This window comes from Leucopleurus acutus, assembly GCF_964270905.1.
Source record: "Leucopleurus acutus genome assembly, chromosome: 2".
In the NCBI taxonomy this organism is placed as follows: Eukaryota; Metazoa; Chordata; class Mammalia; order Artiodactyla; family Delphinidae; genus Leucopleurus; species Leucopleurus acutus.
The window spans coordinates 80,335,543-80,389,864 of NC_139143.1; the positions used below are offsets into that span (position 1 = coordinate 80,335,543).

Consider the following 54,322-nt stretch of genomic DNA (forward strand, 5'->3'; position numbering starts at 1 on the left):
GCACTCATGGGTTAAGCCTCTTCCCCCTGTAGGCTCAGGTGCTATTTAGGAAATGGGTGTGCTGGGGTCTTCAATGTCCCTCCTCCCCCAAGCTGGTTGCAGACACCTGGCTGGTGGGCAGTGAGCCTTAATGTCTCTCTTTGATCTCTTCTTCCTCCTTCCTGAGATTTTGAGACCCAGCTTCTCTAAATCAAGTCTGCAAACTTCTTCTGTAGAGACCCAGATAATAAATATTTTAGGCTTTATGGGCCATATGGTCTCTGTCGCAACTACCAACTTTGCTGTCATAATGCAAAAACAGCCATAGACCATATGTAAATGAATGAGCATGGCTGTGTTCCCCAGAAAAAACCCTTTATTTATGAGCACTGAAAGTTGAATTTCATATAATTTTTATGTGTCACAAAGTAGTATTCTTCTTTTGATTTTTTTCCAACCATTTAAAAAAGAAAATAGGACAGATTTGGCCCACAGGCTATAGTTTGCCAACCTCTGCTCTAAACTACCAGAGGCCATTGTCCATCCCTTCTCTTTTATTTATTTATTTTTTTGCGGTACGTGGGCCTCTCACTGTTGTGGCCTCTCCCGTTGCGGAGCACAGGCTCCAGAAGCGCAGGCTCAGCGGCCATGGCTCACGGGCCTAGCTGCTCCGCGGCATGTGGGATCTTCCCGGACTGGGGCACAAACCCCTGTCCCCTGCATCGGCAGGCGGACTCTCAACCACTGCGCCACCAGGGAAGCCCCATCCCTTCTCTTTGAAGAGTGCAGGTTCATCAGGGTTCATCAGGCTCCTCCTTGCTCTGGTTGTTATGTGCTCTTTTCTATCAGAAGTTGTTTGTTAATGAGTCCCCATCACAGTTGTTTTAGTGTCAGCCTGTGGGTTATCTATTCTCTCTCTCTCTTCTTTAACCGTCATATAATGCCTATTTCTGCTTCTGTCTTGGGCATTCCTCTCTCCAGCTCTCCATTTCTCTATGCTCTGCCTTCTCTTTGCTTCTAAATAATAATAGTAACAACAAAAATAATAGTAGCATTTACTAAGTACCCAATATGTGCCAAGCACAATGTTAGTTGTATTACATACATTATCAAGTCTTTCAATATCCTTACAAGGTAGTATTACCATTCCCATTTTACAGATGATCCTGAAGCTCAAAAACATTAAATAAGCAAGTTCCCAAGGTCATGTGGCTTATGAAGGTGGCAGAGCTAGCAAATCTGATGAACTTCAAAGCACCCTGAAGAAATTATGGTCTCAGAGTTTTGAATGAGAGAGATTTCTCTCAGTACTTCCCTGGCGGTCCAGCAGTTAAGACTCCGAGCTTCCACTGCAGTGGGCACGGGTTCAATCCCTGGTTGGGGAACTAAGATCCCGCATGCCGTGTGGTGCAACCCAAAAAAGAGAGAGAGAGAGAGATTTCTCTCTGTTAAAATATTGTATGTTCCCATCTCAGCACACGGTAGAGTGTCTAACGAATCACTGATGGCTAGGGCCATTGGTGGAGGTCACACACTCAGAGGAGGAATCACGAGACGCTGATGGTCTGTGTCGATGGGAAAACCATCTGATCCAGAGGCAGGAAGAAAAGTAAAGTGACTTAGAGCCCCTTCTTGCTTTCCTCCCCTGCCCCCATATCAAGCGTCTGATCTCAGACCTATTTCAGAATCTCCTATCTGTGCTCAGCGGAAGCAGTGATGTGACACGATGTGATCTCATTCTGGGGCTAAATAAAGCCATTGTGTGAGACCCAGCCCTGGTTGCTCCCTTGCACCATTTCCTGAGCTCAGGAGCCTAGTGAAAGATGGGAGGGGGCTGGGAGAGAACTGATGGAAGGAGGGGCAAGGAAAGGAACACAACCACAGGGGCTCCAGCTTGAATTTCAGAAAGAGGCGGAGGGACTATCTCTGGGAGGGGGTTGAGGAAACCTTGCTAAACCTCATCTCTTTGAAGGATAGAATGAAAATTATTGACCTGACAGCATGAAGGGGTGGAATTTAGAAGAAAAACTTTCTGAGGAATGGAATGAAGATTTAAGGGAGAAGGAGCCCAGCGGATTCCATTTTCACAGAGGGCAGAGACCATGAATGACATGACAGAGAGGCCAGAAAGAGGCTAATTCTTTGAGAAGAGGTCAGACTCCAGGTGGTCTCAGCTGGAGGAAGAAGGGTGAAATTTCAAGACATAAAGATCTCAGGATTCGAAATGTCTGTCCACCAGGCCAAGGCAGCAGGGTACCACCTCCAACAGGCGGCATCTCCAGGGATGGAGGGAAAGGAAAGGGCTTCCATTCACTGCTTTTCATTCATCTCATCAAATCCAGCCCTGTGGGCAGAATCAGGGCGGGAAGAGTAGATAGAAGCTGGGTTCAGGGCGTGTAGGTCAAATAGTGTTTTCTCTTTTGTGAGGTCACTGAATGCCAGATCCAAGTTCCTTGTAGTGCCCCCTCAGTGTCCCTCCATTTCTGTCCTGTTCCCAGCCCCTGCTCCTCTTTTTCTAGGGAACATACCTGGTTCCTACTCTTTCCTCCATCCCAGCTTCTCACGATACTTTTTGTCAGTACCCCTCTCACCCTGCCCCCAAATCTCAGCTTTGGAGACCACTGGTTTGCAGGGACCGTGCTGTGGCCCTCAGGCTCTGTCCTGCTCCCTGCAGATCTGCCCATCCTGTTTATTTATTTATTTTCTAAATATGTTTTTAAGAAAATGTTTATTTATTTGGCTGCACCGGGTCTTAGTTGCGGCACACGGGATCTTCGTTGCGGCGTGTGAACTCTTAGTTGCGGCACGTGGGATCTAGTTTCCTGACCAGGGATAGAACCCGGGGCCCCCTGCATTGGGAGCGCGGAGTCCTTTTTTTTTAAAAAAAAAGATTTATTATTTATTTATTAATTTAATTTATCTTTGGCTGTGTCAGGTCTTAGCTGCAGCACGCAGGATCTTCGTTGAGGCATGCGGGATCTTTCGTTGTGGTGCGCGGGCTCTTCCTTGTGGTGCGCAGGCTTCTCTCTAGTTGTGGCGTGCGGGTTTTCTCTTCTCTAGTTGTGGCGCGCAGACTCCAGTGCGCGTGGCCTCTGTAGTTTGCAGCATGCAGGCTCTCTCGTTGAGGCGCGCGAGCTCAGTAGTTGTGGTGTGTGGGCTTAGTTGCCCCGTGGCATGTGGGATCTTATTTCCCTGCCCAGGGATCAAACCTGCGTCCCCTGCATTGGAAGGCGGATTCTTTACCACTGGACTGCCAGGGAAGTCCCATCCCATCCTGTTTATAGATAGCACATCAGATGGCACGAGGCCCAAGTTTGTGGACACAGAGAGAGGATGTCTCCCAGCAGCAGGCTGAGAGGTCCCCTCTATGTGGCTTCCCGCTGTGCTGAGCACGGACAGGCACAGGGCCTGGGCTGGTTTCCTAGGCCTCTCTTTTTCTATCTTTAGACCCACCCAGCAGGGCAGCAGAATGCCATCTGCAGAGGCCTGAGTACTTGTCTCCTTCCCTGTGGTAGGCAGGTGTGCAGCTGACACAGGCACAGGTACCATCAGTGGTCCTGGGTGGAGTGGGGGCAGGTTGCAGTGAAAGAGGGAAAAGTTGCTGGAAGGAACGACTGTCCAGCAACCTGGACTTTGGGGTGGGGGGTTGTCGGGGGCGGGGAGTAAAATAACTTGCGGAAGGCTTGACACCCTCACAGGAAGCCTGGGAGGAGCGGGAATTCTGGCTCACTGCTTCCTGGCCCTCCAGGGTCCTCTGAACATCTCAGTTGCTTCACCCCTGGGAGAAGAGGAGCCTGGGAAACTCATTCTAGCAGAAGTTCTACAGAGATAGGGCCCAGAGGGGGTGTACAGAGGTAGATGCAGTAGATGTGAGTTGCCTTCCCGCCCCTCCATCACCTTAGTACTCGGGTATTTGGTACTTGTTTCTGGAGTGGAGCTTATCATTTTCAACTTTAAGAGCTCCTGAGGGTTCTTAAATCTGAGACACACTGAGGCAAGCCCTGATGGCAGCCAGGAGTACTGGGCAGCGAGAACAATGCCCACTTGGGAGAGAGAGAAGGAATTTCAACGTGGCTGGTTTTGGAGCCCTTCTCTTTGCTTCTTGGGTAAAGGTCAGAATGGCTCTCTTACTCCCCAAACGACCAGAATCTTAGAAAGAAGAAATCATACTACTTTCTCACTCATGCACCTTTTCTCCCTGCTGTTTTATTTGCCTAGACTCCTCCCTTTCCAACGTGGCCAAATCCTAACCACTCCACCCTTCCAGGCCCATCTCAAAGGCTGTTTACTTCCGTTTCCCTTTTTTGAGTCCTCCAACTGGCTATATGCACTCATTCCTTTGACAGCACAAAGACTTTTTTTTGAAACGTCTCTTGTGGCATTTGGCAAACTCTGGCCAGTTGTTTGTGATTTGTGCTTTTGTCTATGTACACACATGCACACATGCACACACACACTCACTAGAACGAATTCCTTGAGGGTAAGAACAATATCTATTTCTCTTTGCTTGGCTTGGTCCTCTGCCATATAGGTACTCATTAAATGGAATAATAATGAGTGAATGAGGATGTCATTATGTACTGGAAAGAACACTAGACTGGGGGTCAGAAAACCCAAGTTCTCTGCTTGACTCTGCAACTAATTCCTCGTATGATCTTGAGCCAGCCATCCTCCAATTCTGTGCCTTGGTAAAAGGAGGCGTGACAGGATGCTCTAGGCCTGGCTGACTGGGACCCCTTTCTAGTTCCAAATTCCAGAATTCTAGAACTCACCATTCTCTGTCTTCTTGATTCAGACTGGCCTGTGTGTACCTCCCATGAACAAGGACGTCCCAGAGGTGCTCCTCACAGGTGGAGACCTGGTGCCCCAAGGCCACACTCGACGCTGCCTGTCTGTGGTCGAGTCCAGAGAACAGCTGGAGGAGAATGAGGAAGAGGGAGAAAAGAAGGAGGGAGACGGCTTCCACGCTGTACCCCTCCGAAGGTCGAGGGCTTTCCGTGCCTACAGTCACAACTACGACCCCTTCAAAAGACATAGTTGGGGGCCGGGCAAGGAGCTCCAGGATCCACTGAGCGGGTAAAACACCAGGGGACCTCCTGTCTCTCCTTCTGTCAAGTCCTATACCTAGGAGAAGTGGTTGGAAAGGAATGACAGGAGTTGAAGAGACCTGGGCCCCTAGTCTCTTCCCTGGAGAATCCGAACCCAGGCCTGTTGCGGGCCTTTGGGGAGGGTGGACCCTGCCTTTCAAAATGTGGCTCTACCTAATAGTCCTAGCTCCTTCTTTCTACCTGGTCTCAAGGGCAGGTGGGTGAGGATGGTGAGGGAAAGGTATGGAGGTGAGGTGAGTAGCAGGACACTCAGATCTTATTGCCTCCACCTCCCACTTGGGTTTCTTAGGACCATACAACAGTGTCAGAGCTGGAAGGGACTCAGGGATCATATGGCCCCATCACCTCATTTTACAGATGAGGAAACTGAGGCCCAGAGAACTTTGGGAGGTTTCTTGAGAGAAGTGCTCCCAGGGTTGGGGCATGGAACCTGCCCCCTTTCCCAAATTGCTCCCTGCCTGCTGGATCCAGGCTGAGGCAGGCCCAAGATATTTAGATATCATAGTCCAGCCCTACAATTGGGGAAGAACTACTCTGGCTCAGGGGCCTACATAAGCTTGGCAGACTAGAAGAGAGGGACCCAGCTCTTCCCCTCTCCTGGAAAATCACTGACCATATCCCCAAAGACAGAGGAAGCCAGAAAGAGAAGGTCCAGGGGTCAGTATGAAGAGTTCAGTGTGAGTGGTCACTGTGAGGGCCTGCTAGCCGTGGAAGGGCCCTGTCTCTCTGCTTTGACAATGGTCCCCTTGGACAAGTTCTCTTAGCTCTGGTGAGTAGACCAAGCTTCTCTAGCTCCTAGGCGGGGCTGGCTGGGCTGTGTGAGGGGAGAAGACCTTGTCCCTGAACTGGCTTGGGAGGGAACTTGGGTGAGAAGCCTTGTCCGCAGGACTCATGGCACCTTGCTAAGAGCGGCTAATTTAAGGCAGAGATGCTCTGAGTACGCTTTATGTGGTGCCGACTGTATCTCACGGTCTTCCAGGTGTCACCTTTCACTACCAGGCACTAATTTTGACCCTTGGGTAGAGAAGAAAGGGAGCCCTGGGCACACTATTTATCTTGGTAGGAGCTAAGGTTGGCATCAGACACCAGGCAAAGAGCGAGAATGCAGCTTACCCTTCCTTTCCCTCCCTGCTGAACGCTAGCTGTTTTCTGGAGGGCAGTACTGCCCTTTGACCAGCAGGGGTCACCCTTGCCTGAAGCCAGCTCCACAGTTTTGCCAAAGCACAGCCCCAAAGGGAAGCCAGTTTGGGTCTGGCCTGCGCCTAGCCTAACCGGAAGGGCTGGGCTGGGGGCAAGCAACAGGACTGGGCTGAGGCGGTGTTCCTCCCTGGTGCCTGCCACAGGCCACTGGGACCGGAGGGCAGTGGTGGCAATGTGTGTTTCAGGAACAAACTGCAGGCATCGGGATGTGTGGGCTCCCAGGAGCCCCCCTTGCTGCAGAGCCAAGAGGAACTGGACCCCTTTCTGGAACTGCAGCACCAAGGTGGCCAACCCTCCTGCGTGGTATGGATAGACAAATCCCCATGGAAGCTACCACCTTCCTCCCCCTCTCCCGCCCCTTTGCCTGTCCAGCCACCACTCTGTGCCTCTTCTGTTCTGCAAGCTGCTGGGTCTCCCTGTGCCCGGGCATCACTTTGACTCCATCTGATGGAATCTGAATCTGGTGTCTCTACTCCTCTGTCTGCTTTCCTGGGTCTGTGTGCTCTGTGCCCCACTCTTGGTATCCTGCCTCTGTCTCTTTCTCTGAGACTCTCTGTGCCTTCCTTTCTGTGTCTGTGTCTCTGTGTTGATGTGGGTATCTCTATTCCTCTCTCATTAAAAGGGCCCTGCTCCCCTTGGTGTTATAACTACTTCTTTGTGTAGACCCCACATTTCTCAGATTTGGAGATGAACTTATTATTTGTAGGATGAAACTAGGCATCTGGTACCCTGAAACAGTAGTTCTCTAACAAGATAATCATAGGATTATCAAGTGAGAAAGGATATAGAGATTGCTCAGACTTCTGGCTGAAGGGAACATCACAGGGAAGATCTCAAGCCAGGACCCAGAGACCACTGAGGATACACGAAGCTTTTAGAGACATCACTGGGTTTGCCAGCTAAGAGTCCCTGAGTACAGTCAGCCCTCTGTATGCATAGGTTCTGCGTCCATGGATTCAACCAACCATGGACCAAAAACATTTGAAAAAAAATTCCAGAAATTTTCAAAAAGCAAAACTTGAATTTGCCTCATGCTGGCAAATATTTATATAGCATTTACAACTATTTACATGGCATTTATATTACATTAGGTATTACAATTAATCTAGAGATGGTTTAAAGTATATGGGAGGACGCACACAGGTTATATGCAAATTTCAGTATTATGCCATTTTATGTAAGGGACTTGAGCATCCTCAGCTTTTGGTATCCACAGGATCCTGGAATCAAGCCCCCGTGGATAATGAGGGACAGCTGTACGTGGAACTGTCTCCAGCCCGTGACTTAAGGTTACCTCCCCTCCAGCACATCCTCTAACTGGCCAGGGGTACCCACCCGGCCTCATTGTTCAAGTGCCTGTGGTTTGGGAGAGAGGTTGAGAAGAGGGGGCTGTTACAGCCTGTCAGGGAAGCAGCAAAACCCATCTTCTCCCAGCTCCCACTTTTCTCCATTAGCATCTCTGTAGGTCTTCCCTCACATCTGATTCAGTGTGGTACGGTAGAAAGAACAGGATTTGGGAGTCACACTGCTCCTAGTTGAACAATTTATTTCAGCTTTCTGAAAATCAGGATACTAAAAACTGTCTTTTAAAGTTGTGATTATTAGATGAAAAAAAAAAAAGTGTTAAAGTGCCCAGTACAGAGGCTAGCACACAGGAGATAACGGTTTCTTTTTTCTCTTCTCCCCTCCATTCCTTTGTACTTCTTTCTCTCTCTTCCACCTCTCTCTTCTCCCTGCTTCCCCCTTCTTGGTATTATATGTCTTCTTCTTTCGCCCCTTCTCTAGTGGTTTTTTGTTTCTTCTCTTTTTATGTCTTCCTGTTCTGATTCCTCTTCTCTCTTCACCTAATCTTTAAGCACTTCCCTTAAATTTCTCCTTGTCTGTATGTTTGGGGTTTTTTTGTATCTTCCTGCAGCAGCAAATAGGTATAAGTCTTCAGCAAAGTCCACAGACCAAAAGTCTGAGATTCATTAAACTAGACTGGGGTTTTCAGACTAGTTTGAAAGCCAAGCCAAGTCTAGCTCAAAATTTATTTTGTTTGGCCAGCATGGTGTTTACACTTTCCAAAATTCAGATGTCCTTAGATGGGAGCTGTACCCTCCAGTTTGCCAGAGTTGCTAGTACTCTCTATTGTATTTTTCCATTTGTCATAAATATAGTATTTTAAAATGAATGCCTAATCAATCACCCATCCATCTCCAGAACTAGAATATCACCAGTACATTTATCTTTATTTATGTCTTCCTCTCTTCTATTATTCCCTTGCCTTCCCACCAGAGGTAACCACTATCTTGAATTTTCTTAATCACTCATTTACTTTTTTTTAAATAGTTTTAACACAAAGCATTACCTAATGATGTATTATTTCTTTTTTGTTTGTTTCTGACTTTAAAAACAATGATGCTATATTGTACAAAATTTTCTATAACTTGCATTTTCACTCAACATTCTGTTTCTAATTTTTATCCATGTGTTACAAATAGTTATAGGTAATTATTTTCATTCCAATCTTCTGTTGATGGACATTTGGATAATTTCCATTCTTTACTGTTATGAAGAGTGTCATTATGAACATCCTTTTATCCATCTTCCGGTGCTCATTTGCAAGAATTTCTCTGGGCTATATACCTTGGAGTAGAACTGTTGGGTCATAGTGTACACAGATGTTCATTTTTATAAGTTAATGGCAAACTGTTTCCACCCACATGAGCAGTATATAAGAGTTCTCATTGATCCACATGCTTTCCAACACTTGGAGTCATCAGATTTCTTAATTTTGCCAATCTAGTGGTTATTAATCTCATTGTGGTTTTAATTTGAATTATCCTTATTACAAATGGAATTGAGCAATTTTTTTATGTGTCTTGGTCATTTGTGTTTCCTCTTCTGTGAAATTCCTCTTCATATCTTTTGTCCACTTTTCTATTGGATTCTTTGAGGGTTTTTACTTTATTGTTTTGAATGTGTTCTTTACATATTCTGAATACTAATCCTTTGTGGTTATATGTGTTGCAATGATCTTTTCTCAAAGATTGAGAAAAGTGGTTTGTCTTTTCCTTCTTCTATGGTGCCTTTAAAGAAACAGAGTTTCTTAATTTAAAAAGAGCATATTTATTGAAGTATAACATACATGCAAAACATGTATTAAAAAAAACTTTTGAGATTTTAGTTGGAGTTGCACTGACTCTAAAGATTAATTTAGGGAAAGTGGACATCTTTACAGTATTGCTTCTTCCTACCCATCCATGAAAATAGTATACTTCTTTATTTAATGTCTTTTAATAAAGTTTTATCAATATTTTTCCATACAGAGTTTGTAGATATATATTAGATGTATTCTTAGGTATATTATACTTTTTTTGTCAAGATTTTAAATTAAAATTTTTTAAATTTTTATTGAAGTATAGTTGATTTACAATGTTTCAGGTGTACAGCAAAGAGATTCAGTTATATGTATATATAGATAGATAGATAGATATGTATTCTTTTTCAGATTCTTTTCTATTATAAGTTATTACTGTCAAGATTTTAATTTTAGTCATTCTGGTGGGTGTTTTAGAATTGTCTCATTTTGGTTTTAATTTGCATGTCCCTGTTGAAAAATTTTATTGAGCACCTTTTCATATTCTCATTGACCATCTGAATATCTTCTTTGGTGAAATGTCTGTTCAAGTCTTTTGCTCAATTTTTAAAACAGCTTGTCTTGTTCTTATTGATTTGTAAGAGTTCTCTATATATTCTGGATCTGAGTCCTCTGTCAGATATATGTATTGTGAGTATCTTCTCTCAGTCTTTGACTTGCATTTTTACTTTAATAGTGTATTTTAATAAGCATGAGTTTTTAATTTAGATGAAGTCCAGTTTATCGATTATTTTAATGGTTAGTGCTTTTGGTCATGTTTAAGAAATCTTGCCTACCCCAAGAACGTGAAGATTTTTCTTCGATATTTTCTTCTAGAAGCTTTATAGTTTTAGCTTTCATATTTAGGTCTGTGATTTATCTAGGTTCTTGTGTATGGGAGAAATCAAGGTTCTGGTTTTTTCCCTATGTAAATATCCAGTTGCTTCATTAAAAAACTTACTTTCCCCATTGAATTGCTGTGGTGACTTTGTTGAAAATCAGGTGACTATATTTGTGTGAGTCTATTGCTGGGGACTGTTCTCTGTTCCATTGATCTATTTGTCTATTATTTTTTTTTTTTTTTTTTTTTTTTGCGGTACGCGGGCCTCTCACTGTTGTGGCCTCTTCCGTTGCGGAGCACAGGCTCCGGACGCACAGGCTCAGAGGCCATGGCTCACGGACCTAGCCGCTCCGCAGCATGTGGGATCTTCCCGGACTGGGGCACGAACCCATGTCCCCTGCATCGGCAGGCGGACTCCCAACCACTGCGCCACCAGGGAAGCCCTATTTGTCTATTCTTATGCCAGTATCACATTATCTTAATTAATGTGGCTTTATTGTAAGTCTTAAAAATGTAATAGTGTAAGTCCTCCTACTTTATTATTTTTCTTTAAGATTATCTTGGCTATTCTAGGTCCTTTGCACTTCTATGTGAATTTTATTTTATTTTAAATAAATAAAAATATTTATTTATTTGGCCGCATCAGGTCTTAGTTGCAGCACATGGGATCTTGATTGCAGCGTGCAGGGTTCTCCAGTTGTGGTGCACGGGCTCCAGAGTGCGCAGGCTCAGTAGCTGCGGTGCGCAGGCTTAGTTGCCCTGCAGCATGTGGGATCTTAGTTCCCCAACCAGGGATCAAACCCGCATCCCCTGCATTGGAAGGCAGATTCTTAACCACTGGGCCACCAGGGAAGTCTCTGCACTTCTATGTGAATTTTAGAATCAGCTTATCAATTTCTAAAAATGAAAAATCCTGCTGAATTTTGACTGAGGTTGTACTGAATTCAAAGATTAATTTAGGAGGGAAGAGAAATGGGAACATATGTATATGTATAACTGATTCACTTTGTTATAAAGCAGAAACTAACACACCATTGTAAAGCAATTATACTCCAATAAAGATGTTAAGAAAAAACAAATAAATAAAACATGAAAATATTTGGTGGATGAATAAAAAAAAGATTAGTTTAGGAAAAATTGACTTCTTTCTGATATTGAGTCTTCTTATCCATGAAAAATAATATCTCTATTTTGTTAGGCTTTCTAAAAAAATATGTCTTTTAACAAAGTATTTGTTTCTTTCATACAGGTCTTGTCAATCTTATTAGATTTATTTCTATTTATTTCTATTTTGTTGCTATTATAAATGCTTTCTTATATTCAAATTACATTAATTACATTTTATAATTATTTTTGGTTTATAGAAATGCAATTTAATTAATTATAGTTATTTACCTTGTTAAACTCTTTTTTTTCAGTTATAACAATTTATCTGTGGATTTTTTTGGCTTTTCTAAGTAGACAATTATGTCATCTTTATTTTTATTTTAATTTTATTTATTTATTTTTATTTTTGGCTGCGTTGGGTCGTCGTAGCTGCACGCGGGCTTTCTCGAGTTGCGGCGAGTGGGGGCTACTCTTCCTTGTGGTGCACAGGCTCCTCATTGTGGTGGCTTCTCTTGTGAAGCACAGGCTCTAGGCACACGGGCTTCAGTAGTTGTGGCATGCGGGGTCAGTAGTTGTGGCTCACGGGCTCTAGAGCACAGGCTCAGTCGCTGTGGCGCACAGGCTTAGTGGCTCCACGGCATGTGGGATCTTCCCGTGTCACCCTGCATTGGCAGGCGGATTCTTAACCACCACGCCACCAGGGAAGCCCATATGTCATCTTTAAATGAATTTTGCTTTCTTCTTTTTCAATATTTATTTCTTTCATTTCTTTTTCTTGCCCTACTGTGTGTGCTTGGCTGGGGCTCTATTGCAGTGCTGAACAGAAATGGTGATAATGGCTATCCTTGTCTTGTTTCTGATTTTAGAGGGAGTGCATCTTACGTTTCACCATTGAAATCGATTTTTGGCTGTAACGTTTTAAAAGATACTCTATCCAGTTAAGGAAGATTCCTTCCATTTGTAACTGCCAGGTCTTTGGTTTTACAATGAGTGACTGTTGGATTTTATCCTATAATTTTTTTACTTTTACTGAGTTGGTTATGTTTTTTCTCCTTTAATATGTCATTGAGGTAAATTACATTTAAAGATTTTCCTCATCTTAAACCACCCTTATATTTTTAGGATAAGTCTGACTTTTTCATGATGGATTGATTATCTTTTTTACGCACTGCTGGATTTATTTGTGGCATCAATTATCTATTGCTGCATAAAAGATCAACCCCAAACTTAGTGGCTTAAAACAACCACCTTTTTTTCCCCCCTCACAGTTCTATGGGTGGTTAATTTGGACTGAGCTCAGCTGGGTATTCTTCTGCTGGCTCCACCTGGACTCACTTATGTGGCCATAGTTGTCTGGTGGCTGAATAGGGCTGATGGTCAAGACAGCCGTATTCATGCCTGTGGGTTGGCAGGTTGCCCGTTGTGATACTTTGGTTCTTATCCACATGGCTTCTCCAGAAGGCTTAGGCTTGGGCTTGTTCACATGGCAATAGCATTCCAAGTGGGCATGAGTGGAAGCTTTAAGTTTTCTTGAGGTGTAGGCTCAAAAATCACATCCTGCTACTTCTGCCACATTCTATTCATCGTAGTAAGTCACAGGCCAGCCTGTGACTGAGTGAAGAAATAGACTCCTTCTTGATGGTAGGAGCTGCAAATAATTTGTGGCTATTTAAAATCTATTTCAGTTTGCTAATATTTTGTTTGGAATTTTTGTACTTTTCATAAGAGAGATTGGGCCATAATTTTCCTTTGTCATATGGTCTGTGTGTAGTTTAAGAATCAAGGTTATACTTGCCTTATAGAAAGAGTTGGAAAGCTTTTGTTTTTGTTTTCTATTCTTTGGAAGATTTTGTATAAGATTTCAGTGATCTATTCCTTGAAAGCTCTGCTCCTTGACTATAAAACTGTTTTGGCCTGGTATGTTTTGTTTTGTTTATAGAAAGATTAACTACTGATTCCATTTCTTTAATAGGACCATTCAGACTTTCTATTTCTTCTAGATTCAGTTTTGGTAAGTTATATATATTTTGTTTGTTTTTTTAAAGAATTTGTCTATTTTGTTTGCATTTTCAAAATTACTGGCATTCAGTTGTAGATAGCATTATCTTTCTGGTCACTACTGTTTCTGTGGTTAGGTCCACTCTTGCATTCTACTTTTATTTGTGCATCACCCTTATCAAAGGTATGTCTATTTTATTTGCCTGTTCCTAAAATCAACTCTTGGCTTTATTGATCCTATTTCATTTGTTACTACTTCATTGATTTCTGCTTTTATCATATCCTTTCTTCTATTTACTTTGGGTTTGTTTTGTTGTTCTTTTTCTAACCTTTTAAGCCGGCATAGCTCATGAATTTTCAGTTTAAAAAATTTTCAGTTAAGCATTTTAAATCGACAAATTATCCTTGAGATACATTTTGGCCATCTCCCACAAGTTTTTTTGAGTAGTATTTTCATTATTGTTGTTATAAAATACCTTAAATTCCCATAATGATTTCTTCTTTGACCAGTAAGTTTATTTAGAAGGGTGCTTTAAAATTTCTAAATCTGGGGCTTCCCTGGTGGCGCAGTGGTTGAGTCCGCCTGCCGATGCAGGGGACACGGGTTCGTGCTCCGGTCGGGGAAGATCCCACGTGCTGCGGAGTGGCTGGGCCCGTGAGCCATGGCCGCTGAGCCTGCGCGTCCGGAGCCTGCGCTCCGCAACGGGAGAGGCCACAGCGGTGAGGCCCGCGTACCGCAAAAAAAAAAAAGGAGATTTGTTTAAAACTTAAAAAAAATTTGAAATATAACATAGATACAGAGAAGTATATAAAACTTATATGTACAACGTAATGCACAATTAGGAAGCAAACAACCATGTAACTACTCCAGGTTAAAAAAAAATAGAGTACCACCCAAACCCAGAGGCCCCCCGTGTCCCTCCCCATTCATAACCCTCTCCCTCCTGGCAGAGAGGACCACTTTCTTGACTTTGGAGATCGATTTTCCCTATAGATTTACCACCTTTATGTGTATGTCTAAACAATATCAGTTAGTTTTGCCTGTTTTAAACACAAAGTATATCAATCTTTTGTGTCATCATTCTTTCATGAGATTCATCCATATTGTTGGCTGAACTGTAGTTTGTTCATTTTTAATGTTGAATAATGCTTCTATTTATAAATATACCACAGGTTCTTTATCCAAGCTACTGAAAAGCGATTTCCGGGTTGTTTCCTATGATCTCTCTGATGGAGGTTATCGGAAACGTGTTACATTTTGCCTTATGGACTGATATGTAGCCAGTTATTGTAATGCTCCACGTAGGCTTGAGAAAAAAAAGGTGATTTTCGAAAGATTGGGTGTGGGGTTTATGAATATTTCTAATCCCTATTGTTTTAAACCCAGACTGCCCCAGTTTTTGTGTGTGTGTGTTTGTTTTTTCATTACCTGCCTGACCTCTATATATTGAGTTTTTCATCTCTGGAAATGATTCAGGGTAAATCTTTTCTAAGATATTTTCTATATTAAGGCAGCCAGGGTTTGAGTTGCAACAGAGTGATGACTGCTAAATAGCAGGAATAACTTCTCAACTATTTCAAGTGGAATGTTCCAGATATGGGTAGTGGGGAGGGGTAGAAGGCCTGAAGGCGTTGAAGAAGGGCTTTGCTGTGGGAAAGTGAAGAGCCTTGGGGGGGGGGAAGATGGATGAAGCCTGACCTTTGCATGAGGATTCTTAACACGATTCTAGGGTCAGCGTTCCTGTCACCCATCTGCTGGCCTTTTGGACCACTCGCCCACTGGCATGCTTTCCAAGTCTGTATCCATGAGTGGCATCAATTACTTCTTGGGCTGCTCAGATCCAGCTGGTGAGTAAAAGTGGGGAGCAAAGCAGTGGTGGCCCCTTCCTCTGCCTGTCTCACCCCACTCCTCAGAGCCAGCTGTTTAGAGTCCAGATGTCCTGCATTATGTTTAACCACACACCCTTGGAAACCCCAAAATGCCTTTATTCAAGTGAGAGATCTGAATTCAGGACTTTGGTATTCTGAGGCTCTCCTTCCAATGAAGGAGGACATAGGACAGAGAGAGGCTCTCTAGCTTCCCCTGTCACCAGAGATGGAGGACAGTTATCCGCAACGTACCTTGTCATCAAGAAGAGGCATTGGGAGCTCAGAGTGAATCCTCTGCCCTCGCCATTCACTGAAAAGGAACTGAGACATTGGCCTCTCAGCCCCCTATCCACACAACGCCGGTGCTCTGTTACCCTGGCTCCTAAGTTCTTCAGCTCTGCTCTGCTCAGACGCCTCCCTCCTTCCCTACTCCCCAGTGCCCGCCCTCAGGAATGGCGTCACAAGCACCTGCAGCTTGGGAACCTGATCCAGGTGGAGGGGGTGGGGGAGGCAGCCCTGGGCGCCTTTGTCTGACTTTAGCTGGACACCTCACGTCTCCTTTTGTGTTGGCAGGGAATTTGTCCCAGTCCTCTGCTGCTGACCTCAGCAAAAGGTGAGTTTGGGGGACACAGAGCCCTTCAAAGCCCTAGATGGGGGAGGGTCAATGGGACTAGGCCATGGGTTTTGTAGCCCCAAGGGTCTCTGTTTCCTGAAACATTGTTCCCCTTAACGTTTCTTATGAAAGACCTCCAAATATCCTTCTACCTGCGCTGCATAGAATTGCCCTTCTTCTCATTGGCTGGGGAAGGCTAAGAAGTTTCCCGGTAGCTCCATGGGATGAAGAAGAAATCAGGGAAAGAAAAGGAGTATATAGACCCCAGGGTGTCTGTTAAATAAGAGAGTGGAGGTTGACTGCTGTTGTCAGTGTCAGAAAAGTGAGCAGGCAGATTCGCTGCTGCACAATCTTAGGGACAGACAGTGACCAAGGACCATGGACCAGCTTTGGATAGCTGAGATAATCGACCAATGGGGAGTGGCCCTAAGGAGAGCTGGGCACGGGCTGTAGCGCCCCAAGGGGAGAGGGCAGGGGCTGAAGGCATATTGTTCAGGAATCGAGGTGGAGGCTGGGAGATTTACATAGTACCTATGTAAATAAGCATGCAAAATCAGCACCTGTTTATTTGGCTCCTACAGCTGAAGCCTGATTAGAGTGGGTTAGCCCTCTAAGACAGTGTGGGTGTGTGAGCGAGTAATGGGCCCTTTAAGATACCAAGCTCTGATTTGTGGTCCTGAAAATCTCTAGCTGACACATCCTCCTGGCTCTGGGTTTGGGATTAGCTCATGGGATGGGGCTGATGAAATCCCAGGAAATTCAGTCCTTATTGGCGTTAGGCCCAGAGGCCCTTTCCAAACAGCAGGGAGGGTCGTACACAGGACTCTTGTTTTGTGAGGGGAAAACGTGCCCTTGGAGAGCCCCCCTCCCTGTATCATTTCCGTTGGGAAGCAGCATGAAAGAGGAGATTGGGCCTGGATTAGGTAGGAAGGGGGAGTCTGTATTTATCTGGGAGGAGCCTGGAGTTTTCCTCATAAATAGAAGGGCCTGGGAAACTGTAGTGACCATATCTAGGAAATCCGAGGAGGTAGGGGAGTGGGGGCCTCTTTCTCCTGAGTCCTTCCTCTCTCTTCCTCACCCTTCTCTGTCTTTCCCCCGTATCTCCCCATTCTCTCTCCCCTGGTCATGGCACTTCATCCACCGTATCTCTGGGGGTATCTTGTTGTTCTTTTCCAGCTCCAGCTCCATCTCGTCACCTCTTCTTTTTCTCTCTGCAGCTGTAGCCAACTGGAAGGGGGCTCAGGCACCTGGGCAGGCTCCTCCCTGAGACGGACCCTCAGCTTCATCTTGGGCATGACCGGAAAGGCCAAGGTAGGAGTTGGGGAAGCAGGAGGCCCGGGACCCACTGCCCTCCCCAGTTCCCTTCCCCTCCCCCTCACCATCTGCTCCCCTCCCCAGCTTCCGCTGGTAGGCAGAGACTCAGGGCAATGGTTCAAGTTTTAAGGGAACATGGTATATCTCCCAGTCTCCCTCCTTCTGTCCCAGTAAATCACCTTTCCTCTGCTTTCCCTGTGTCTCCAGCTTAGCAGCCAGCTGTGGACAGCTGGAAGGGGAGATGGGCCAGGAGCCTCAGAAGCTGAGGAGTGGCCTAGCCCTCCCTCTCTGGAGGCCCCACATAGCTGAGAGGTGGGCAGCCGAAATCTTAACCATCGGGCATAATAATCATAATAATTACAGCAATACTTTTTACTTCTTCAGAGAGTATTCGGGTTTGCAAAGTGCTTTTACACTCATAATTTTATGGGTGGATACGGCAGCTGAAGGAGTTGAAATGAGACCATAGGCAGAGTGGAAGCCAGGAAAGTGTATGATTGTGGAAGCGCATACACACCGTACCAGTGGGGCCACGTGCAGTTCCGATCCCAGGAAGGTGAAGGCACGTTGCTCTCTTCCTTATTACCAACACCCCGGCTCTGGTGAAACTAGGAGCTCTGCCTGCTGCTTGAATTCATTTCCACTCTCTTCATTTACTGGCAGAATGAGCCACTCCCCCCTTTTCCTCTCCTGGCTTCCCCAAGTATGCATGTACTTTCCCACCGGGGCGGCTCCTGAACATTGAGAGAAACCCCAGACAAGACATCATCAGATTCACCTCGAAGCACCACGGGATCCTCACCCAGGAAGGTTGCCTGGGCTCCTCCTGGCCCCGCCGGCAATGCCAGCGCTCTCTTCTCTGCCAGCCTTTCAGCCAGGATTCTCCTTCCTCTGGGTGGGCAGGGAGGGCAGAAACAAAACCAGGTTCTCAGCTCCTTCTCATTGCAGGCCGCAGGCGGGGAGCTGAAGCGTGAGATCAGGCAGTCTGAGAGCAGGGCGAGGTGGGCACAGTGAGGCTTCTTTTCTGCCGTGGGGGGGAGCAGAGCTCTCTACAAAGAGAACAAAGCCAACACCCAGACCTTGGGTCTGAGTCCCTCTCCCCACAGCCTCTCTGTTCAGGGTAGGTGAGTCTGACAGCAGAATCACCCTCTTTTCCTGCAGTGGGAATGGTAGAGGAAGTCGGTGCTGTCTAGGGGCCATCCAGATCCCAGTTGGTCTGCATTTGCCCGCCCTTGGCCTGGCAGTTTGGTGAGGGGATGAAGGAGAAAGTGGGCAGAGACTGAAGCCCAGACAGCCAGCAGGAAAGAGCTAAGCATCGTCAGGACATTGTCCCAGTCGACTGCCTTTCCTTGCTAGGACTCTCGTTCTGTCTTCCTGTTTCCCTCTCTGTCATCTCCTGGTCCATCTTGCTTCCACCCTCATGAATGTGTGTGCTTGCATCACTAAATCTCTTCTTCCCCCTCCTCCCAGCTCAGGATAGGGGCCATAAGCAGGTAAACACCAGGGGTGGGGGTGAAGAGAAGCTCAGTCAAGCAGTGAGAGAAAGAAGTAGCTTATTCCTTCCTATTTGACTAGCATTGTAGAGTCGACAAAACACTTTTCCAGAGGTCATCTCATTTAATTCTTATAACACTCTGGCAAAGATAAATATTTTAATCTCTGTGTTTTGTTTTGTTTTTAAAGCTCTTACTTACATTTGTTATTATTTTTAAAATTAATTAATTTATTTATTTATTTTTGGCTGCGTTGGGTCTTCTTGGCCGTGCGCGGCTTTCTCTAGTCGTGGCGAGCGGGGGCTACTCTTCGTTGAGGTGTGCAGGCTTCTCATTGCAGTGGCTTCTCTTGTTGCAGAGCATGGCCTCTAGGTGTGCGGGCTTCAGTAGCTGTGGCTCGCAGGCTTTAGAGCACAGGCTCAGTAGTTGTAGCGCACGGGCTTGGTTGTTCCGCGGTATGTGGGATCTTCCCGGACCAGGGCTCAAACCCATGTCCCCTGCATTGGCAGGCAGATCTTAACCACTGCACCACCAGGGAAGCCCCTTAATCTCTGTTTCATAGACAAGATAACTTAGAGCCTAGGTTACTCTCCCAAGATCCCACAGTTAGCAAAAGGTGGAGCTGTATTACAAACCTAGAGCTTTGACTCTATGTTGTTGTCTCTGCTTCTGTCAGTAAACCTACGTAATAGTTTATCCCCTCTCTTCGCTTCTTCCACCATTTCTGATGGATGGCCATTGGAGTCAATAATGCCTTAATCATCCCCTCCCAGAATACACAAGGTCCAAAGTAATAAGAAGAAAAGTAAACCTCCTCCTGGGAACTGTAGGACTTGGGCCCAGGTATCCCTGTGGCTTTCTCTGCTCACCTACTGGCCAAGACCCTGACAACCAGGTTCTTCCCTGGGATGGCCTCCCTACCCCTGAAACGTGGGGGACATATCTGTTAAGTTAAATGAGCTAAAGAAAGTGGTGGCTACTTTTAGATTCTGGCAGAAATCAGGGTTGGCTTTTGTTTTTGTGTATCTAAAAAAATAATTTCTGAAAATCTGGGCAGCATCACTGGATAGGAGGAGCAGGGATTGGGATAAAAATGGTTTGGAAGAAGGGGCAGGGGATGCCAAGGAGAAAGGAAAAGGGTTCACTGTTCCAGAGGATACAGAAAATGGAAATTAAGTCAAGCTGCAGGCCTAGCTCACTAAAAGCACATGTGTTCTTAAAGGTAGACCAGTTTCCTTTACCCACCCCGCAAGTCCCCTTCCTTACTACTCATCTCTTAAGAGGAAGGAGAGGGCATAGGGTGAGAGGCAGGGTAACAAAGAGCAGATGGGTGAAAAGTATACTGAAGATTGGGGTAGGAGACAGAAGAGGGTTGGAAGACTAAGTCCTCTCCTTTCACAGAGACCATCTACGTTGAGTTTGGGGCTTGAGATCCTTCACATAACTCTGGGATTCAGGCCCTGGGTTTATTGGGTATCCAGACTGGAGTTTGGCCCTTTAAGATTCCATCCTTAGCTTGAAACACCCTCCCACCCCAGGCCTGGGAGAAAAGCCGAGGTCTCAGCCTACCCCTCGTCTCAGGGCCCCTAGTGGGTGGAGCCGTGAGGCCAGGATTCTGGCTTCTGGCAGTCTGTTTTTAAATTTAGTACATTCCTCAGCCCTGGCTGCCCACTGGGGGGAGGTAAGTCTGGGGTTCTGGGCCCAGGAGCCTCAAGACTGCTGGTTTGGGGGAGTTCCTAGGGCCTTCCTGTAGGTCTCCCCTGCAGGTACAAGCCTGGAGGAGTCAGCCTCCCTCATGGCCCAAGGAAAGTCCTCTCTGCTTTCTAATTTCCATCCAGCCTAGAACTGGGCATGGTTATTTTCTCTCCTTTTTTTCTGGTCTTTGCTATATAAGGATCCTAAATAGGGGAATGGGTGAAGAAGGAGGTGAAGGAGTTGCTAGGCAGGAGGGGAAGCCAGAGGAGCAGTGTGGTGGTGAGGAGCCCAACTAGCTCAGCCCAGTGGTCAGGCAGTGGAGCCCAAAATAGTGGCAGAGGCTAAAATTGGCACCTACAAGAGTGCTGAGCTGGGCTTGAAACCTGCAGCCAGGCCCTGCTGCTGAACCCGGGCAGGGAGCCGCTGGGTCTAGGTTGGGCCTCCTCTCCCTCCCTCCTTCCTCCACACCTTTGGGGACCAGAAATCAGGCGGGACCCTGCAAACATAAGATGCTCTGTCCCAGGACTCTCTGTACTTCTGTTTCTCCCAGAGACATGGGAGACCCTGAGAGGCAGAAATGAACTTCAGTGTGAGTGATTATAATTAGAGTGGAGGAGGAATTTTCCCCAAAAGGTGGAAGTGCCTCAGACTGGGGCAGAGTGTCCAGAAAGAATGTCCTACTGCACCCCTCCTTCTTGTGGAGAGACTGGCCATACTCCAACTGTCCCTGACTGGGGAAGGCTGTTTGCTGGTCTTTTGGTTCTAGCCTAACTTGCAACAGAGGGAACTGGGGTTAGACACAAGGAAGGACTTCCTCAGCTTCTTAGTCTCCTGTAACAGTGGCGAATTCCTCCCCTCTACCACCCCAGTAGTCAGTGGAGGCAGAGGTAGGAGGGAAGAGGATGGGCCGAGGGCGGTCTTGTAAGGCCCCAGAGAGTTGGGGGCTTGTGGAAGAATGCTCTCCTCTCAGATTCTTCAACCTCCAGGAGTGAATCTTCCCTTTCAGGCCCTCTAAAGATCCACCCTTTAGTTCCCCTTTGATTTCTCCGCCCTCTCCCCACGCCTGCCCCCAGTCGTAAAAGGGGTCGGTGGCTCTGGCCTGCTTTGATGGGCCCAGAAGGCCAGGAAGGAACTGGCCCCGGGTTCCCTGGAGAGCTGGGGGCGGCTGGAATCCTCCGGCCCGCGAGTCTTTCTAGACTGATGGACTGCGGAGGAGGAGGAGGAGGAGGAGGAGGAGGAGGAGGGGAAAGGGAAGACCAGGGGTGGGGTGAGGGCTGCGAGGCGGGCCAGGGTGGGTTTTAGGAAAACCGAAGCCAGGAGGCGGGCGTCTGGGGTTAGAGGCGCCCGGCGCTGGAGGTTAACAGGCAGAGGGGCCCTGCGAGCTACTCCACGGCCCCTTGTACTTGTGCGAGCCGCCCCTCCGCGGACCGAAGCGTCCCGTCCGGCGCTCGGCACCCGCCCTCCCTCCGCCCCGCCTCCCCCCTTCCTGAGCTCGGGCGGGGGTGGAGACTCGGGTTTGAGGAACTGGCGCTGGGTGCCGGGCGAGGGGAGTCAGACTTCCTGTCCCCAAGACCGACGCGTGCGGGTCGGACCCCTCCCCCGCCCTCCCCCCCAAACAGCCGGACGCCAGGGTCCGCTCCGCGTCCTCCTGGGCTCCCCCCGCCCCCATCGGATTATGTCTCGGATCGAATCCCTCACACGGGCGCGGATCGACCGGAGCAAAGAGCTGGCCAGCAAGGTGGGCTCTGAAACCCCTGTCCCTCTCGCCCGCTGTCCTCAGGGCGCCCTTCGATCCCCGGCACCCGCAGCGCCCCCGGGTCTGCCCGCCTGCTTTCTGGGCGCCAAAATCGGGCGGAGCGTCGGCCGGGAACGCGGCGGGACGGGGTGGGTGGGGACTGTGAGTGAGTGGGGAGGGGGCTGGGGGAGCAGTAGACGCGACCCGCGCCTCCAGCTCCGAGCAGATTCTCTGCCGGGATCCCGGGAGCCAGCGGACCTGGGGTTTAGGGGCTTCCGATCTGGCGGGACCGGGTGTTTTGGGCCGCGTGAAAGAAAGTTGCTCCGGTAAGGGACAGAGCGGGAAGAGGGAGGTGTGTGTGTCGAGGGGGGGTGGGGGCGGCGAAAGCTCTCCGGAACCCCCTCCGCCAGGGTTCCACCGGCTTGCTTTCGGTATCCCCCCACTCTGCAGTCGCTGGCTTGGTCGTTCCCTCTTTGTCCCCGCCATCCGGCGGAGGGGTGGGAGGGGGTGGTTTCCCGGCTTCCTCCCACCATCACCACCACCATCACCACCCCTCCGAGACAGCAGTCAGCTCCTCCTCTCCTCGCAGATGGACTTTCCAGCTGTGATTCAGTTCTTCTCTCTGGTGGGCGGGTGACGGGTCAGGACAGCTTAGGGACGGCTTACTTTCCCCCAAGCCATCACCCTCAGGTGAAGGGAGCAGAGGTCTTTGTGTAGCTAGGATCCTTTCTTCCATCCTTGGGGCCCAGAGCACCCCTGTTCCTGAAACACAGAGGGTCCCCCCATCCCTTTTTGCCCCACCAGCTTCCAAACTCCTTGTCCTTGCAGCCTGAAACAAACTGAAACCTTTAGACTGACCCACTTGGCACTGTGCCCTCATCCCTCCTCCCCACCCCAGCTCTCTTAACTCTTTATCTTGGGACTGTTCACCTACCATTTCAAGAGTCCGGATGTATAATTACCCTAGCCCCCACCCCCATCTTGAGCTCTTGGCCACTTCTTTCCAAGTATCCCTTATTTCTGCCTTTGTACCCAGGCGCACTCCCAAAGGCCATGATCTCTCCACACCTCAGCCCCCAGGAAATGATGAAGCTGACTTGTAGGTGAATAAATGAGAGCTGGGAGGAAGGTGGTGCATGCAGACAGCACCTCCCAGCTGCTCAAGGCACCCACACTGTACCCATTATGGGAAAGGCCAAGACCCAGTCCATAGCTGGTTTAATCTCTGGCCTCTTTCCAATCCCAGTGTCCTGCCCTGGCGCGCAGCCTGTGCTGCTCACCAGCCTATGCTGATCACCATCACAGTCTACCGGCATGGGAGCAGTACCCTTTTGGAGTCCTCAGAGATGGTGGAAACCCCTTCCCACACTTCCCTCCTAGCTCCTAGCCTGACTACCCATCTAGAGGCTAAGTTGGGAGAGGTTCCATCCTGGAACTTTTCCTTGGGGGGTTGGGATGAGATTCTGCTAACAGGAAAGCAACTGGGGATTTGGGTAGGGCTTAAGACAAACAGAGGGCCAGAGGAGAGATGGCTGAAGTGCAGTGGAACAGTGGGGTGGCAGACAGGCTCTTCTCAACCCTGCGCCAGGCCAGGCCCCAGCTATGAAAGTCTGTTTATTTTTCAACCGTTTGAGCTGAGACCCTGGAGCAGGGCCAAGGGGGGTGGAGAGGTTTTTTGAAACCACGGAAATTTGGTTCCACCCTAAAAGGGAAAGCCATGGGGGCACCGGCGAGGGGCAGACCTGGAGAGGGGCTATAGACAGGGGTTCTGGGAAGGTAGATACTCGGGTCCCTTTTCCGTTATTGGGAGGAGTTGGGGAGCCAGATACCTGGGTCCTCATGCCTTTTTTTTTTTTTTTGGTAGTTGGGGGGGACTGGGAATCTAGAAGCTTGGCTTTTTCTATCCTGGGGCGGCCTTGGTTTTGTGGGGGTTGGGATCTGACTGGGGGTGGGGATGTGAGGGGCTGAGTGGGTAGATCTGAGAGGGCAGAGGGGCCACTGGAGGAGGTTGGTTGTCAGTTTGGGCTGGTCGGAAGGGGAGGGCCACCTCCGGAAAGCTGTGGTTACAGAAGGGGGGAGTTGATTGTTAGCCAACAAACCCTGGATCCCCTCTTCCCCCTCCCCCAAGCACACCAGCTGTCTCCTTTCTTTTTATACTGCGGTGGGAAGTAGAGGGGGGCCGCTGGAAACGAGATAATTTGAGGAAGATGGTCTCCCCTGCTACCTATCTGGGGGGATGGTTCAGAGCTATGTCCTGACCCCCACCGCCATTCCTTGCCTTCCTCCCCGGGACCTCCTTGAAGTAGGAGGAATTTAAGTCGAACCTGTCCCTTTCTCCTTCCCACCCTCCTAGAATCTTTCTGTGCAGCTCCCCCTCCTCATGCCTCCTCTCTTTTCACTCCATTTCTATTCTTTCAGGCTATCTTCAGTCCTCCACCCCCTCATTCTCTCTGCTCTACTTCCTACCTCCATAGGCCCCAAACCCCAGAGGTCCCTTTCTCTCTTTCATCCCCTGTTCCTCCCTCCCTCCTCCCCCCAAACCCTAAGTGTCTCCTCTCTCAGAACAAAGGGTCCTTTCCTGCCTAGGAGCGGGCAGGGGCCAGAGGATCAGGGATGGCCCTGGAGGCTAGGGGGGTGTCCCTGGAATCTCAAGGACCCCAGATTTGGAGTGTGGTGGGGAGAGAGGAGAGAGACTGTTTCTTTGTTCTGAGTGTTGGAGAGATGGCTGGCTTTGTGTGCAGGACTAGAACTGGAGCCGGAGAAGAGGGCTGGGGGAGCCCTGGAGGGAGCTGAGAGTGCTGGCAGGTTGCGGGGGAAGTTGAGGAATTGGGGGTCTCCCGGGAGGCTGAGGCTTTTGGGGGAATAGGAAAAGATTCTAGGGGCCTTTCTTGGAGGTTAGGGAAAGAGCTGAGGGGAGGGGGAGAAGCAAGGATGGGGGAAGGGAGCCAAAAGCTTAAGGAAGTCACTGAGTGACTGCAGGAGGTTGGATGCTGCCTAGAGAAGGACCTGCCAGGACTGCCCGAGGGATTTAAAGAGGGGTCCCATCTCAGTCCCTCTGGCTTCCCCGGAACCCTGAGCTTGGAGTCGGGGAGGGGACAGATCTGAAGAAATGAATCCCATGCGTGCACATGACCTGTGTGTTGGTGTGCGTGTGTGTCTGTGTCCGTCTGCCTGTCCCCAGATGCTCTGTGTCACTGTTTTGAATTATGGCCACCAAAGTAGGGGGCTCACTGCACTCTGGATGCGGGGAAGTAGTTCCATTCTTAGCTTCAGTCTGTGCTTTGAAGTATCATCTAGGAGCTTGAGGGAGCAGATTGGTCATGGTTCCTGGAGCTGGTCAGAGGAATGGCTGAGAGGAACTGGCTGGACCCTTCTGGGTTTGTTTATGTCTCCTTGGGGGAGGGTGGGGGAGGGGCTGCAGGCAGCAGCTGCCCCCCTCCCAACTCAGCCGGCCTGCCCTGTGCCAGGAGGGCAGGGAGTCCTGGCACAGCTATTGTTCGCTTGCACAAATGCCCGTCTGTTTGCATCACTCCCCCCTCCGTCTCTGCTTGTCTTTCTCTCCTGACCCGACAGGTGTGGCCGGGTGGGGGGTGGGGGTAGGATGGGGTCCAGGATCCCTGGGTCTCAGGGTAGCCCGACTTTATTCCCTGTGGTCCTTAGCACCCCTCTTCTGCTTCACCAGTGTGCCCACCCCCATTGTCCGGTGTCTCATCTTCATTCATCAGGCAAGCGTTAAGTGCCTTTGTGTGTTCAGCGATGTCTTTTTGTGTTATGTTTCTGGCTTTGGCGTTAGCGTTTCCGTTTGGCCGCCTTCTCCTTAGCCTCCTGCCTTCATCTCGTCTGTGGAAGCTCATAAAGGAAGCAGAGCCTGGCTGAGACCATCCTAAGCCCTCTTCTCAGTCCCATGGCCAGGAACCCTCTTTCTCCTCTTTTCCCAGCCTTAGAGCCCATCCCTCATGACTCAGTGCCCCTTGCAGCCTATGACTCTGAACCTCTGCTGTCCAGGGCCTAAGTTACAGATGACTGGAAACCCAGTGGAACCCTCGGGGGCCTTCTGGTCCCTAAACAAAGGGCCTGGACAGAGGCTGCGCCACCTTGGGGAAGGGGCTGCTGCCACTTGCAGCTGGAGCAGAGGTCATTCTGAGCACCACGTGACTTCTCCAGAGGTCTTGGTTTGGACATACCCAATGGAGGAACAAGGACAGCTGAGAGCTTAGACTTTGCTTGGAGAGGCTCTTACTCTTCTGGGTCAGCTCCGCCATCCTCTGCTGCCCGCCGGGGAACGGGAAGCCGAAGTCCAGGCTTTGGCATTCCTTGGGCTTCACGTATGTCACTGTTTTCCTCATCTCTCGGCCTGGGAGACAAAATACGGAGAAAGGGGAGACTGCTTCTGTTCTATGAGACTTTGAGCCACCAGCCTCAATGTCCTCTGCCATTCGCCTAGTCTTTCTTTCCCCAAAATGACCAAGATCTGGGATGACAGTGGAAGGAGAGTTTGGGTTGGTCTTCTTCCGACCTTCAGAGGATACCATCCGGTCCTAAGTTCAAAGGAATTAGGAGAAAAGGTCTGGGAGGAGGGAGAAAAGAATAAACAAGAGAGGAGGAGACCAGAATTCCCTGGTGGTCCAGTGGTTAGGACTCTGTACTTCCACTGCAGCGGGCACGGGTTGGATCCCTGGTCAGGAAACTAAGATCCCGCAAGTGTGAGGTGCAGCCGGGTTGGGGGCGGGGGGAAAGAGAGAGAGGAGGAGACTGAAAGCTCTGAAGCTCTGATAAGGAATGAGGGGATCCCTAGAGTAGAGGCAAGGGTGCTGCTGGGACCCCTTGTCTTGGTGTCTATCCATCCACCCATCCTTCTTTTCTTCCTTTCTTTCTAAACATGTGTTAAGTGGCTGTTGTATACCAGCCATTGTGCTAGGTGCTTTCCCGTGCTTTATTCATTTATTGTGTAGCAATAGCAAGAAAGACTTTCTGTGAGGGTTTGTGAGAAAGCAAGACTATGGACACTGGACAGTAGAGGACTGAACCAAGCAGGAAGGGCCTCTGAGTGTTGGGGTGGGTGTTGTGGATTGCAGAGTAATGGCCCCTTTTCTTGGTGGACAGATGGGGCCATGAAGGTGAAGAGCTGTCCCGCTGGCGGGTGGGCGGGTAACTGGGATGATCTTAAGAAGATCTGGAAAGAGTAGGACAGAGAACCAAACAAGCCCATTCACTCCATCTCTGGAGCAGGCACCCTTGGTGAGCAGGCCCTGTGTCCTTCTAGCCTCACCAGCCTGAGCCCTGGGGCGGGTGCGGACTGCCTCCAGGACAATAGCGCTAGGCAGTGCCAGGGCCGCCTGCTGCTGGGCAGTGTCGGTGTTGGGATGTGCTGCTGCTGTGGCTGCTGCCCACTGCTGGCCCACCTAGAGAGAGGGTCACTTGGAGAGAGGGTGAGTGTTGGGAGGTGGGGGAGCCTGGGCCCAGAGTAGCTGGGTCGTCTGTGGGATGTTGATGCCAGAGAGGTGAAGGGCCACAAGAGACCCTGTTCTCTGGCTACCCCTAGTTCTCTCCCTCCTTTTCCCCCGCCTCTTTCCCAGGTGAGAGCTCCTGGAGGCCTGAGAGCAGAGGGAAGAGGTCAGGGGAGGGGAGGGGGAGTTGTAGCAGCCCTAGGGCAAATCTGCAGGACTGCCCATTTGGGAGTTGACCCTGATTCAGACATGTTGCTCTTTTTATTTTATTTTTTGAAGTATAGTTGATTTACGATATTATATTAGTTTCAGTATTTTTACAGATTATATATACTCCATTAAAGTTATTACAAGGTAACGGTTATAAATCCCCATGCTATATAGTACATCCTTGCTGCTTATCTGTTATTGTTTTGTTTTGTTTTTATCTTTGGTCACGCTGCGTGGCTTGTGGGATCTTAGTTCCCCGACCAGAGATTGAACCCGCACCCTCAGCAATGAAAGCGCGGAGTCCTAACCACTGGACCACCAGGGAATTCCCTGATTATCTATTTTATACATGGTAGTTTGTGTCTCTTAATCCCATACCCCTAATTTGCCCCTCCCCGTGTTGCTGTTTTAATGTGATTTTCACGTTTTTTTGCTTGCATACTTTTAATTCAAACATAATGAGTCCTCAAACATTTTTATTTGTGTCATAGAGAAGGTTGGGAGAGCAGGAGAGGAGAAGAGAAGGCAGAGCGTAGGGCAGTAAGAAGAGCTATTTGGACTTGGACTTTGAGGTCCTATAAAGGCTGTTATTCAGAGGAGGATTTGATCTCCTAAAGAACTATAATTTGGAGCAGGGCAGATGGAGGTTAGACTAAAGGGAGAATTTTCTAGTGGTCCAGATAGGTAGGTACCAGAATAGAAAAAGGGAGGTTAGAGTTAAAAGTTGGTCAGCTTTCTTGACAAGGTCTAGGAGGAGGAGGGCAGGGAGAGGCCAAGGGCAGTAGAAGAGAAGCAAGGGTGAAAAAGGGGCAGCCAAGGTGGGAGGCCATGGGGGAGAGGAGGGAGGCCAGGGGATGGGAAGGAGACTATGATATAGGGAGAGGAGGAGAAAAGAAAAATGGGTGATTGGATGGGAAGTGACCTGAAGACCTAGGCTCTGCTCATCATCAGATGAACCTGGAGCTTCTGAGGGTAGGCAGGAGAGAGAAGGATCTTGGGCTACCAGGAAGCCCTGAGACCCTAGGGCGTCATAGTCCAGTGCCCTTTGGCCCCTGTGCTGTTGACTCAGCCCGTTCACACTTCCCTTTTCTACCCTTGCACCAGGCCAGTGAGTCTCTTCCCCTCCCCCACCTCTTTTTTTTTTTTTTTTTTTTTTGGTGGTACGCGCGGGCCTCTCACTGCCGTGGCCTCTCCTGTTGCTGAGCACAGGCTCCAGACGCGCACGCTCAGCGGCCGTGGCTCACGGGCCCAGCCGCTCCGCGGCATGTGGTATCCTGCTGGACCAGGGCACGAACCCGTGTCCCCTGCATGGGCAGGCGGACGGACTTTTAACCACTGTGCCACCAGGGAAGCCCCCCCTCCCCCACCTCTTAACTGCTAGTGTGGCTTCAGCTGAGAGTCAGGACTAGGCCTCCAAGGTCCAGGCTGAGGATTCTCCTCTGAGTTTTGTTTCACTGCCCCGGGGCCCCAGACAGTGTCCTCTGACTTGGGGCTCATTACCCTCAGCCTCAGCCATCAGGATCTCGCTTTCTGAGAGGCAGGGAATCCTTGGAGGGAGTGGTCTTGCCAGGTCCTCTTCCTGCTGTCAGTCCTCTAAGAGTGGAGGGAAAATCAGGGATCTGAGGTGACCACTGAGGAGGGTCCTGGAATAGGTGGAAAGCATGGTGTTCCATCTTCTTATCTCCTCAGTTTCAGGGAAAGCTCAGGAGCTTGAGAAAGGACAGAAAGAGGTCAGGGAGAATCACTTCACCTGCAGAGGTCAGGGGGAAGCAGGAGAAGAGAAAGCTGATGGGAAATGCCAGCCTCTGAGGTTCTGTGGAAGCGCCCGGAGAGTGTGCCCCATCTCGACGGAGACCAGAGCAGGAGGAAGTGACATTGCCGCTGGAGGATGGAGGGTAGATGCTAGAAAGGACTTCCTAGACTAATTGGGTGAGGAGGAATAAAGGAGATATCCTAGGTTTTGGAGGGTAGCATGAGAGGGATAAAAGTTAGACTGCAGAAGAGACTTCCTGCCGGGAATGAGACCTTGGTGGCCCAGTTTCCTTTCTTAAAGATCCCAAAGAGGACAAGTGACCCGAGACTGAAACCAGGCTTCTCCTGCCTCGAGGTTAGCAGGGGACATGCTGCCTCCCACAGAGAGGCCCCGTGTACCTTGGCTGAGCAGATGTGGAAGAGTCAGAAGTTTGGGATCCTGACCTCTGGTTGGGGGTGGCAGTGGAGGCATTCTGCCCCCTTCAGCCAATCTAATAAGGGGATCTCCTGCCCCCCACTGTGACTGCCACTGCCACGGAGATAGCGGCTCCAACACTGGTTGTCATGGTTATAAGAGGAGCTAACTCCCATAGATTTGAAAGCGCTGGTGAGCTGGCACCTTCTGCTTCGCCTGCTCTCCCCTCCTCTCTGCGCATCTTCCCCCGGCACAGAGAAGAGAGTACAGCAGCTCGGGGGCGAGCAGAGCTAGGGCTGGGAGGTGGAGTGAGGACGCGGAGGTCTAGAGCCGGGGAGATGAGCGGCAACAGGAGGCAGCCCAGCCGCAGGGGCCAGGTAGGTCAGGGGTGGGCTCGGCCCTCGGGGCTGGCCTGGTCACTCCTGGACAGCTGCCTCTGACACAGCGCGGCAAACTCTGCTTCAGGAAATGGTGTGTTTCAGGCAGACATTGCTCCCTTGCCTCTGCCCTCGGCCCGTGTCTCTGGACTCCTCAGGCACCCTGGCATCCTCCAGCCTCACTTCCTGTCTCTCTCGCCCCTTCTACAGACCCGGGAAAAAGAGAAAATGAAGGAAGCCAAGGACGCCCGCTATACCAACGGGCACCTCTTCACCACCATCTCCGTTTCGGGCATGACCATGTGCTATGCCTGTAACAAGAGCATCACAGCCAAGGAGGCCCTCATCTGCCCAAGTAAGTTGTTTGGACCCTGAATGTCACTCTTGAGTCAGCGCCCACTGACCCTAATCTTTCTCTCCTTTCTTTTTACCTTGGATCCATAAGGATCACTCTCCTCTGTGAACCCCCGCAGGGCCCAAATGCCAGGGCCAGATGCTTGATCCCTTTCTCCCTGTCCTCATGTCTAGGGGTAGTGGCAGTCAGAATATGGCCTAAGCAGGACTAGCCGGGGGTATGGGGGAGGGGAGGCTGGAGTGGCTCCCCTTGCAGCTGTCGTCCGCTGGGCATCCCCCAGCTCCCTGAACAGCTGCTGAGGGTCAGGAGAACTGATTGGAAGAGAAGCAGGAATGTTGTGTGTATGCGGAGTAGGGGGGGCAGAAATAGGGGAGCTGGGTGGGAAGCTGCTGGCCTTGCAGCTGTTCTGCCGGTCTTCCTGGGCAGAACTGGGTGTTCAGGACTTCAGGGTCCCCTTGCCCCTTCCCTTTCTATTGACTGGGGGGAGTCTGAAATCTCTAAATCTCTACAGTTTGAAGCAGAGGATTAGGGATTAGGACCCCCCTGTCTCAGATTTCTAGTCTGACTGATACACAGTGAGAAAGAGAATATGGCAGCAGTGTGTATGTTGGGGGAATAAGGATTAGATAGAACTCCTGACCTTCACCCACGTCTAAGGGTAGCCCTGTATTTAGTAAGTACAAGCAACGAATTCTTCCTTCCCCAAGATGCCTACATGGAGGGCTCCTGCCCTGTCTACCCTCCCCACCAACACCCAGATTTATGGCAAAGAGCTGCTTCTGATTAACGCAGGACCGGAGGTGTTGTGGCCTGCAGCGGAACAGAGGGACAAAAGCTTTAGCTTCTAAATCTCTATGGAAGCTGCGAAGGAACCCCAGAAAGAACCAGCGAGGCTTCTCTACTTCCTCACTGTTCAACTTAGAGTTTTGAGGATGAGGAGGGAACCCCAATCTAGATCCCTCTAGAGACCTGACAGAATTCCCAATCTGGAAGCTTGTTGCCAGGGGAACCGGGGAGGCGGGCAGCAAGCGCTATTTTGAGAGCAGGTGGATAGCGGAGGTTCGATCCAGAGACACTGGGTGCTGCGGGTAGGAGAAGGGAGCTCCAGGGGGGGTGGACGCAGCTCCAGCCCCCACTTCTGTCTGCCCCTCTGCCGCACCCTGCTCGCCTTGTATTTGTGGAAGTAAGCACGGTGCTGGGTATTGTCTGAAGGAGTTAGCAGAGTTTCCGGTGTTGTTGGACGAGGGGGGAGGGGAAGCTGGAGACGGCCAAGGGCTGTGAGGGCATGTTGGGGAAAGGGACGGCCAGTAGTCCCAGTGCCTAGGCTTAGCTACTCTTCCTTTCCTCTCCTCTTCTCTCCTACCCCATGGCAGGGTGGGGTGGGTGATGAGGGAGAAGCAGATGGAGTGTGGGAGCTGTGGGTTTACCTTACTTGGGGAAAAAGACTCCCCCGGTCCGGAAGGGAGGCTAGAGTCATAGCAAGCATAGCTGAGCAGTGCAGAAGGCAGGCAGGCGTGGCGGGCAGGGGCAGGGCATGGCCTGTCCCCCGCTCTGCCGCTGGATCCATCAGCCTTAGCACTGCTTAGGCCTAGCCAGAGTTTGTGGGCATACGTATGGCTCAACAGGAAGTGCACAGACACTCCTGAGTTAAACCCCAGCTCTACCACTAGCTGTATGACCTCTGGCAGATGGTTTTAACCTCTCCAGGAGACAGGATCCTCATCTATAAAATGAGGATCATTGAATCTACCTCAAGGGGTGGTTAGGATCAAGCTCAGGGGATGTTCATTTCCCCCTCTCTGCCCCTAGCCCCCACCCCAGCTGCTCCTGTGCCACCTTCTGTTCCGTGGGCGTCCTCTCTGCCATCTGTCATTCTCAACCACCTTTGTGCTTCTTGAGCTCATCTCTAGCAGCCAGTAACCCCTTCTTCCCTCTAGTCCACCTCGCAGGTCATCTCTGAGTCAGGATTGCCTACCCCTCCTGATGGCTTAATTGTGGTCCACACCTATAACCCCTCACTTCATCTCCTGCTTGAAGGAAGGGGGGAGGTGGGAGGAGAGGGACTGGGGTGCGGCGATGGCCGAGGAGTCTGGGAAGGGGGAGAGTCTCAGGCTGTGTGGCCATGGGGAGATGGGTGTCTGCATGTGGGTGTGTCCCCCCCGTACCACCCGGCCCTCCCATCACCCTCTCTACCCCACCCTCCCAGCCTGCAATGTGACTATCCACAACCGCTGTAAAGACACCCTCGCCAACTGTACCAAGGTCAAGCAGAAGGTGAGATGGCAGGGAGGGCAGAGGGCTGGGGGAGAGGGTAGTGAGTGTGCGGTACCCTCATGCCTTTTCCGTTCATTCCTCACCCTGTGTTACTCAGCCCCTCTCCTCACCAGGGGGCAGCCCAGACCCTCCACCCCAGGCCGCAGGCCCTGCAAGAGGGGGTCAGCCTGTTGCTGTAGACACATTCCCTCAGCACTGGGCTCAGCCACCCTGATGCCCTTAGCCATCATGCCAGCTTTCTCCCTAGGGGGCCAGCCACCCAGCTCCTGCCCTGGGCCTATGGGGGTGACCCTAGGGTGACAGCTGTTCTTGGTGTCTCTCTCTTGCTCTCTGTCTCACAGCAACAGAAAGCTGCCCTGCTGAAGAACAACACTGCCTTGCAGTCTGTTTCACTTCGCAGTAAGAGTGAGTAGTGAGGATGCTGGAGCCCCCATAGGACCCTGGACCCCAGGCCTCTCAGCCCATGAGCTGTGCTGCCCCCCTGAGGTCGTTCCCTGGCACAGCGCCTTCCTCTTTTCAATTGGATGCTGATGGTGGGATCATAAGGGAGATCCGGACTCTTGGGCTTAGGGGCGGGACAGGAGAATTCAAATGGGGACGAAGGCTTGGGATGGCTGGTCATCTGAGCCTGGTCACACCTTATATTATTATTATTAGTTATTTACACCGCACTTGGGAATGTTGGCAGAAGTTGTCAAGGGCCAATTCAGACAGATCTGGTGTAACAGAAAGAGCGTGGTGCTTAGTCAAAAAGACCAGAGTCTGTATATGTATACATATAGCTGATTCACTCTGTTATACGGCAGAAACTAACACAACATTCTAAAGCAATTATACTCCAATAAAGATGTTAAAAAAAAAAAAAGACCAGAGTCCGAATCTCTGCTCAGCCATTAGCTGAGTCACCCCAGACAAGTCTCTTAACCATCCTGAGCTGCAGATTGCTCATAGTCTTGTGGCGGGAAAGAGATAAGGCAAGAAAAGCTCTTTATAAACATTAAAAGTATTGCACAGGGCTTCCCTGTTGGCACGGTGGTTGAAAGTCCACTTGCTGATGCAGGGGACACGGGTTCATGCCCCAGTCCGGGAAGATCCCACATGCCGCGGAGCGGCTGGGCCCGTGAGTCATGGCCGCTGAGCCCGCGCATCTGGAGCCTGTGCTCCGCAACGGGAGAGGCCACAACAGTGAGAGGCCCGTGTACCGCAAAAAAAAAAAAAAAAAAGTATTGCACAAACATACGGGTAGAATTACTGTTATCATCTTTCTTTGACTAGAACAGGGCTAAAAAAAAAAAAAAAAGAACAGGGCTAAAGGTGGGACTGGAGAGGAGGCCTCGCTTCTAGTGGAGGAGCCTGGGAGGCTTGAATCCTGGGAAGGCACTAGGTTTGACGCTTGCCTACTTGGTATCGCCCCCTCTGACAGCCACCACTCGGGAGCGTCCCAGCTCTGCCATCTACCCCTCCGACAGCTTCCGACAGTCCCTGCTTGGCTCCCGCCGTGGCCGCTCCTCCTTGTCTTTAGCCAAAAGTGTTTCCACCACCAACATTGCTGGGTGAGCCTCTGCTTGGGGAAGGGAGAGCCAAGGCAGGCAGAGTATGGCAATGGAGACGGGGGGCTGAGAGGTCTTTCCCATCCCTGAGTTCAGAATTATAGACAGACAGGTAAGGAGAACTTGGGGTGACTGCCTCTGGGATCCCACCTTGGGTCCCCACCCGGGAAGGGAACTCTTGCCGGAGTTGGGTGATGCAGCCAGGCTCCACTCCCCTCAGACACTTCAATGATGAGTCTCCCTTGGGGCTGCGCCGGATCCTCTCCCAGTCCACAGACTCCCTCAACATGCGGAACCGGACCCTGTCAGTGGAGTCCCTCATCGACGAAGGTGACTGTGCCCGGACCTCAGGGAGACCAGGGCATGAGGGGCAGGTGGGAGCAGTCCTGGGAACGGCAATGCGGGAAGGGATCTAGAGAAGGGCCCAGGACCCAGGGAAGAGAATTGGGGTCCGAGTTGTTTCCCCCACTCACTTCCAGGTGCAGAGGTGATCTACAATGAGCTGATGAGTGACTTTGAGATGGATGAGAAGGACTTTGCAGCTGATTCCTGGAGCCTTGCTGTGGATAGCAACTTTTTGCAGCAGCATAAAAAGGAGGTGATGAAGCAGCAGGATGTCATTTATGGTGAGCCAAGAAGACCACCCCAGACTTCTCTTTTGTCACCAGTCCTGTTTTTTTGTGTCCTTCCTCTGCCAGCCCCTACCTCTCAAGACCCTTCCCTCTTATCCTATTGGCCTTCAAGACCCTGCCTGGCATCCCCACAAGTAGCCACTAGGCCCCCACCTGTTGGGCTGTTGACCTCCAAGGCCCTTCTTTATCCCTTCCTTCCAGTCAATTCTTAGTCTTTCCTCTCTGCCTGTTCCAACACTGTACTGGGAACTGTGGGAAACCTAGACATGTAGGGGGCACATGGTTCTTGACCTTAAAACAGCTCATAGCTTAAGATGGCACGGCATAAAGATTAAAAAATGATTAGAAAATGATCTAAGATCGTACTAATGCAGAATGTTAACCTGGAAGGGATCTTGAAAACCTCAAATGAGCCCTGAGGTCCCCAGCCTAGGCCCCACCAATTGTGGCCAAGCCAGGGTAGAGGCCAGGTGTCCCATTGTCCCCGCAGAGCTGATCCAGACAGAGCTACACCATGTGCGGACCCTGAAGATCATGACCCGCCTCTTCCGCACGGGGATGCTGGAAGAGCTACAGCTGGAGCCAGGAGTGGTCCAGGGCCTGTTCCCCTGCGTGGACGAACTCAGTGACATCCATACACGCTTCCTCAGCCAGCTGTTAGAACGCCGACGCCAGGCCCTGTGCCCTGGCAGCCCCCGGAACTTCGTCATCCATCGCTTGGGTGACCTGCTCATCAACCAGGTGAGAAAAGGCAGGACCCATGGGCAGCAGTCATGGGAGGAGGTGTGACTAGAGTGGACATTTCTCATCATTTCATCAAACTCTAGGGGGTGGAGCCAGAGAGGGCTGGAGAGGCAGGAAGCCCGCCTATTTGGTGGGAGGCCCGAGGGTGTTGGGGATGAGATGTGGCTTTGAGGGAAATGCTGACCCAGCCCTGCTCCCCCAACTTCTAGTTCTCAGGTCCCAGCGCAGAGCAGATGCGGAAGACCTACTCGGAGTTCTGTAGCCGCCACACCAAGGCCTTAAAGCTCTATAAGGAGCTATATGCCCGAGACAAACGCTTCCAGCAGTTCATCCGGGTGAGCAGACCTCTCCAGGACCCACACTCAGCCTCCTCTAGTGGCCCAACCCTTGTGGACACATCCGCTTGTGGATCCCATCAGCAGCCCCTCATAGCAGTAGAGCAAGTGCTTTTGCTACTTTGGTCCTCACAATAAACCTGTGACCTTCTCGTCCCCATTTTCCAGACTGGGTCACCTATGCCGACCGGTGTGAGGTAAATGGCCAAGTTAGGGCCGGCACCAGGGCTTAGGCTCCAAGAACGCTCCAGCGTTCTTTCTGTTGCCCTCCCCTCGGGCCCCACTCTGGCCCTGAGCCCTCCTCTGCTCTTGTAGAAGGTGACCCGCTCGGCCGTGCTGAAGCGGCATGGTGTACAGGAGTGCATCCTCCTGGTGACTCAGCGCATCACCAAGTACCCGGTGCTCATCAACCGGATTCTGCAGCATTCCCACGGTGAGAGGAAGAGCCTGGGAGGGAGGAAGGTGGGAGAGGGCTATCTGGGGTGAGAAACGGCTCGGGATAACCAAGGGGAGGGATAGGGTCAGATGAGCAATGCTGGGCAGCCTCTGAAGGTGGGAATCGAGATTGGTGGGCATTGGGGCTGGCTTGAAGATTGGCTGAGCCATCCCTCCCTCATGCTGACCCCCGGTCAGGGATCGAGGAGGAGCGCCAGGACCTGACGACGGCACTGGGGCTGGTGAAGGAGCTGCTGTCCAACGTAGACCAGGATGTGCACGAGCTGGAGAAAGGGGCCCGCCTGCAGGAGATCTACAACCGTATGGACCCTCGGGCCCAGGCCCCGGTGCCTGGCAAGGGCCCTTTTGGCCGAGAGGAGCTTCTGCGGCGCAAGCTCATCCACGATGGCTGCCTGCTCTGGAAGACAGCTACTGGGCGCTTCAAAGGTCAGTGGTCAGCTTGGCAGGCCAGGCAAGAGTCCGCGGTCAGATATAAAGAAGGAGAAGCATCCCAGCCCTTAGGACCTCTTTTAATGCAGCCCTATACCCAGGGTGAGACCCAGTGGGAGGAAAATATGTGGTCTCTGTTGCGACAAAAGTCTGAATTCTGGATTTCACGGGCGATACAAGGACTTCCTTGTCAGTATTTATTCATTTCTTTGGTTCTCGCATGCCCAGAAAGCTACTGGTTTTGATGAAGAAAACAGAGAAATTCCAGGATCGGAGGACAAGATCAGGGTAGTTGGTTCTTCCAGCTGGAATCCCAGCCACCAGGGCTGGGGAATGGGCAGGAGCTTTGGGAACACAGCTAGGGAAGGCCCACGGGAGGGGGTGGAGCCCAGCGAAGGGCAGGCTGAGTGGAGAAGAGAAAAGGGGGTGGGGCATGTTGGGCTGGGGCACTCTTTCCCAGGCTCTCTTCCCAGACTGCACTGGCCAATGCTTTCCTACCTAAATCAAGACAAGAGAGTTGCAGACGTTGGCTATGGGGGTGAGGAATGAGGGGCAGGAGTATACCGTGCTACCTGAGGCCAGAGCCTGCCTGCACTTCTGTCCTGTGTCATGAAATCCCCACTTCATAGGCTTGAGTATTGCAGGCTTCACCAGCCACTTTCCTTCATCCCTTTCTCTCCTTCCCATCCCTCCCACGCCGAAGCTAAGAATATAAAGCATGGGGGGGTTAAAAATAGCAAGGGTGGAGAGCTTTATTTCTGAAAGCCCTCCCCTTCTCTGTGCCCACAACTTAGAAAGATCTCCAAGGGCAAAGGGTAAGTGTGTGTCTTCTCGACTGTGACATCCAACTTTCTTGGGCTTGACCTTTATTTCCCCTTAAGTCTTTAAGCACAGGACCTCTTAGGATCTGAGAGCCTGGAAGGTGGGGCAGAGAAGGAAAATGAAAGCAGGGCCTGCTGGGGTTGAAGGACATTGGGATTGTTCAGTGGTGGGAGAGATGACTAAGGAACCCAACTGTTCTCCTCCCTGTGGAGCACAAATTGAGAAGTGGCAATATGCTGGGGTGGGGGGGAGCTTAGACCAAATATCCAAAAAGGTCTTATGTTAGTTGTTCAACATGGAACTGAAAGGCTCTGGGAATCCTTTTACCCTCACAAAAATTCTGGACCCTTTCACACAGAAGAATACACGTGTGATATATTAATATGTAAAGTTGCTTATGCAACTTCAGAGGATTTGCAGAGCCTCTGAAGCCCAACAGTAGACATCCTAGGGGGTCTGTAGACCCTAGGTTAAGAAACCCGCATTCATTGGATAAAGAGGGTTTTCTCCAAAGGCATTGGGTGATCGCTTATGGGCACCTCTAGCCCAAGAAGCTGATTTATCTGATGGCACATGCATTTACCCCCCATTTCTGAGCTATAAGAATGGGAGAGGTGGGAGGTCTGCAAAAGTGGAGAAAGCAACCAGAGGGAGAGAGGTCAGGAAGAGGGGAAACAGGAGCTCTAACCTAATGGGGTAGACCTGAAAGAGAAACAGCTGCTCAGACACTCTATAATGCTGACTGTCCTGCCTTTATCCTCCTGCCAGATGTGCTCATGCTGCTGATGACAGATGTGCTGGTATTTCTCCAGGAGAAGGACCAGAAGTACATCTTTCCTGCCCTGGTGAGACCTTCTACCTTCTTCTTCCTCAGCACAGACAAGTGTTGAGGCCCTTCTTGCTTTCTTACCCCAGCCTGGAAGAACCCTGGAATCCTCCAGGGTCAAACAGCTGTTATTGTAGCCATTACTATAATATAATAAGGAGAAATAAGAAGAGCCAAGACAAATTGTTACTGTATGCAGGCACTTTTACACCTGTCAGGAAGGCCCTTTATTATCCTCTTTTTGTAGATGAGGAAAGTAAAGCTTAAAGTTAATTAAATTGTCAAGGGTCACAGGCGTTTCTAAGTCCTGTCTGGCTGGCAGCCTGGGTTCTTAACTTGTATTCTCAGCTGACTCTTCAATCCTTTGGGTATTCCAGAAGGACTGAAGACTCAAATATCCAGGGGTCAGGATTCCCAGCTTTAATCCTTCCTTTCCCCTGACTGGCAGGACAAGCCCTCGGTGGTGTCACTGCAGAATCTAATCGTGCGGGACATCGCCAACCAGGAGAAAGGGATGTTTCTGATCAGCGCGGCACCCCCTGAGATGTATGAGGTCCACACGGCATCCCGGGATGACCGGAGCACCTGGATCCGCGTCATTCAGCAGAGCGTGCGAGTGTGAGTGTGTGTATGGCCTCACAGTACCTGCAGTTTCAGGCCCCGGGCCACAGCACTCCCAGGGAATGGAACCCGGGGTTCAGAGGTAGAGGCAGAGGCCAGGGGAGAGACAAGGTGGCCCAAGGCAGGAAATGTCATCTATGTTCTACTGTCCTGTAAAGTCGCACTTTATATGATGACGACCGCAACCACCTTCCAAATGCAGCAAGAGCTGACAAGCCAAAGGAATACTTTAAGCTGTCACATTCTGGCATACCTGCCAGCCAGCAGTACAATTTCACCTCCATTAACCTCTTAGTCTGTAGGCAGTGGGCCATCATTTGGATTGTACTGTCTTTTACCTTTATTTTCTAAAAATAAATGAAAAAGAGGGTAATGAAAGCATTGATACTAGTGGTAAGAGGAGCAAAACTCAAACTCCATACAACAGAGGCAAGAAGGAAATCATTTCATGTGCTAAAGCAGCAGATCTTTGGCTTCTGTTGGACACACATTAGATTTGAGGCAGTCAACTGTGTGTCTGTTGTGATGAAAAAAAGTAAAGTGCATATTAAATGTTGAAAATGGATTCTCAAAGATTATGCCTGAAGAATAAATTCAGTTAAGATGTTTATGATTTTTTTTTTTAGTAATTTAATATTTTATTTATTTATTTATTTTTGGCTGGTTTGGGTCTTTGTTGCTGCGTGCAGGCTTTCTCTAGTTGCAGCGAGCAGGGGCTGCTCTTCGTTGCGGTGCACAGGCTTCTCATCGCAGTGGCTTCTCTTGTTGCGGAGCTCAGGCTCTAGGCACATGGGCTTCAGTAGTTGCAGCGCACGGGCTCAGTAGTTGTGGCTCGTGGGCTCTAGAGCGCAGGCTCAGTAGTTGTGACGCACGGATTTAGTTGCTCTGCGGCATGTGGGATCTTCCCAGACCAGGGCTCAAACCCATGTCCCCTGCATTGGCAGGCGAATTCTTAACCACTGTGCCACTAGGGAAGTCCTATGATTTTTTTTTTAGCTTTTAGAGAATGGATTCTTCTCTACTTTATATTATGTAAACCTTTTTTTTTTTTTTTACTTCTGCAGTTAAGACTTTGACCAAATTTTTCAGAAATGCATGCAAAGTATGAAATTACCAATTCTAGGAAAACAAGGCAAAGTACCTGTCCCATTGACAATAGATCTATAGTGCCCTTTTTATTAATAATATTAATATTTGTAGTTGCGAAAATAATATTATTCATTATAATTGATTTATTGAGCTTCTGCCGTGTTCAAAGCAGTGGTACATTATTTCCTTTAATCCTCACGGAAAACCTGTGAGGAAGATATTATCCCCATTTCTCACATGAGGAAATAAAGAGGTTACCACCTGGTAAATTGTGGAGCCAGGATTTGAGCCCAGGGTGCTTGATGCCAAAAACTGTAGCTGTCCCTCTGCACTATGCTACCTCTCCAGGTGACCTTTGGAGAGGTACAGACCAGTAGATGCAGATGATCAGTGCCAGGAAAAGGAGAGGGTCAAGAGTGGATGAAGCCAGGGCGTGGAGCTGATGAGGCTTACCAGGGAGAAATAGAGCACATTTGGGAAGGAGGGTAGGCAGATTCCTGGTGTGTAACCTGACTTCCTTCCCCAAACCCCACCCAACCTGTTATCTCTCCAGATGCCCATCCAGGGAGGACTTCCCCCTGATTGAGACAGAGGATGAGGCTTACCTGCGGCGTATCAAGAGTAAGTCCACCCACAGGGTTTGTTTAAATAATTTATGAGGTATCCACACAGTGGAATACTGTCTAAAAAGTGAGATGGCTCTGTGAGGGCTGATGTAGATCCATAACCAAAATATATTGTTAAGCGAAAAGAGCAAGGTTGAAAACACTGTAAAGTATATGCTACCACTGACGTGAAAATATTGGGGCTAGATACAGGTCATACGTATTTTGTATACGTGTGTGCAATATCTCTAGGAAGATAAGATACTATTACTGTGGCTTCCTCTGGGCAGGGAAAGTAGGAATAACAGAGTTAAGATTGTAACTTACTTTTTTACTATAAGGCCTTATATTAGTTGGGGTATGATCTAACTGCTATACAAAAAGATTAACAAAAATCAGTCGGTTACACGAGGTAGATTATTTCTCTCCACATAACAGTCCAGAAGTGGGAAGTGCAGGGTAGTTGTGCAGTTCTGCCCTCTTCAACGTGAAGATTCCCCATCTCTAGGTCCTCTATGTCTGTGTCTCCATCACTACTCCAGCTCCTGCTATCACATCTGCATCCCAGCTAGCAAGGAGGGGGTAAAGAACAAGGAGAGTTTATCCCGATTTTTTTTAAGGGCAGATCTGGAAGACTGTCACATCTGTTGGCCAGAATTTAGTCACGTGGCAATGCCTAGCTGCAAGCCAGGCTGGGAAGTCGAGTGTAACTGGGCAGCCGTGTGCCCAGATGAAACTTGCACACCTTCTCTTATTAAAGGAAGGTGGGGCGAATGGAAACTGGTGGACAGCCTGCAGTCCCTGCCACACATTGTTTTACTTTTGTTTTTAAAACAAAAGTACATGTGTTACTTTTCCCCAAATGAAGTTATTTTCTTTTTCATATATGCCAAAAAACCAAAATTAAGTCCTGCCACTCTGCCCAGGCCTGGCCCCTGACCCCTGGAGCTGCCCCTAACACTACTGGCTCTTCCGGGTGCTCACCTGTTTTTCATCCACAGTGGAGCTGCAGCAGAAAGACCGGGCACTGGTGGAGCTGCTGCAGGAGAAGGTTGGGCTGTTTGCTGAGATGACCCACTTCCAGGTGGAAGAGGATGGCGGCAGCGGGATGCCGCTGCCCACCCTGCCCAGGGGGCTTTTCCGCTCTGAGTCCCTCGAGTCCCCTCGTGGCGAGCGGCTGCTGCAGGATGCCATTCGTGAGGGTGAGGGGGCTCCTAGGGAAGAGTCCAGACTCATCCACTCACCATCACAAGATATGGACCCGTGGCTAGACCTGGACACACACAGACAAGGGGGACGTCAGCCCCATAGGCCATAACTCCCCTGAGTGCCTGTTGTTTGTGGGGGAAGATGGTCCTTGCTGCTGTTTGACACCTCTCATCCTGCACGTACTTGTGCTGCCCCTTGGGACCTTTAATGACCTTTGCCTTGTATGTGGTGGTGGCAGTGAGACCCCACTACATGTGCAGGGGGTATTCCCCTAGATGCCCGCATGTTTCGTGTACTGAGTGAATGGCATCCCCTCCCATCCCCCGCAGGATTCTCTGTTGCTCCTGTCCTCACCTCTTCTTTCCCCGCAGTGGAGGGCCTGAAAGACCTGCTGGTGGGGCCTGGAATAGAGCTGCTCTTGACACCCCGGGAACCAACCCTGTCCATGGAACCGGACAGCGGTGGTAACACGAGTCCAGGAGTCACTGCCAGTGAGTGCCAGGGCAGGGGACCAGGGTAGCACGTGGGAGGGGTTAAAGAGAATGGGGTGGTACCAGGGACCAAGTAGTATCGGGGTGCTGGCGAAGTGGTTCGGCCCATCCTTTTCCCCTTCTCAACAGATGGTGAGGCCAGAACCTTCAATGGCTCCATTGAGCTCTGCAGAGCTGACTCAGACTCCAGCCAGAAGGTGGGTTTCAGGAGGTGTCAGGACTTGGCTAGAGGGAGGGAAAGGGACAGCTGCCCTATAGATCCTTGACTCAGAGCTATCAGGGACAGGCACCAGGGACTTGTGTGTCTGCTGATTCCCCATCCTTGCCCGTTTCTGCAGGATCGAAATGGAAATCAGCTGAGATCTCCCCAGGAGGTGAGATGGGAATGTGATGATATAGGAGACTGAAGGAGGGGTACTCTCATCTGAGAAATTAGAGCCCAGTTTGGAGTTGGGAGGGGACGTGTACACCTCAAAGTACCTGCAGTCTTATTGTCCCACGCCCACACTTATTCAACTTCTGGGCAGTTCTCCCATCCTGAAGCTTGGACTCTATTCCTACCCTCTCCTCTGTCCTCAGGAAGCGTTGCAGCGATTGGTCAATCTCTATGGACTTCTACATGGCCTACAGGTCAGTGGCGCAAGGGCTAGAGTGGGAAGGGGAGGAGCCAGACCCGAGCTACCCATTTAGGTGGGACAGAATCATCCTAACAGGCCTTTCTAAGCCTTCCCGGTTCGAGCTCTCCAGGAATCATGACCTGGGCCCTGGGGAGTGAGGGTGAGGGGTAGAAGAAACGGGGTCCTGATACACCCCTCTGTCTCCATTCCACCCGCAGGCGGCTGTGGCCCAGCAGGACACTTTGATGGAAGCCCGGTTCCCTGAGGGCCCCGAGCGGCGGGAGAAGCTGACCCGAGCCAACTCCCGGGATGGGGAGGCTGGCAGAGCCGGGGCTGCCCCTGTGGCTCCTGAAAAGCAGGCTACGGAACTGGCATTGCTGCAGCGGCAACACACGCTGCTGCAAGAGGAGCTACGGCGCTGCCGACGCCTCGGCGAAGAGCGGGCGACGGAGGCTGGCAGCCTGGAAGCCCGGCTCCGAGAGAGCGAGCAGGCCCGCGCCCTGCTGGAGCGGGAGGCCGAAGAGGCTCGCAGGCAGCTGGCCGCCTTGGGCCACACGGAACCACTCCCGGCTGAGGCCCCCTGGGCCCGGCGGCCTCTGGATCCGAGGCGGCGTAGCCTCCCTGCAGGCGATGCCCTGTACTTGAGTTTCACCCCCCCACAGGTAAGGAAGCTTGAAGTAGTGAACTGACATCAGGGTGGACATCAGGGTCCATGAGAGAACCAGAAAGGAATTGGAGATTTGAGGCCAAATGACATCAGGCATCAGACTTGAAGGATATAGGATACTGATGGGAGGACTGAACAGTTGCAATGGGTGCGGAAAGAAATCAGTCAGTGGTAGAGGTGCTGAGAGTTGAGTCTTCCCACTGCTCATTCCGTGGCCTCCTGCTTTTCTGGCCTGCCGTCCACAGCCCAGCCGAGGCCACGACCGCCTAGATTTACCTGTGACTATTCGCTCCGTCCATCGACCCTTTGAGGATCGAGAGAGGCAGGAGCTGGGCAGCCCCGACGAGCGGCTGCAAGATAGCAGTGACCCCGACACCGGCAGCGAGGAGGAAGGTAGCAGCCGTCTGTCTCCGCCCCATAGTCCACGAGGTGAGATCCTGGTGGAGACATGGAATGGAAATGGGATGTAACCTGGGTACAGACCCTTGGGCTGTGGTTTCCAAAAGGAGCCTGCATCCTAAAGCACGGGAACATTTAGGATGGTCCCTAACCAACCACTGAGGTCTACAGTAACTCTTGGGAGGGGCACAGAGCGCTTCCTGTTTTGCCTCCTGGTAGACAGGAAGTTGGACTCTAGGAAGCAAAGAATGTAGGGGTCTCTGCTCCAGTAAGTCCATGATTCCCAACCTTTTCAAGCAGAAATAGATTTCCAAAGTAAAAAAATTTCAAAGACCTCCAAGTTCTTATAGTTGGTTCAGGAAATACAAAATAACCCAAAGCTACTGTGACTTCATGTAATACTAATCTTAACATATTTTGTATTTTATTAATCAAATTGTGTCTCCATATACTTAACAAGTACCTAGGTGTGGATACCTTACTTTGTTGACAGAGGTTTTCCCCTCACCCAAGGATTACAGACCTCTGCCCTCCCTCACAGCTCTCTGAGCTCTTCAGCCCACAGACGGGGAGGCGTCAGTGTAGCGGTTCAGTAGATCACGGGAGCATCTGTTCACTCACTAACTTTGCCCCGTCCTCCTTCAGACTTCACCCGAATGCAGGACATCCCGGAAGAGACTGAGAGCCGTGACGGGGAGCCTGTAGCTTCAGAGAGCTAAGGGGGCCCCTCCCCCCACCCCATGTCCCCCTGAAGAACATTACTGAGGGAGGCAAACCTGGGGACTCCAATCTGCCAATGATGAGGGAACATTTGAAAGAACTGCTGATTGTCCTTGCCAGCTCTTGGGATCCTTGGACATGGGGGCGGGGGGGGCGCCATTTAGGAAGCTGGGGGTATTAGGCCACAGTGCCCCCTGGTGGCATCCAGAAGCTACACTGCAGATGCCAATTTTTCATGCCTTTTTCCCTCTACTTTAGGAAAATTTATTTATTTATTGTTTATTAGTTATGGAGGGAGAGGGGAGATTTAGAGGACCAGGGACATGGGAACCAAGCCATAGGGATCAGGGGGCCTTGTCCTTTAACACTACTGGGGTTTATTCAGGCTTAACCATGCAGCTGCTGGGTTCTAGCACCCCTCCTGAGCAACACCCATCTCTGAGGAGAGGCTGCAGCCATAAGACCCTACTGCCCCTTCAGGAAGGGCTGTGGTCAGGGCCATGTCCCTCTCCCCTTCCCCTCAACCTCTTACTGCTGTTCTCCCTTCTATCTGTCTTCTATGGAAACCCCAGGGAGATAACCTGGCTTCCTAGAGTTGATGGAATACAGGTTGAGGTGGCCGTAAAGGGGGGTTGGGGGGTGAGGGGAAAAACTCACAGGGACCAGAATGTTTCTTTGTTGTTGTTGTTTTCTTTTTTGTACCAAAGCCAACTGCACGTGTTTTATATTTTTAAGAGAAGATTGTAGGCAATTAGAAATCGCAGCCTTCTATCTCTACATCTCGGAAGAACTTGAGGGATGGGGGGAACAATGACTTCTCCACTCATCTATAGGACTGGGGGACCCATTTTGACCTCTTCCCCAGCCATTTGGCCAAACAGTTCTTGGGTGAGTTGGGAAATCTCTACAAACCCTGACCTCATCCCCCACCTCAGCAACCATGACCTGAAACCTCTGCGTGAATTTGGGGGATTTTTCAATGGACCTCCCCCCGCCCAGTGCCTGCCAGCCCCAGCCAGTTTTCTGCAAATTTGTTGTTAAAAAAAAAAAAAAGAAAAGGAAAAAAAAAAAAAAGAAAGGGAAAAAAAAGATAAAACAGGGAAAATTAAAGTCCTGGAACCCCAGGAAGTACTGTCTGTTAATGTCTGCCAGTTCTGAGGGTGCTGGTGAGGGGGAGAGCCAGGCAATGACGTGTGTTCCTCCAAAAGGAGCCTCTTCCTCTCCCAGGAAGGGTGACTGCCTCCCTGAAGACAGGGGGCGCTAACAAAAGAAACTGCTGCCAACCTTTTTTTTGCTGTCATCTTTGACGCTCACAAATACAAGGATAATAATGAAGGGACACTTAGGTTCCAGTGGCTGTTGGAGGTTCCAACATTAAAAAACTTGTTTTCATCTCATTTGCATGCCATGCTCAGGAATTGCATCAGCCTCTTGCCCCCTTCCCTCCCTTTCATCACAGTTCCTGTTAGCCTCTCCCCAGAGTCATTCATTTTCAGGTTCAGCCCTCACTCTGCCCTTGTTCTTCACAGTGCCAGAGCCCTGGTTTAACCTTTTTAAGAAGGTTTCCCTCATAGGAGCTGCTCATTTGCTCTTTGCCATTTTGAGAGGCAGTGAGAGATTAAGTAGGTTTCAGTTCTTGTTTTTGGTTAATTTTTTGCTTCCTGTTTCTGGTTAATACCCTGCTCTGGGGCTGTAGGGGGAGGGGTGAGAGAGTCTAGAGTTGTATAAATGCTGGCACAGTGCACAGACCTCTGTTGGAGCCCATGGGGTAAGATGGGAAGGATGGGGCTCATGACCTCAGCTAGAAAGAGGAACTGAAATCACCTGGGGTGGGGGGCAGGCTTGGGGGAGCAGCCAGCACCCTCCACTCCTGTCATTCTCATCCATCAGCATCTGGCCTTGACAAGGTGCCTTCTCATCCATAATGGAATCTGTGAGGTAGGAATTGTTTTCATTTCATAGACAGGGAAACCTGGGTGCAGAGGAGCCGGGAAAGGACCAGCCCGCCTAGCTGCAGTCCTCCACTTCCCCTCCTCGGCTACTCTGCTGAAAAACACCAGAGCTCCAAAGTTTCCAACACGATGGCCCATGGCTCAGCAGCTGTCTGCCACGTCAGCGGGAAGCAGCTGGGACCCAAAGCTGTAAAGGCAGAGCAGGGGGATGTTAGCATCCAAAGACCACCAGGAAAGGGAATGCAGGTGCCTCCAGCGTTCTTACAGATCCAGTGAAGGATGCTGGTCAAGAGGGTAACGGAAACCTGGGGATGCAGAGCCCAGAGCGTGGGTTCCGAGAAGCCCACAGCTCACAGGAGAGCTGCTCTGTCCCTCCTGCCGCCCCTGGACCGAAACCCCCTCCTCATCCTTGATCCCAAAACAAGACACACATGTCTCTGACATGGTAGTTCCTCTGAGATTAGTCCCTCTCTCACGTCTTTCCCATTCTGTCCATTGTCCCCTCTCTATTCCCATTTTTGGAAGGTCAGTCTTACTCTGTGTCTACCCTGTTGGCAGTTTCACAGCTCTGTGGCTTGAGCTCCAGGGAGCCAGGGCCCAGCTTCTTGCCACAGCAATGCCTCCTTTCCATTGCACCCTCCCCTCCCTCTCCCATCCCAAAGGGTGGGTCTGCATGCATTCATTCACCTCTGACTTGGATCTGTTTAAACTTTGTCAATATTTACCTCCGGGTCCCATAAAGCAGCGATGCTCCCAGAGGAGCCAATATCCCGAGCCCCAGCAGGGCCATCAGAGGAGCTGCAGGGGGTGGGAAGAGGGGCACTTGAGTGGTGGAGGATTTTCCATCCTGAATTGGCTGGGAATAGATGTGGATTTTGGAACCGTTTAAACATTATCAAAGAAAGGAAATTAAACATCAAGAGGCTAATTAAATCTCTTTAGCATTGCTTAATATGGTGTGAATTAGGCGGCTCTTTCAAGCCTCTCCTGTTCAGCAACTGGATGGAGCTGGTGCAGGCGGTGCCCCCTCCAGAGGGGGCTCCACCCACTCAGGAGGCACCGTGCCCAGCTGGGTTCAAGATATGTCAGACCTTGGGGTGGGGCAATGGCAGTGGGAGCTCCACCCCATTTTCCCTCTGCCACTTCCCTCCTTCCCAGGGGCTCCCCCTCGGAAAGTCCCTTCTGATGGCTAGCATTTATCATTGCTGGGTATCTATGGATACAGAAAGCAAAGGGGAACCCGGCTGCCCTGGAGTGCACAGCTTCAAGAGGGGCCTGAGGGGCCAACCCCTCATTCAGTTCCTTATGTAAAACTTTCACTCCAGAGCATGTAAAAATTCCAGACAAGACCTTTATGGCTCCTTGTCCCTGTCTCCCAGTTGCCCCCTTATTTCTTCCTTTTTTCTTCTGTCTCCATTTTACATGGGGTGTAAGAATAATACGTAAAACTCTATTTCAGGCACTGTTAAATCCTTAACAGCCCATTTTAAATTGAGAAAACAGGTACAGAGAAGTAAAGTAACTTACCAAGGTCCCTCAGCTGGTTAGTGTCAGACCTAGGAGGTGAATCCAGGTGTTCTGACACCTGAGTTGATGCTCTGAGCTAAGCCCTCGGGGGAGGAGGAAGAGTAGCACCATATTCTGTGGTTCGCACTCCTCTAGCTGCACATTCAGCCGCCTCTTCTCCCAACCCCCTTCCGCATCTCTTGCCTCCCTGTGCCCCACACACATCCTTGGCTTGTCCTTGTCCTCACTTCTCCCTTCAAATCCTGATTTAGGGAGAGACACACGGGCACTCCCAGCCAGAAACGGGTTTGCACTGCGGGCTTGGCTGGAGCTAGGGATCCAGCAAGACCCCACACACAGCAGGGAGGACTACAGCTTTTGTTGCTGAGGCGTCTGTGGGCACCAAGTTTCTGTAGACACTAATGAGATGGTAAGAAGGTAGAGGTGGCCAGAGGAGAAGGGCATATTTGGCCCCAGCACTGGAGAAGGACAAGGGTACACCCCATTTGAGGTGAGGGAGGGAGGGTGGAGGGGATAGAGGGAGATAGGCCTTGACCTATGACCCAATTAGTCTAGAACCCTTAGGGCAATTTTCCTGGGAATTCTCACAGAAGGCAGAAATGGGGCAAAGAATCCTTTTGGCCACCTTGACCTGGAGGTGGAACTGAGATGAAAGGTGCGGACACTTTGTGTATGCTCCAGAGGTTTATTCTCAGATACTCATCATTCCCATCTCCATGTGGAGACTTCCACTTTGTCATACCCAGCCCTGACCTGGGTCCCAGCCTCCCTGTTCCCCCATAGCCAGAGCTGGGGATCAAAGATCAGACTTTCCCTGAGGGCCTTGCATCGTGGCAGAGGGGCCAACCTCTCTCTCCCTAGGATGTGTGGATCCCCGCAAAGAGGAGGGGGTTTACCTTGCCCCCTTCACCCAGGTGTCCCTTTGTCCAGGTTGGTAAGCCTGGTAGAAGGGCCACCCTCCCAAGGGGTGCTCTCCATCCACCGCCTGGCCACCTCCTTTAGGGCCACCTTAGGTTCTACCCAGCCCCGCCCCTGGGGCCACAGCCTTGCTCACAGATCCCTGAAGGTGTCTGCCAGGGCCTACCGGGGCTCCCGCCTTAGGAAGCAGTACAGCATGCGGTTGAGACAGCTGTTGCTGTGTGCCAGGCAGGTGGTGATGCGGAAGACATAGGTATGGATGGTGTAGAAAGTGCTGTCCCAGGGCACCAGGTCAGACTTCACCAGGACACCCCAAAGAGGGACCACGTGGTTGGGGAACTAGCAGAGGAAGAAGGAGGCCAGAAGGATGTGGATGGAGCGGGCCACGACTCTGCTGTCCTGCCGTTGCCGTTGCCGCCGCCGCAGGAAGGCCAGGAACAGCAGGTAGCTGGTGGTGATGATGCCCAGTGGCACCATAAAGGCCAGGACCACCCTCTGCAGCTGGTAGGCCCCTAGCTGATACCTGCTGGGGAAGCGCAGCAGGCACAGACGCATGCCAGTCACCTCGCCCTTGGCCCCAAAGACAGCCGTGGGTACCGTCACCAGGGCAGCTGCCACCCACACAGCCAGGGTGGCCACACGGGCACAGAAGAGCGAGAGGTGGGTGCCGGGTCCTGCAGCCATGGCCACCACCCAGTATCGGGCAACACTCAGCGCCGTGATGAAGAAGATGCTGGTGTAGATGTTGAGGACGGTGGCTGTCAGGACCATTTTGCAGAGGGCACCTCCGAAGGGCCAGTGGAAGTCCAGTGCCGGCTCGGCTGCCTAGAAGGGGAGAGTGAGTGCCAGCCCCAGGTCTGCCAAAGCTAGTTTAAAGACAAAAGTGTCAGAAGGTGGGCAGGGGGCTCGCCGAGCGCAGTTACCCAGAACCCAGAGTCCGGCCAAATTTCCCAGCAAGCCGATGTCCCCCACGAGCCCATAGGCCAGGGCAACCCTCAGGGCTAGGAATCCAACAGGCATCATATCTTCATCCGCACTCAGCACACTGCCTCCAGAGGTGTTGACCCAGAAAGCAGGCGGGGGCACAGAGGTGTTGGGCGTGGGCATCGCAGGGCATCAGACGTCGGTGGTGCTGGGCAGAGGGGCCAGGGGTGCCTGCCAGACTGGCAGGGGCCACCTAAGGCACTCAGCAGGACGGTGTGGATCTGAGCGCTTCTCTCGGGGCCTCCGGCTGCCTGGAGGCCCAGCCCACGCCCACACCTCAGGGGGCGGGTGGTGGAGGGACAGCCTGCCTCTTCTCTGTTGGTCTTGGTGGTGGGTGGGGCAGGGTGAGAGAGAACCTGAACGTTGGGATAAATGTGTTTGTGTTTGTGTAGCGCTCTGTGCAGAAGAGGATGGGGGGAGGGAGAATGATCCCACTATGCAGGGCAGACCCAAGCCTCCACTCCAGGGAGAGGGCCACAGATACCCCATCTCAGGGATGACAGGAACCAAACTGGAGCCCCCTCTAATCCTAACAGTGCTCAGGGGCCCCCTTCTCTGCAGAAAAGGCTCCCTTGGAGCCAAGGGGAAGGGGCCTGGGAGGGAGCATGGAGGCAGGGAATCAGAATAGGTATTTGAGAGAGAGCAGAAGTTCTGGGGTCCCAGATCTGCTCCTCACTCGCTGTGTGACTATGAGTGAATTACTTTACTCGCCTGAGCCTCAGCTTCCTAGCTTAAATTTTTCAGGTAAAAGTCTCTGCTTTACAGGATTGGTGTGGCAAAATGAGATAACACATGAAAAAGCACTTTATACATTGCTATTTGCATGAGTGATTATTATTATTATGATTATTTTTTGCGGTACGCGGGCCTCTAACTGCTGTGGCCTCTCCCGTTGCGGAGCACAGGCTCCGGATGCGCAGGCTCAGCGGCCAGGGCTCACGGGCCCAGCTGCTCCGCGGCACGTGGGATCTTCCCGGACCGGGGCACGAACCCGTGTCCCCTGCATCGGCAGGCGGACTCTCAACCACTGCGCCACCAGGGAAGCCCGAGTGATTATTATTTCAAAGGAAAAGTTGGGGGTGTTTGTGGCACAAGGGAGCAAGGTACCGAGCAGCTATTCTCACCATGCCCAGGGAACAGTGCCAACTAAAACACAGGTTGGAATTCATTGCAGCGTCAAGTGACTTTGAGGCTAAGGGCAGGGAGGAAAAGGGGAGAGGAAGTCACAGCTTCCTGTTCCCTCCCTGCTGGGGAACACAGCCTACGAGGACCTGAGCAGGCCTGGGGCATGCCCTCAGTTCTCTTCTTGCTAAGAAGTCCTGTAACCTCTACCACTCCCACTGCCATTTCACCCTTTCCTTCTCTAATCTGTGGAGACAGAGGTCAGTGGTACCCCTACTCTCTCCTGCAACCCCCAAACCCCCTTTCAGAGGTGTGGTTTCTGAGGTATACCCTCACCACACCTCATCCTGCCTCCCCATGATCTCAGCCCTAAATGGAAAAAGTGCATCATTGGGTCCTCCCCTTTTGTGCCCGTATCCCTATCCTTTGCAGAATTTGCAGTGATGGGGGAAAATAGAAGACGTGGGGCGAGGGGCAGGGTGTAGATAAAAGAATGAGGCTTTTTGAAAATATTCAGCACCTTCCTGTCCTCTGCTAGCTAACTAAGATGTTTGACGTTCAGTTCCCTTGAGTGCTAGGGGAGGAGAGGGGCCCTTTCAGGATAATCAACAATGGGTTTGATGAACCTTATAGGAGAGACCCAGGGGTGAAAGAGATTCAGACTGGGTGCCAGGATGTTTGGGTCCTTCAGCAAGGGATGGGTGTGAAGGGGGTGGCCGAAGGGGAGTGCCCAGCCCAAGTTCAGGTGAGCCCCAGGGGCTACCTCCTGGCCTCAGGGACTGCTCCTGTGTGACTTGTGCCAATCACTCCCTCTCTCAGGGCCATGTTTACTCTTCCACCCATCCTGCATCACCTTGTCCATCTGGCAGCCACGATGTCTTTTAATGCACTGGACCTATTGTCTCTTGGCTTGGAAAACAGAAGCTGGGTCAGAATTTCAGGGTTCTGCTTTCCATTTGAAATATCCGGTCCTCTGATCATTTTTTTTTTTTAACCTTTATTCTTTTCTAATCTAAATCCTTTCCCTTGGTCTGAGACTATCAACACTCCTTTGTGGTTATGTAGAGAGGTGGTGCCGCCAACTGACCAAGTTTAAGAACTTCACTTTGGGCCCCTTCATTTTAGTATTTTGTTAGTTTGTTCCTTGATTCATCCATTCATTTACTAATCACAGCATTTCTTGAACACTTACTATGTGCCAGGCACTGTGCTAGATGCTGGGGAGACGAAAACATAATATGGTCCCTGTCCTCATAAAATATAATAAGCTTTTTGAGATGGGTGGGCTTTTCAGATCATCTAGTTCAGTTTCTCATTTTGTAGGGCGTGAAAGTGACTTGTCCAAGGCCTCAGGGGAAGTAGTGGCAGAGTGAGGATTTGAGATAAAAGTCTTCTGACTCCTAGAATCTAGCTCTTTCCAGTACATCACAAAACCCTTTGGGCATTTCTTTCCACCTCTAACCTGTTCCCCTTCCGGAGTGCCAGAAGTGACAGACCCTTCCCTTGGGGAGCGCCAAAGGAAAGAGCGGCAGGATATGGACAGAAGGATAGCGACAACTCTGCTTTCGATGCTCTTCCCCCACAACTGCTGGAGGAAGAGGAGGGACTGGACCCAACAGAAACGCTTTTGCCATCTGTCACGTTCATACTACCCTCTAGAGCCGTACTTTTCCAGCCCCATTTTCTATCTCAGAATCCAAGTACCTGTAGTGGTAGATTACAGTGTGTCCCTTTCATAAAAGGGACTTCCAACATCTGGGCCTTCCCCTCAGTCACCTGAATATCCTCCCCTCCCTCGTCCACATGTCTTTTCAGCCCCACATCCCTGTCCTGCACTCCAAAGCCTAGGCAAAGCGGAATTGGGGGAGGTGGCAGAGGAGACTGAGTTATCCCTCCACAGAGCATAAAGAGAAGGGATCTTGGCATTTGTATTTATGACCGTGGAGACTGAGACTAGCTGCTTGGAGGACTACAAGTGGCAGGAGGAGGGGACCTGCGCCTAATCCAGGTCTCTAACCTCACATCAACCCAATCAGCCACCACCTCTACTACTTCATGTGTCTGTCAAGGGCTACTGGAGAAAATCCTCCAGTCTTGGTAAGGGACATGGGCAGCTTCAGCGCTAAAGGGCAACTTCTGAATCAATCTCTGTCTCTCTCAACTTTATATTTTGGAAGAGCTTTATATTTACAGAAAAATTGCAAAGGCAGTGAGAGTGATCCACCTCTTCCATTTTCCACATTAAGATGAAGCTGCCAGGGCTTCCCTGGTGGCGCAGTGGTTGAGAGCCCGCCTGCCGACACAGGGGACACGGGTTCGTGCCCCGGTCCGGGAGGATCCCACATGCCGCGGAGCGGCTGGGCCCGTGAGCCATGGCCGCTGAGCCTGCGCGTCCAGAGCCTGTGCTCCACAACGGGAGAGGCCACAACAGTGAGAGGCCCGCGTACCGCAAAAAAAAAAAAAAAGAAGATGAAGCTGCCAGAGCATCAAAAATAAAAAATCTTCGAGATAAATCTGACAAGAGATGTACCAATACTTGTACACTGGAAACTACAAATCACTGCTGAGAGAAATTTAGAAGATCTTAATAAATGCAGAGGTATACTGTGTTCATGAGTTTGAAGACTCAATAATAATAAGATGTCAGTTGCCCTCATAATGGGTCTGTAGATTCAATGCAATCCTAGTCAAAATTCTAGCAGCC

General features: G+C 50.6%; 2 protein-coding genes across 3 annotated transcripts; one reads left to right on the plus strand and one right to left on the minus strand.

Annotated features, from left to right (window-relative positions):
• Positions 1-22,000: 22,000 nt before the first annotated feature.
• On the plus strand, positions 22,001-46,670 carry ARHGEF2 (Rho/Rac guanine nucleotide exchange factor 2). 2 transcript variants are annotated; one of them, XM_082834267.1, is made up of 22 exons: positions 22,001-22,076; positions 30,485-30,629; positions 32,836-32,903; positions 33,245-33,308; positions 34,327-34,456; positions 34,674-34,783; positions 34,933-35,079; positions 35,576-35,826; positions 36,039-36,164; positions 36,480-36,597; positions 36,798-37,046; positions 38,640-38,716; positions 39,146-39,315; positions 40,961-41,028; positions 42,014-42,214; positions 42,593-42,712; positions 42,842-42,909; positions 43,051-43,086; positions 43,292-43,342; positions 43,548-43,991; positions 44,242-44,425; positions 45,041-46,670. In XM_082834267.1, exons 1-22 carry the CDS (start codon positions 22,014-22,016, stop codon positions 45,112-45,114), a joined length of 2,964 nt encoding a protein of 987 aa, XP_082690393.1. In that variant the 5' UTR covers positions 22,001-22,013; the 3' UTR covers positions 45,115-46,670. The 2 variants fall into 2 exon arrangements, with proteins under 2 accessions (XP_082690393.1, XP_082690394.1); XM_082834268.1 differs by lacking the exon at positions 22,001-22,076 and adding an exon at positions 22,377-22,399.
• Positions 46,671-49,500: 2,830 nt separating this feature from the next.
• Positions 49,501-50,619, minus strand: RXFP4 (relaxin family peptide/INSL5 receptor 4; the record flags this gene model as incomplete). The annotated part of the gene is given in 5 exon segments (XM_082865629.1): positions 49,501-49,644; positions 49,648-49,674; positions 49,678-49,851; positions 49,855-50,337; positions 50,341-50,619. Coding segments are annotated over 5 exon segments (1,107 nt in total).
• Between the last annotated feature and the right edge of the window lie 3,703 nt (positions 50,620-54,322).

What these genes read in the sequence shown, in the direction of transcription:
- ARHGEF2 (XM_082834267.1), top strand. Translation starts at nt 22,014, where the DNA reads ATGTCTCGGATCGAATCCCTCACACGGGCGCGGATCGACCGGAGCAAA. An exon ending in GCAAAGAGCTGGCCAGCAAG is followed by an intron (nt 22,077 to 30,484) that starts GTGGGCTCTGAA and finishes CCCCTTCTACAG; the next exon opens with ACCCGGGAAAAAGAGAAAAT. An exon ending in GCAGCAGGATGTCATTTATG is followed by an intron (nt 35,080 to 35,575) that starts GTGAGCCAAGAA and finishes TTGTCCCCGCAG; the next exon opens with AGCTGATCCAGACAGAGCTA.